Raw genomic sequence first — 63,151 nt, forward strand, 5'->3', positions numbered from 1 at the left:
TCCAAAAGAAGGGTATTTGATGAATTGAAGAAAGATAATAATAGGGGAAGTAATAATTAAAATGTGCGGAACAGAGAGAGGCAAAAAGTTTTGTGGAAAAGCAGATTGAACCAACCGACAGACAAGGAGAAAGCATAAATGGGCACGTGTTTTTTTTGGTTGGTTTGAAGCACTCTCACCTTTAAATCTCTTTCACTCATTATTCACTACTCTCTTTCCATCTCACACATTGTAGAGAGACGCAAAATTAACTTTTAACACTACACTCACTAGTTGTACGGAACTCCATTGGTTTTTTGTAATATTATAATTGGTTTGACTGGCGGCGCCACCAGCAGCGCACCACCACAAAGCCGTAGAAAAAGTCTCTAACCCTCTCCTTCTCCTACCACTTGTCATCACCTACACACTTCCACCACTACTCACCATTGCTCTCGTGTTTTTTACCCCCTAATCTATATATGTTATATATTTTTCATCCACAAATTAAACCAATCCATTACTCTTACTAAAAACTAGGACTATTGTCCCTTTGATAATTTTTCACCATAAAACTCCTCGACAAACCTTTTCACTGTGCAAGAACAAACAGCTCACCCTTCTTTTTCCTTCTTTTTTTTTCACTTCATTAAATTTAATTCCCAGATTTCTTTTCTTTTTCTTTTTTCTTTTTGTATGGCTTTTATAGTGGATCAACAATCAGAGTTCAAATACTTTTGTAAAATTTGCAACAAACGATTTGGGTGTGGGAGAGCACTTGGTGGGCATATGAGGGCGCATGGAATAGGCGACGAGAGCCGCTTCATCGATGACGATGATCTTGCTAGTGATTGGGAAGATAAATTATTAGAAGGGAACGTTGTGCCACCTAACAACGAGCGCATGTACAGATTAAGAACAAACCCTAATCGATTAAAGAGCTGTAGGGTTTGTGAGAATTGTGGCAAGGAGTTCTTTTCATGGAAATCTTTTCTGGAGCATGGAAAATGTAGCTCCAGGCCTGGGGATATTGCTGAATCTCTTGTTTCCTCACAAGGGTCAGAAGGTGACGATGATGGCATCACAAGGAGAGGCTCCTCTGGTTATTTCTCTAAAAGGAAAAGATCATTGAGAAGTGAAGTTGGTAATTTCAACGCCTTCAGTTCTCCATCAAGCGAAGAGGAAGATCTTGCTAATTGCTTGATGATGTTATCTAATGCAACCGTTGTCCCTTTAGTTACCGAGCCTGAAGAATCTTGTACTTCTGCCAGCAAAGAAGAGGAGAGAAGGAATACGATGAATTTCATCACTCATCCTGCCATTGCATGTAGACCTAGGGTACCTACGGACAAGGCCAAAGGGCTGTTTGAGTGCAAAGCATGCAAGAAAGTGTTCAATTCCCATCAAGCACTGGGCGGACATAGAGCTAGCCACAAGAAAGTTAAGGGATGTTTCGCAGCCCGAGTTGATGATAGTTTAGCTGATGAAGACCACCATGGGTTTTTCCTTAAGAAACCAACATCAACGTTTCGGTTTGATGATACATTGGCCTCCACATCCAAAAAGAAATCAAAAGTACATGAATGTTCAATATGTCACCGTGTTTTTTCATCGGGACAAGCATTGGGAGGGCATAAAAGATGTCATTGGATCACTTCAAATTCACCTGTTGAGACTTCCTCCTTGGGTAAGTTTCATCAGCTTCAACACCAGGTGGAGCAGATTCAGCAAACCCAAAGACCAAATTTTGTTGACGATTCTGAGCCGCTCGATCTCAATCTTCCTGCTCCAGTTGATGAGCTTGTACGGCGGAACCACATCCATCCATCGAGTTTTGATGTTTCTACAAAAATCTATTTGCAGCCTTGCAGTGGCATTGATGCCACAGAAAAGGAAGATAATCAAAACCATCTGCAAGTCGACAATACTAACAACAACTGTAGTAACTCTAAGCAAAATGAGGAAGACAAGGCAAAGAGTAAGGTGAAGTTGGCAAAACTAAGTGAACTAAAGGACATCAATATGAGCGGAGGTTCATCTCCATGGCTGCAAGTTGGGATTGGTTCTGACCCTTAAAATTTTGTGGTTCAATAGAGGCGGACGGTACTTAGAGGAGACCTAGTTCCCCCCCTAAGAACTTTCAAGAGTCCTTGATATATATGTTTATACGATCATGTTTAACTAAAATTGATTATTTTATCTGTAACTTTTATTCATTATAAAATTTAGAACTACATTACTAATTTAGAGATAAATTATAGAATTTTGATGTAATATTTAGTGTTTTGATTTGATATAATTGTAAGCATGATATACGCTTGAAAACTAAATATATAAAACATTAGTATTGATATTTTATTTTTGAAAGTATATGAAATAAATACACGTAAGAAATGAATTAAGCTAAAAATTTCACAAACTGCACCAAATATTCTTTTGCATGACTACAGTTATTTTCATTTTATTTTACATGTTGAATCTTGAATCTTATTTTCTAAATATTTTTTTTAAAATTGGTAATTATCAAAATATTAAAGTTGTCTAAGACTTTGAGATATGCATATTGAAAAATTGTACTTTTTTATTTAAGAAATCGTACTGAAATTGGATTTCTAAAGACAAACATGAAACTTGTTCCCAATGTTTGTTGGTAGATGCAATGTGTCAAGCCTCAAAACCAGATGCTTATAATTGGCGCAATTTAGCTGCTTAAGCAATTACATTATCATCTTTCTAAAATCTTTGTTTTATTGAATAATTCGTGTTTATCTGTGCATACTGTACTAACGATTACTTATTGTTTAAAAGGCTTGGTATTTTATAGCAAATTAAGAGAATTGTATGGTTAGAGGCTCCATTTCGCTGTTTATTAGAAATGTGTACACTTTTAACAATTAATCTTTTGTTAATATTCATTAAGAGCCTTACAAATTAGAAAACCTCCATCAAATTGTACTAACTTATTACTTAAATATTAAAAGGAGAAGATACTGAAAATTTTAACAATAGGTGGTCTTTTCCATGTAGAATGATGATAAATATATATATATATTTGAATCTCACAATCCTACTAACAAAATCGAAACTTCTATCTACCATTGGTTGGAAAATATGAAAATTAGTAGCTCATAATTTATGAACACTAAAAATAATATTATATATTCAAAAATGTCTCTCTTGATTCCATTATAAAGAAGAGTTGTATCCTACCCTAAAATCATAAAATTATCAATAATACGATTTTTTTAAATATAATTAGATACAAAAACAATTGTTATCTCAAAATAATCTCTATGATTATCGATTTGATCCACAAATTTTCACATGTTTCCCATCTTCAAGCTGCATGCCAGCCATATTGTCACCAACCATATGTTAATTGCACAAATTAGCCTATCAAAGTTTAGCATAATTCATTAAAATTAGTAACAAGAATTTCTCAAATTTACTATTTTGTCTACTTAAAATACGTCAAATATGACGTCCAAGCGACAAGTTTGCTTTGGGTTTCATATTATGGATGAATGATAACAGTTCTTCGCTGGTTGCTCCAAGAATGTAGGCAGGGAGAACCTTTGTTGTTGTGCTCTATTGAATTAAGTGATTTCTTTCTTGCACATTCTTTTTATTTATTTCATGCTAAAAAACCTTCAATGATTTACTAATTAGTTAGTGTATCATAATTCCAGTCGTTGCTTAACTGCTTGACAAATTTCAACCAAGTCCTTTGGTACCCACAAAGCTAAGAATGTAGCAGTTATCTTGTTTCCCTTCCATTGGCTACCACCTTATGTATATTATAAGACTTGCATGTTCTACTTGGGTGAGTGTTGGGTTTTATGGACAATATTTAAATTCCTAGTTGTCAAGGATTATTAGATCATATATCTGTCTTCAAACGATCAAGTGGAGCACTTTGACAATCTTTTGGTGTAGAATTCCCCTTTTATTGTTCCTTTCGTTCTCCTATACTCGAAGATTTCTTATCCATGTGATTTTATCTTGTCCCACCAGTTGTAAGTGATTACAGTATTTAATTTTTAATGTTATGCTTGGTTGGAGAGAAAGGACTGTATGAAATATCGATATTATTCTTTTTCAATAGTTTAATGTCACATCAATAAATTTATCTTGAATTTTAGAATTTTTATTTGAATTTAATTTCTTTTTCAGAATGAAATGCTGAATTTCATGATGAAAAAATTGACGTGGTATTAAACTATTGAAAAAGATATACAAATAATATGATATCACTGTTTCATATAATCATTTCTATTGGTTGGAATGCCCTTCAAGCCTTATTCAATGTGTTATAGTCATTCACTACTCTGATTGATTGTAAACCTATTCGGTTAAAGAGAAAGGATTGTACGAAACTGTAATTCTAGTCATTTTTATATTCCTTTCCAACCGGGGAATAAAAATCATATTTTTCCTCCTGATTTTTAGCATTTTTAGTTGGATTTGAATTTTTTCAGGAGAAAAAATACGATTTGTCATTCTCCTATTAGAAAGAAATAAGAATAACATGAAATCATAATTTCATATAATATGTTCTTTTGGTTTAATATGCATTACATGTCTATTTAATAAAAACGTTGAAGAGCTATTCAATTATACCCTCACTGAATAAGCCTATTCAATGGGTCTTGGAATACAATATGAAATATTTTTCCTCTTTTACCCGTCTTAACATTTTCTAATTTGTTAGAACCAAAATTTAAAAAAAAAATTAAAATCATATAAGAATATGTCAATCACGAAAATGAGAGTTTCTTCAAATGAGAGACAATAATTTTTTTTAAGGATAGATAAGTGAGAAAAAGTTTTGATTTTTCACATTTTCAATGGATTTCAACCACATGTAATAGCTTTGTAGACAACATAACCAGAAAAAAAAAGAAGAAGAGGAAAATTTTGATACAGCTTTGTAGATCTAGAGAAAAAGTTTTTGATTTTTTGACGTTTTCAGTGAGTTTCAATCACATCCAATGGCTTCTAGTAAATAAAATAATAATAAAAAAAGAGAGAAAATTTTGATATAGAAGGTTTGTACTTTGTAGTTAGGCTTTTGGAAGATTAAAAAAAAAAAACTAAAGAAAATATGAAAGAGGAGATAAAAAAAGTTTTTGGTAAAAATTGGATAAACTTCATGTTGGTGGCTGACAGTGGTTGATGAATAGCAATGGTGGTCGATGAACGGCAATGGCGAAAGGTCGCAATAGTAACTATGGTCTGCTCGATTTTGAAAAATATGAATTTAGAATATATATTTAAGAGAAATCAAATATTGACTCATTTTTTAATATTAAATTGATGTGAAAAACACGCTTATAATTTTATTTTGTTAATTATGTATTTAAAATATCATTTTCAGAATAATTATAGAATTACTTTTATCTATATTTTACTACATATAATTGATTTATTCTTGCAAACGTATACAAAAATAGAATATTATTAATTTCATTAAATCGTATTCTAATCAATTAAGCAACAATAATATTAATTGGTAATTTGAATTGTCTGTAACCTTTCATGCATCTTTTTTGGGGATCAACATTGCTCCAAGTATGATTTTGGTCCCAAATCAAAATTTTGTTCAATTTTTTTTTTTTTTGGCTTCTATTCTATTACTTAATGATTGCATTTTTTTCCTTGTTGTACTGATTATTATTTTTCTATATTGTACGAAACTCATGTCTCAATTTACCGTAACGTAGAACTTTGTTTAGCATTGCTGTCTGCACGGCTTTTGAGGCCCATAGTTGTTTTTTATAGGTAAAACATTTCGGCTTTTGTTGTTGAAACCATGGTTTGGCAAATAAAAGGCCTAAATGCTACGAAGATTGTGTTTTTGGGCTATTTTTCCAATTTAACTCAAAAAAATTTTATATTATAAAAATGACTAAGTTCAAATGGCCGGCACTACATAGTATTTTGGCCCAATAATTGACTGATGATTGGTCAGACTTTAAAATATTGATTTTTTTTTACTTTGAGAACCCAATGGCTAGCACTAGGATATTTTTTTTAAATCGTATCATACCGGTATACAAAAATATTATTTTTTAAAAAAATTTGGTTCTGGCCGTGTAATGGACGGCACTAGAGATATAAAAAAAATTGGTGCTGGCCAGTAGGTGGCCGGCACCAGGTACTTTTTTCGTGTTCCAATGTAATTTTTTTTTACTTTGTTACACTGATAACCAACACTAGTTAAAATAAATTTTTTTAAAAAAATTTTGGGTGCTGGCCATGTAATGGCCGGTACAAAGTATATTTTTTGTGTCCCAATGCAAAAAAAATTTTAGAACACTAATGGTCGACACCAAATACAATTTCGGCACCTAATGCAATTATTTTTTGAACACTAATGGGTGGCACCTGTTAAATTTAAAAAATAATAATTTTGGTTGGGCATGTGATGGTCGGCACCAAGTACCTTTTTTGCCTCTCAATGCAATTTTTTTTCTTTGGGACACTGATGGTCACCACCACCTTTTTTAGGTACCAAATTTTTTTTTTAAGTTTTGGGACAGCGATGGCTGGCACCAACTTTATCACATTAAAAATTTTATTTTTTCTTATTTTGGAATACAGATGGCATACACCAGACCCTATATATAGTGGGTGGTTGGGGTTCTGATAGTGTAAATGGATGAGAAAATATTTTTTTGAGAGAGCCATAAAAAATGAGAGTGTTTTGTAGTATATCATCAAAAGAGTTTTTTTGCAGTGGATTGTCTATGGGAGTTTTTCGTAGTGTACAACTGAGTTTCGGGGTTGAAATATATACTATAATGCTTTAATGGAGTTGAATTATATATTGTCATATCCACCCCAAAGGTTATGCCATTAAGGGTTGGATGATTTTCTGCGTCATAGATGGCTAACCGAGATGTCCAACGCAGATGGACATTATCTATGGTGCAATAACGTTTATTCCGCAACTTATAAGTGGGGTACTGATGCAACGTAGACCTGATTCAAGCAGAAGACGACTAATTGTGAATAAACTACTATTCAAAATAATTGTATTATTTCTTTAGAATGTTTGTATTTTTATATATTTATAAATTCAATGTAGTTGTTTAGGATTTAAGGTATCATTTTTATATTTTCGTGTATTAATTTCTTAGAATGTTTGTATTTTTTTATATCTGTAAATTTAATATAGTTGTTTGGGATTTAAGGTTTCATTTTTATATTTTCGTGTATTAATTTCTTAGAATGTTTGTATTTTTTTATATCTTTAAATTTAATATAGTTGTTTGGGATTTAAGGTTTCATTTTTATATTTTTGTGCATTAATTTCTTAGAATGTTTGTATTTTTTTGTATCTGTAAATTTAATTTAATTCGTATTATATGTAGTTTGAATTTAAAATTTTCGTGTATTAATTTTTCCCATTTGTTTGTAGTTTGTTGGGTTTAAATTTAATTTAGTGTGTATTATTTTTGTTTGAATTTTATTTTTTTGTATTAATATTGTAGAATGTTTGTATTTTATTGTGTCTGTAAATTTAATTTATCGTGTACTATTACTTGTTTGAATTATATATTTTTTTATTCAATATTTCGAAGTCATTTATTCAAATAAATAATTATTTTAGAGAAATTAAATTAATATTAAAAACAAAATAATTAAAAAATAAAGTAAATATTTACAGATAAAAATTAAAATTGACGTGATCTCTGCGACGTCCCCGACGTTGACATGTAACGGTCCGGATGCCTCCGTCGACGATGTCGTGCACCTTGCTAAGGCGTTTGATAATTGATCGGTTCGACCTCCAGTGTCCCGTCCGGTGTACTTAGAAATGTAGTATAATCATATACATCATAATCGGGAGTTAGTGGATATTGCGTCACCGGAGGTGCCGATGTGGATATTGCGTCACCGGAGGTGCCGATGGAAAAATATCCTCAGTGGTAGGTGTATGTGCTTCTTCATCGAGCTCCGGGTGATATGAGGACAATACGGACCGTGTCGAATGTTGAGGCTCGGGGTCGTCACCAAAAATATCCTTGAACGATGGAGGAAATTGAGGCTCGGGCTCGGGCTCCTGGTGGTGTGATGACGAGCCGAATGCCTCATATTGGGGCTAGAGGCAATATCAGTTTCGGTGTTCCTGAATAGCGAAACTCGGTTACAGCGCGGTCGTACATTCCTCTGTTGCCATCGGGAATATTCCGGTTGTGCGTCTTCTTAGATCAGCATGTAACGACCTTGGAATATAAAGGACTTCCCGTGTGCCATATACCATACTGCGTACTCGCGCGTAGAAGCGAACCCTTCCTCTAAGACATACAAGGGAGGACACCTCGAATGTCGATCATTCCACATAAAGATATATGGTTCATGTTTTCCTCCCAATTTAAACCGTCCCAACCCAAACCCTTTTTGTCCATTCGTGGATTTCTGTGATGTCGACCGGAGGGTTTGGGATAGGTTATGTGCAATCGAACTGGCTCAGTACTCGACCTCCATCGTGCCACTCCATCATATGAAAATGAATCAACGGTACATTTGACACGAACAACTGTTGCTACTCGATAACCCATGATGGTATGAGCGCCGCGATATCTTCCTCAACATATGGCATCCATAGAAACTGTATAATATAGATAACACGTTATTAGTTAAATTTTTTCTTGTGCAATTATTGCATTTAAAAAAGAAATATTTGGAATCGTATTTTATGCTATCCCGGAATGAGTCTCTATCATCATACGGTACATAGGTACGGTGAATGGTCGCCTGATTCCCGGTGCAGTTACCCATCTAAAAAATGAATAAATTATCAGATTATTTTTTCCATGCAAAAAACGAGTATACTATACTATACAATTAAAAAATAGATGGAAAAATTGAACTATATATTTACTTATTAACGAGTGGCCACACATACGGTTGGTGGCTCATTGATGCCAGAAATGGCATTCGGTATAACGCCCAATACTGCAGTAGAAGGTAGCAATCGCCAATTGTTTTCGTAGACGGCTTTGTCGCTCGACAAACCTCGCGGTATAAGCATGCCAACACTGTAAAGCCCCAACTGAATCTTCCGGCAAGCTCGAGATCCTCTAATAAAGGAAAATACATTATTGGGACTTTATTTTGGTTAACATCCGGCAATAGTATCCCACCTATAAGTTGCAGAATAAACGCAATTGCAGTGTAGATAATGTCCATCAGCGTCTGACTGCTCGGAAGATGTTGGAAGTTTTGTTTTTTAACCAAGTAAATTTAATATAGGTTAATCGTTCTTCCTCGTCGTTGGAGGGCACCATTGCAAGTACTCGCTTGCAAGTACTCCACGGATTGGGCACTTTTCTAAGCCCGATCATTGTTTCACCGTTTTTAGAAAGCCCTAGTTAAACTGCTACATCTTGCAGTGTAATAGTTACCTCCCCACATGGGAGGTGGAACGTATGTGTCTCCGGGCGCCATCTTTCAACTAATGCCGATATTAAATCGGCTCGTAGCTCAAATATTTGAATGTATGCGGTTACCCCAAAACTCGCGACATTTAAATACAGCAAAACTCTTTGATCGGGAAAATAATCGGGATCATGGAACCGAGGTCTCACAATTTGGTACTGATCTTGCGTTTATAGTAAATATAGAATGTTATATTTCTCATTTAAAAAACAATTTAAATGAATATTTAAAATTAAATGAGACATTTTTTTTCTCGTTTACCTTATGCACATAGGTTGTAATGTGGTTGTTGTCATTTAAAATAATATTAGGATTAGGATCCATGGAGTGATCGGCGGTGGTCGGCGATGGTTGACGGTGAACAACGGTTGTCGGAAGTGTTTGGAGGTGATTTGTGGTCGTTGGTCAGCAGAGGATGCTAATGGTCAAAGGTGAGCGGCAGTTATCGGCGGTGGTCGGCAATTATGGGTTGAAGTAGCCCATTTATAGTGGGGGATTATGTGGCTGAGCAAATGCAAAATTGAAAAAAAGAATTGTGTTAACTATTGTGGGCCATTGGAAGGCCAAATTGGCCTTGGTCAATGACACAGGTGACGCACGATTGGCCTAACAAGTCCTTTCACCTTTTTTTTTTTCCATTTTATTTATATTCATTTGCATTTCATTTCTTCCTGTTTATTTCATTTATATTTTTTTATATTTAAATTTAATTATTTCTCATTTTTATTTTCATTTCAGTATTTGTTTTCATTTAAATTTATAATTTATTTTCATTTAAACTTTCATTCCATTTCATAATCATCATTTTATTTTATATTCATTTAACATTTCATTTAATTTCATATTCATTACAAATTACATTTCATTTCATATTCATATTTCATTTAGCATTTCATTTCATTATTATTTTTTCATTTAAATTTATTTTTTTCCTAATATACAAATTTCTTTTTCATTTTAATCATAAACAGTGTCATTTCAATTTTTTTTTTTCAATTCAAAATTTTTTTTCAATTCGGTCATTTAAAATTTTTCATATTTTATTTAAATTTTCTGTCAATTTAAATATTATTCCATTACAAAATTTTAAATTTCTTTCAAAATAAAAAATTATCATTTCATTTTCTTTTTGGATTTTTTTTGAGTTTTTTAGGCCTGAAATAATGGGTCAAATCCTAAAAGTAGGCTTGCTTGTGCCGGCCAACCTCTCCCCATTTCTCAGGCCTATACAGGGCTGATACAGGCCTCTCTAACATGTCATTTCACCTCTTTTTTTTTCATTTCATTTCTATTTCTATTTCTATTTCTATTTCAATTACGTTTATTTTGAATTTCTATTTCATTTATTTGAATTTCCATTTCATTCCATTCCATTTCCATTTTTATTTCTATTTCATTTAAATTTATTTTTTTCTCATTTTATTTAATTTATCTATCTTCCCATTTTAATTTAATTTTTTTCTCATTTCATTTATATTTTTTCTCATTTCATTTAAATTATCTTTTTTTACATTTTAAAATTAAATTTTTTTCTCATTTCATTTAAATTATCTTTGTTTACATTTTAATTTAATATTTTTCTCATTTCATTTAAATTATCTATCTTCCCATTTTCATTTATTTATTTTTCTCATTTCATTTATATTATTTTTCCATGTAAATTTAATTTTTTCTTACTTCATTTAAATTATCTTTTTTTCCATTTAAATTTAATTTCTTCCCCATTTCATTTAAATTATATTTCTTTCCATTTTAATTTAATTTTTTTTTCTCATTTCATTTAAATTTAATTTTTTTCTCTTTTCATTTAAATTATCTTTCTTTCCATTTTAATTTACATTTTTCTTATATTAATTGTTCTCTCGTTGTTATTTATTTCATTTTAATGTGTTTTAAATTAAATATGTATGTATATTGTATTATATTTAATCAAGTGTATAATTTCAATAAAGTATATCATTTATTTAATTTTTCATATTTTTACAATTTTTTTACAAAAATATGCGTTCAATAATATATCATTCGTCATCTTCGAGTCCAGCATTACGAGATGATTGGCCGAAAACAACTCTTCATTGCCAAATTCATCATCAAGTAGGTGAGTCGGCACAATGTTTGTATATTCTGGGAACTCGTGTGCAAGAGCCGCATCAGGATCCACGTCGATCATGAAAGACTCTGTATTATTTTTTATAACTATACGAGGGCACGCGTTCCCGGTCAAATGGGGGTTTGCATTTTCACCCTCCACCCGCCTTTCCTCGTATGTGTCTTCAGGGATGTCATCCAAATCGAGGTCACTAAAATCATCATTGGGATCATGGTAAGACTGATCATTATTATCAGACCCTTCATCACCATATTCTATGGTGGCCAACACCTCTAGATGGATCTCTAGATGAGTACACAAGTTTGGGATGTTATACGAACATCCACTGGTGTTTGGATTTTCGGAAGTTGGCATTGACCGTCCAAAACCCGACTGATCTTCCCAGGAGACGTTAAAATCAAAATCAATTCCAGAGTACTGGCTTGCTGGAATTACAACTTGAATGAGATCTGGTTCAGCTATCTCAACGAAAAACTCAACCAGGCTGGGATTTTCTATCTCATGGGGGGCAATGAATTGTTATCATTGTCACTAGATTATCTTCTTCTTCAAGCTCCATTTCGGAGAACTTGAGCGGATCAGTTGAAACCGGAAATTTGTAAAATAGTCTAAACACTCACTTTCCGCAATGAGTTGTTATCTTTGTACTGATTTTTCGTTTTAAATCCACCAGCGAAACACTTTTGTTGAATCTCATTCCTATTGTTTTCTGACTTTGAAACACACAACCTTTTTCAGTTGTATTTATCATTTCTCCATCGAAATGAACATAAACAAACAAAATTTAGGAACTCCATGAACATAAACAAACAAAATTTAGGAACTCATTTTAAAAAAAAATTGCTTCACTTTCAACAAAGAAAAAACTAATATTTTTAATATTGATTTTCAACTAATAAAGCAAAGAAAAAACAAACAAAAACTCAAATGGAAGATAAAACACCTATACATATATGATAAATTTGGTGCCGGTCATCTATTGGCCAGCACCCAAATTTTTTTAAAAAAATTCACTGGTGCCAGCCATCAGTGTCCCAAAATAGAAAAAATTGCCTTGAGGCACGAAAAAAGTACCTGGTGTTGGCCAACACAAAATTTTTTTTAAAGGTACTTGGTGCCGGCCATCAATGCCCAGCAGCCAAATTTTCTAAAAAAAAATTAACTGGTGTCGGCATCAATGTTCCAAAAAATATTTTGCATTGGGAGCCGAAATTGTACTTGGTGGCCTGCACCCATTTTTTAAAAAATTTAAATTTTTTTAAAATTGCATTGGGACACGAAAAAAGTACCTGGTGCCGGTCATTTACTGGCCAGCACGAAATTTTTTTAAATACTGGTATTTTTGTATACCAGTATGATACGATTTAAAAAAAATACCCTGGTGTCGGCCATTGGGTTCCCAAAATCATAAAAATCAATATTTTAAAGCCTGACGCAATCATCAGGCAATCATAGGGCCAAAACAGTATGTAGTGCCGGCCATTGAGTTCCCAATACTCAAAAATACTGTTCATTTCAGGTAATTTTAGTGATTATTTTTAAGCTTGGGTCATTTTTTTAAATATTAAAATTTTTTAGGTTAGCTTGGTAAAATAGCCTGTTTTTAAGCGTTTAGAAGTTGGTTTTGTTTTTTTTGGATGAAATGACTATATTATCTTCACATATCTAAATAATGTATTTCCTTTTTTATCATCATAATTTTTCATATATTATTATAAATAATATTTTTTTAATCTCATGTGTTACGTAGTCCAAACTTGTTCTAGAAATTTAGTTTGTTTCATTAGAGAATGTATTTTACCTTATTCATTTCATGTTGCTTTACAAGTGTGGTGGTTTTAATTTATTTCTATGTAGAATGTATTTGTTTGATTTTAGTAACTAATCATTTCCAAATAGCTCTCCACCTCCTCGTAGGGGCAATAGTGGCACTTTGCTTCAATTGGTGTAGCATCAACGGTTCCAAATTGAAGAGTTAGTCCGAAGCTGGAAGCATAAGATGAGACATCGAATTTTTATTACAAGTTTAAATCGTTTTTCTTGAAATAATTACAGTTTATTGTTCAACCTGTTTAATTAAATCTTATTATTCCTACGGCATTGAATAAAATTAAAATTGTTCATTGGACTTGTCCATTAATAAGCAATCCTATCATCTTAGTAAGGTAATAATTATTGAATTGGTGTGATAAATTAATTAAATAAAAAATATTATTATGATGGTTCTTAAAAAATTAATATTATAGTGGACTAATTTACGTATAAAGGTCTATTTCTAAGTATATTTACGGAAATGGGTCAATTTATGCATTATTTAATTACCGAAAATAGCCGATTTTGGCAAAATGCGTCTACGTAGGAGCACTTTAGGGTGAAATTTTCAGCAAATCGCGCCCTTAGGGAACGTTTTTGCCATATCAGCACAAAACGCGCTGATGTGGACGCACTTTGCTGACGTGGCAAAAAGCTCCCCCAAGGGCGCATTTTGCTCCGTGTTTTTCTAGATTAGGGATTTTTTAATGTTTAGTCCCTAGGGTTTTTTTGGTTAAGGTTTTGTTAAAATAATTTAGGGTTAGGTTTGTAGTGTTTAGGGTTTTGTTAAAATAATTTAGGGTCCTAGGCTTTAAGAATTTTTAAAAATAAATTAGGATCTAGTGCTCTTTTTTTAAAAATTAATTAAATCAGGGTTTAGGGGTTCTAAATAAATTAATTAATTTTGGGTTCAGTGTTTTTAAGAAAATTAATTAAATTTGGGTTTAGCTTTTTCTTAAATAATATTGTGTTTAGGTTTAGGGAAAATTATATTGACAATAAGGATTTTGGTTTTTTTTTCTACAGTAGTTCTTGAAAAAATAATTTTAAGAAGACGGTTCTGAACAAATAATGTTAAAAATGCTTCAAGCAGGATGCACTATCACCAAATTACTGAAAAAAGCTCCCACACGGACACTCTTTTTCTATAGTAGTTCCTGAAAAAATAATTTTGAGAAGACGGTTTTGAACAAATAGTGTTAAAAACGCTTCAAGCAGGATGCACTGTCAACAAAATTGATGAAAAAAGCTCTTACGTGGATGCTCTTTTTCTACAGTAGTTCCTGAAAAAATAATTTTGAGAAGACATTTTTGAACAAATAGTGTAAAAAATACTTCAAATAGGATGCACTGTCAACAAAATCGATGAAAAAAGCTCCCACGTGGACGCTCTTTTTCTACAATAGTTCCTGAAAAATGATTTTGAGAATACATTTCTGAATAAATAGTGTCAAAAATGCTTCAAGCAGGATGCACTGTCAGTAAAATTACTGAAAAAAGCTCTCACGTGGATGCTATTTTTCTACAGTAGTTCATGTTTGGCATTAGGCTATAAATGAGCCAAATTTCATTCTGAGGTTGCATAAGTTACAGTAAGAAAAATTAGAGAGGTTAAGTAGAATAGAAATTGAAGATGAGTGAACGCATTAGTGCTGTTATTTATTATGACGGTGAGGTCTGTAACACCGAGAACGACTTTGTTTTTTTATCGGAGAACATAACGCGAATGGTTTTTAACCAAATTATAGATTTGACAGAATTTTGTAAAAGAATTAGGCGCAAAATCTTCGGAACGACGCCAATGAGAGTTTTTTTCTATAAAGTATCGATTTTGTGCTTCGATTGATCCCGTGACATATGACTCATTTGATATCAAAGGTGGTTGTAGCTTTGAGGCGATGGTGTAGACTCATCTCGCTAGTGAATCACCCTATCTTGAGTTATATGTACAATTTTTATCGCCAAATGAAACATTTGCGAATTCAACATCTACTGCTGTTCGAGAGGAAGACACGACCCCTACCCGACACTCCGTTAGTAGGAGGCAAAACACGGAAGTGCCCGTGTTTAGTGGCAGTATAGAATATACAACTCTTGCACGGCACTCGATTAGTGGATGAGACATGCACATCGGTGGGTCGATGTTCAATGCTGGAAATACGTATTAGGGAATGACATCTGTAACAACCCAATTTTCAATGGTGTCGGGAATAGTGGTTCGAGACCACTAAACCCGACAAGTGAGTTCAAAAATTTTATTATTTATTAATTATGAGTTAAATGTTATTTTAGAAAGATTTTTGAATTAGTGATTTGTGTTTTAAAAGAATTTATTAGGTTAAGTGGTTCTGAAAACGAGGTATTGAAACCTCGATTTCATAAACTGAGCTGTAAATATTTTTATAAATATTTACGAAGTATTATTAAGTTAGTATTAAAGTTTTTTTAGAAAATTTTTAATATGTTGATAGTTAATTAAATAAAAAGGACTAAATTGAAAAAGGTGAAAAACTTGCCAGAGTGATAAATTAGCCTAAATGTTAAATGAGGAAGGACTTGAAGGGTAAATAAGCCTAAAATAAGAGGCTGGACGGCATAAGTGTAGAAAAATCATGAAATTAGTGTGAACAATGGGTAAAATTGGAAATGAAATAAAACTTAATAGTTAAAAATAGGATTTAATTAAATATCTAGACATTTCTTCATAACTCTCAGCCAAAAACACCATTGAAGAACTCTTAAGAAGTTGGTTTTCATATTTTTCTACATGTGAGTTTAATTCTTGCTCTTTTCTTGAATTTTTTTGTGTTTTTTAAGAGTTTTGTAATTAGGTCCAACTATCTAATTCATTAGTTTTTGATTTTATGGTAATTTTGAAAGGTACCATTGATGAGTTCTAGATGTTTATGACGAATTAACATGGAATTGAAGCTTTAATTTTGTTATATAATGATTTTATCAAGTGATATAAATAGAAATTGATTTTAGGACTAAAGTGTGAAAAAGATTAAATCTTAGGGTTTGATATTAGATTCAGTTTTATCAAAGGCTGTGAGATAGCCTAGAATATTTAGATAATTTTTTAATTGATAAAAAATTACTCAATTGATAGGATAATTGATGAGGGACTAAATTGTAAAAAGTGTAAAAGTTAGGGTAACTGTGTAATTTCAAAAATTGAATGGTATTAATTGTGAAGTGAATTAGAATTGAAAAATATGTTAATGAATGAATAATTTTATATTTTAGATCAAGAGTAGATCAACGAGAAAAAAAGGAAATTAGTAGAATAGTCATTAACTACTACAAACTTACAATTTAACTCAGGTAAGTTCGTATGGTTAAATTTTAATGTTATAAATTAAATTGATATATAGTAGTGTGTATTTATTTATATCATTTGTGAAAATAAAATTATCCTTAAAGTTATGAAATTAAATTGAATGTTCGAAAAGAATGGAATGCGAGATTGAGTATAGTCGTTCAGAAAGAAAGAGGAAATGACAGCAAATTACCCAAGTAAATCGGGGCTCAGCATTTGTTGCGAACTTTCGTGTTTGCTTTCCGTTTAGCTCTCATGAGCTTCATTCAACTCATATGAGTTTCAGTTTAACCCTTTTGGGTTTCAGTTCAACTCTTTTAAGTTTCAGTTTAACCCTAATGAGTTTTAGTTTAGATCTTCTGAGCTTCAGTTTAACCCTAATGGGTTTCAGTTTAGCTCTTCTGAGCTTCAGATTATCTTTTATGGATTTCCGTTCAGCTCCTATGAGCTTCCATTTAACCCTTACGGGTTTCCATTTAGCACTTATATGCTTTAGTGCAGCCTTCAGGCTTCTGTTTATGATGTACTCAAATCCGGAAGACGTTTTCTGATTTGACAAGGATTGGTAAGTACCATATGGAATTAATGTGGAAGAATTTAAGTTATTATTGATATTGAGCTCAAATAAGTGAATTCATCAATCGAAGTTGTGATTGGCAGGAAATGTTTGTGAAATGATTTACCTAAATAAATTATTATAGTATGTTCTGTAAGATTTATGTTTAAAGCCAATGAACTTACTAAGCTTCATTAAGCTTACTGTGTCGTTTAATTTTTTTTTAGATTTTCAAAAAGTTCAGAGGATCGAATCAACACATCGAGTCACACTATCCAGTTTGCTACAGTAAATTTTGTTAAACATTTTATGGTTTATATGGCATTTATAGGGCTGGATTGGAAAAGAGCTAATTTTAAAGTATGGTTGTGAATGACTTATGTGTATATGTTTGTATGCATGTATTTAGTAGTAGATTTTGATAAATCAATGAATGGAGTTAATTTGGTAAGCTTAGGCAATTGAGTTTTGTGATGATATATTGTGTTTAAAACATGATTTTGGCTTGTGTCGATTGCTTGATTGGGGCTATTTGATGTATTGAAATGTTGTGTAGGTTGATATAAAAAAATGTGAGAAAAGTGGCCTTAAAATGACCTATTTTTGTCCGCACGGGTAGAGACACGGGTGTGTGTCTCAGCCGTGTGTGACACACAGCTTGACACATGGACGTGTGGTTTGGCAGTGTGTCCCTTGCACCTTAAAATTTCAAAACAGAATGCTCAGGTTTTTACATACGGCCTAGCACATAGGCATGTGGCTTGGCCGTGTGACCCAAGTCAAAGAGTTACACAGGTAATAACACGGGCTGAGACACGACCGTGTACCTCATATTGAATGCCCACATAGCCTAAGACATGGGCATGTCTCCTGACATTACCTGTTTGAAATCTCTCACGGCCGGTAGCACGGGAATGTGTCTCCTGCTTCTAAGAAAAATTTTTAGATTATGGGAAAAATTCCCTAAGTAGGTTTAGTCCCGATTCACTTCTAATGTGTATATTGGGCCTCGAGGGTCTATCTAGAGGAAAATATAAGTGTTTTATAACTGATTCTTGATATGTAAAATAAAAGTTATAAAATGTCCGTATTTAATTTGTAAGGTTCGGTAATACTCTGTAACCTTGTTCCAGCGACGGATAAGGGTTAGGGGTGTTAAAACATCAACTTCCAGTGGTTGGCAATCCAAATCTGATTGGGGATGTTACGGAAGGTCCACAAGAATGGATGATGTACTCCCTACGACGTCCACCAGTGATGGGACCTCGTACGTTGCAGATGATGGTGGGTTAGATGATGAGTCTAATGTGGATCCACTTCGAAAGCCTGGCCTCGATGGTGTAGAAGTTGCATTATTTTCTGAACTGGAGCCTGTTTCATCCGAACTTGAAGACGTTGAAGGGGGTTCAGATTAAGAAAAAGAATATCCGCGATTTAGGGCGTACTCGCCTTCAGCCCACATGCATAATATCTATATATCGGCTGATGATAAGTTAGAGTTTTCAGATCTACCACAGAAGGTGTAACCGTATAAGTTTGTCATTAGATTTGGGTGAATTGGAAGTTGGTAAGGAGTTTTCCAGTAAGAATAGTTTTCTTGGTGCATTGAAACAAAATAGCATCAATCACGGGGTTAACCACAATATGGTTAAATCCAAATCTAAGAAGTTCGAAGCCAAGTGTAGAGTGCAAGAGGGTACATGTTCATGAAAAATAATGACTTCTTTTAGGAAAAATACAGGCTTGTGGGAGATAAAAAAGTACAAAGGTCTACATACCTGTGTTGCCGGTACAGTATCATTGGGTGTTTAGGGTTTTTGAATAGTAATGTTATTACTTAATGTTGCATTATTTAACGTACTTCGTTGAAAGGTGTTTCACAATATCATCCCAATATGGATTCAGGTATGATAGCTAGCTTGATACCACCGATGTTAAAGGTGGATCCCAGGACTTTTGTGTTGGTCTTAATTGTCAATATTCGTAGCCAATTGAGGTACACGCCTTCTTACCGCAAGGCTTGGATAGCTAAGCAGAAGGCGTTGGAAAAAATACATAGTGGGTGAGACGCTTCATATAATGAGGTGTGGCAGTGGTGTTAGGTGCTGGAGAGGTACATCCCAGGTTGCATAACAGACCTTGAAACGGTCTCTGTATACTACAACGACCGATTGCTCTGTGGATGCCAAGTGTTCAAGCGTTTGTTCTAGAGCTTTAAGCAATGTCGGGACGCATTTGTGTACTGCAAGCCATTGGTACAAATTGACGTACCTTTTTGTATGGTAGATATACCTATCGGCTATTGCTAGCTGTGGCATAGGATGGCGGTGGGAGAATCCTTCCAATTGCGTTTGTAATAATACCAGGGGAGTTAGGTGATGACTGTGATTTATTTCTTTTTAGGTTAAGGAGACATGTATGCCCCCAACCTAATATATATGTTATATCGGATTGGGACACTAGAATACAAGCCGAAACTAAGCGACCGAGAAGCCTATGAGATTGCACACACCATCGGTATTGTATAAAGCATGTTGCGTCCAACTACTACGGGCAATATCGGTCTACCACTGAACGACGGCAAGTGACTAACATGGATATTTAATCTCTATTAATATAATTTTGTTTGTAATATTCAATTTATTCTGAATGGAATAGTGGTATGTAATTTTCGCTATCAACTTATATTGGCAGGGTACAAGATCACTAAGAACCGTTTTTATGAGATGTTGGGGATTTTGCGTTTAGTTAACGATCAATGCGCATACTACCTTTGTAACATACCTTTCAAATAGTGGACACAAGCATACGACGACAACCTACGATATGGTCATATGACCACAAACCTGACTGAATGCATACATTTTGTTCTAAAAGGAACGCGTCATTTGCCAATAACCTCGATTGTGTGAGAGACATATTGTCGTTTGGCGGCATTATTTCCAAAGCAAGCAACGAGTTATAAAAGCCAAATGCAGGGAGACCATGTATGGTTCTGGAAGGTATTGCAAGAAATTAATAAGGCGAATGCGCGAGCCAACACCATGGATACAGTGTGTCATGATCGCGACAACTTGTGGTTTAGTGTGGCGGAGTTTGATAGACCGAGCTAATGTATTACTGACGGGCAATATCATGTACACCTAATAAATAGGACTTGCGACTGTAGGACGTTTGACGCACTTTGTTATCCATGCGCTTATGCAATTGCAGCTTGTCAGAATCTCCGTTTGGATCCCATGAGATATGTCAGCGAAATGTACAAAATAGAATACATGTACAATGTATGGAGACACGTATTTCCACTGGTCCTAGATGAACGTAAGTGGCCGTCTGTATCGCTTGCTCCGTTTAAGTTGTTACCAGATAGAGAATTGCGTCGCAAACTAAAATATCGACCTTGCTCGAGTAGAATACATAATAATATGGATATCCAGGAAAGAACGAACCAACAGAAGTTGTGCGGATGGTGTAGGAACCCAGTTCATACAATTTGATCATGTCCAAACTAAAATAGTTGATAATTGCTGTAATGAAACTATGTTGCATTATTTTTATTGCGCCTTATTCAAAAGGACTTCTATTTTATTAAAAATATAAAAATAATTTACTATTAAAATATTAAAAAATTTTATTTTATTAAATGAAACAATATAAAAACAATTTTTACAAATATATTAAAAAAATCAATGGATGTGCTGGTCGGAATCAGTGCCACATGAGGGTGGTCGATGATTATGTGTTGGATTTCTCATTGGTTTTGCTTCTGGTGGAGGTTGTGGTTGCTCCAGCGGGGGTTGTGGTTGCTCCAATTGTGGGTGTTGAGAAGATACCCACCTTAATAGAATAAAGAATGTGGAGGTGTTTGCATCACCCACGGCGGAGGTGTTTGAATCCCATAAGGCGATGGGGATTGGTAATGAGACGAGCTCCTCGACGGTGCCTCATGCGATCCCTCCAGCGACGATGGCCTATATATTGTCGGTTGAGTCGGAGTCATCGGGAAAGAAGATGTACCGGGGCATACATTCCAACCTAGCATAGGATTGGGAAAATGAAACATATAAGTACTAGGATACGCACCTGACATAACCTGAAGGGGTTGTGCTCTGGGTGTCATCAGTTGAGGTGTTAGGCTCGGTAATTGTGTGGGTGTTGTTGATGGTCTTGTGCCGTTATCCCTTCTCATTGGATTTAAAGGGCCCCGTCGTTCTCTTCCGACATGGATTTGCCAACCCTCTGTTATTTCGACAGCAAATATGGCTTGCCATGGATCCTAAACCATGACATGTAATTCGGTGCGTGCATTAACTCGAGGACGATGATCGATTCCCGAGCAGGTATATGATCATACCGATTTTTTCAAATTTTGATATATTTCGAGAAAAATACCAGCCAATTCGTATTCGTTTACCGTCAATCAATTTTGTGCTCTTTATCAAGCACCTTAAGTGCCTCGAGAATCGGTTGCCGGAATCTAAATTGTTGCAACACTCTACCTGTCTGGTGCATCTCGACAGTAGCATAGTTGACCAATGAGACCTTAACATGCCAAATGTTCGGATTTTGAAAGAATTCATCTGGAATTACTGCCCAAATTACCGGATCCTCGTATGGTGTCCATTGAAACTATATGAACGTGATAAGAATATTAGGGTCCTTTTGTTTGGTGGAAAATATTTTTTGAAAAACATTTTTTAGATTTTTTGGCGTTTGTTTGGTGGAAAATAATTTTCTAAAGGAAAACATTCTCCAAAACACGGGTAAATCAATTCCCAATTTTTAAAAAACATCTTACCAATTTCTAAGCTGTAAGACATTTTCCATTCCCTTCTCTTCACTCTCATCGCAGTGGTTCTCCCTTCCTCTCTGTCCATCAGCCTCCGCTGCCCCTTCTCATCTCTGTTCGTTGGCCTCGTCATCTCTGTCGGTCGACCGCCGTCAAGTTTGTATTTTGAAGAAACCCTAAAAAATTAGCAGCCACATGTATATCAGTATCTTCTTTCTTATTTATGCTCATGTTGGTTCTCTTCTAATGACAGATTTGTAATACATGCTGGTTCTCACTCAAATCTTCTTCTTCCTTTTTTTTGATGAAGAATCTGTTTGGATTTTGCATCTGTTTGTTTAATCTGTTTGGATTTTGCATCTATCTGTTGAAGAATCTTCTTATTCTTCCTTTTTTATACATGTTTCAAGGTCAGTATACTTTTATTTTATCCTCTTTTTCGCTATTAATTCGTATTACTGCATGGAAGATCTATCTGCTTTAAATTTCAATTTCAGATGGTTCAAAGAACTACATATTTTTCTTTTATTTTTTAATTTGTCTAGAACTTATTGAAATGCATAAGTTATTTTTTATTTTTTACTTTGGAAATTGCCTTTCACTAATGTCATCAAAAGCATTTTTGGGGGGGTTAATTTAAAGAATAACTCTTTCTCTCTCTTTTCATATGGATATGGTTGCTTATGTAATTAGGGCTTTTAATGAAGATCAGTTTGGTTAAAACCACAAATCATAGCAAAATATTTGAGGGTTTTTTCTTTGCAAACTTTGACATTGCTTCTCTTAAAGAACCACTCCAAGGTCTTGTGTGTCTCTGCTGGGGCTGGCCATGAGGTTATGACTCTATCCAAAATGGGTCTTAAGAATGTTATAGGTGTTGAACTAATAGAATCCTTGCCTTTGGTTAGCAGGGCCAATCCCCATAATCTTCCCTTCTTTGATAGGGCTTTTGATGTTGCCTTCACTGGTCATTTGATGGCGGCCTTGTATCCCTTGCGAAATGCAAAGGAGATGGAGAGGACTGTCAGAAAAGGTGGAGTGTGTGTGGTGGTTGTGGATGAATGTGGTGAGGAAGAAGTCAACGAGATTTTTAGGTTGTTTAGGAGGTCTCGGCTGCTCAGCTCTTGTGATTTTACCTTGAATGGAAGGAGAGTAGCAAGAATTATAATGAGAAAAAAAACTTCTGATTAATCTTTTTTATACTGCAGTGATCTATATGTGTTCATTTGTGTATATTTGTTGGTTACAGTATCGTAGTATTGTTGTTATGAATGGAAAAAACTTGAATTTTGAATGCTTGTGATACAAACAGGTAGAAGCAGAACTGAAAAAAGCCTTGAAATTTGTTGAGAATCTTGAGATACCTCAGATACTTACATAGTGAGGTGAAAACTGAAGGTAGGCCTGGCAGGCTGATTTGTTTTTGGCAGTTTCTTGTACAATTAAATTTGTTATTCCCAAGGCTTTAAGTGTTCCAGCTGGTTTTGCCTGTGGTCTTTGATTCGTGTTTTATATATTGAAATGATATGAAACTAGTTTCTGAAAACAATTGCTCCTATACAAATGTGCTTGTATTTCCTTTAAAAATGTCAAGCATGGATGTCTTGAGGAAAGATTGCAAAGGTCTGCATTGATTTAAACTGTTTCTAGCTGGTGTTTTCCTTTGAATGAAAGTCATTGAACTGGTGTTTATGTTAATTAATGCAGTAATATTCCATCCACTAGGGATTGTGTGATTTGGGTAGCATATTGTAGCTAAAGGAGAGTGAAAGAAAGACTTGGAAAGGTGCTGTAATTCATTGATTTTTTGAGTGGTAGTCCCTTAATCCATGAAGATGCGTGTTAAGTTCAATGCTTTTGTTATCACAAATTGTCATTTTCAAGTAGCCAATTGTTCTCAATTCAGGCTATCCAATTAAAGTTCAATGCGTGTTAAGTTCAATATATGTAAAAACAATTTAAAATATAAATATATTAATATGTATATAAATTTATTAATATATGTAAAAATATTTTTTTTGAAAAATATTTTTAGGAAATTTGCCAAACAACAAAAATTATTTTACACAGATTCATCCAAACATCAGAAAGTAAATCATTTTTCAGAAAAATAAATTATTTTCTAGAAATCATTTTCTAGAAATTATTTTCCAGAAAACATTTTACTGGCAAACAAACGAAGCCTTAGTTATATACATAATACTAAATACTAAATACTAAATACTAAATATTTTATGTATATATATTATTTAATACTTACTTGCGCTTCCGACTGTTGGTCTAATAAAAGCCGTATATCTTCAGGAGCGGTAGGTATTCCAACATAACTCGCCAGATGGTTCCACCTAATTAAATAAATTTTGAGCATACAATTTTATTTTAAATTTATGTAATACTTATAAAATCAAATAAAAATTTTACCTTGCTATGAGTGGGAATGTACATGGATGGTTCACTCGAGGATGTAAAAATGAAAAACGAAATCGAGCCCATGGTTGTAATAGTGATAGGCAACCTCCGATTTTAGCTTTATTTGGTGGCGTCGCCCCGCACATCTCCCGGTACTATGTTGCCAACACGGCAGACCCTCAACTAAATTCACCAGTTTCTCTAAAATCAACGAGTTTCAACAGCTACCTCAGATGTATGAGGTTTCGTGACAAGTTTGACACCAAATAACCTCCAATCATCTCAAATATGTATGCCCGAGCATATTGTATTCTTTCTACTTTAGTCGAATCATTCCCCGGCTTAGGGAATGTGTATCGTAACCAATCCATCTCGATCCGACCTCCGTAAATATTATCTAGAATCGTACCTAAAAAATCATAGTATATGACTCCCCAATCAGCAGATTGAACAGACCCGGTGAGTGCGGACCCATCCATGAGCAATCTCAATTGTAACTGCATGTCCTTCAAAGTGATGGTACACTCTCCGTATAGAAGATGAAATGTGTGCGTCTCGGGTCTCCACCTCTCTATTAACGCGCTGATGAGTTTCAGGTCCAACTTGCACCCCCGGCCTATAGTGGCCACATGCCAAAAACCCGTTTCCCTTAAGTAATTTTCTATCAACGGTGATGGAGGACCAGACATATTACGAATATAACATTATAACACCCGATCTACAGACTGTTATAAAAAATTATAAAATACAAATTAATTAAAATTACATAAATGAAAAAAATATTAAATAATATTCAAAAATAAAAATAACCCTTACCATTTTCATTTGTTTGACGGAGATATGTTTATGATCGAAACGATTTAATTCCCCGGCCATTGCTAACACGATCAAATATTTTTGAAATTATAAAAAATAATACTAATTTAGAAAGAAAATTCAAGGAAATAATTAATTAAATAGAGCTTTGAGAAATTTAAGGAGAAATTTGAGAGCTTTGAGAAATTTAGGGAGAAATTTGAGAGTTTTTTGTTAAATTTTGAAAAAAATTTGTGTGAAATAATAAGAGGGGGTTTTTATATTTTTTTTTACAGTTGGACCCCCCAACGGTGAAAAAAATAGCCGTTGGGGAAAAAAATACGGAGCAAAACGTGCCCCTGGAGGAGAGTTTTTGCCACGTTAGCAAAGAGCTTCCATGTCAGCACATTTTGTGCTGAGATGGCAAAAACGCTCCTCAAGAGCGCGATTTGCTGGAAATTTCACCCTAAAACGCTCTTACGTGAACGCATTTTGCCAAAATCGACCATTTCCGACAAATAATGCAGAAATTGGCCTATTTCCGTAAATATACTTGAAAATGAGCCTTTATAGGTAAATTAGTTATTATAGTGAGTTATATTTTGAATTTTAAAATATTTTCTTATTTGTTAAATTTTACTTATTTTCTCTCATGCATGTTTAATTTAATAAATCAAACTTTTTGGCAATAAAATAGTTTTATTTTCAAAACATATATTTCAAGTAGCTATGAAATAATAAATTTTAAAAGAAATAACAAAATTTATAGTAGCTTAATCATTCATTTTTCAGTAATGAGATAAAAATGAAGTAGTGTATTTGCGGTGCTTCTAACCTTCCTACCCGCAAATCTCTCTCAAAACATCTCATGTTTGTCTTGGCCATCGTTTTTCTCTTTGCCTTCTTCTTGTCAAAGCTCCTTTTGTCTTTCTGCTACAAAAGAAGGTAAAACCGAAACATCAACAATTAAAAGAAGAAGAAGAAAGGAATAAGCTGCAAATAATGTCCAAATCAAACCCTAATTTCCCTCCCCAGCAATTATCCAAATCTCTGACCAAATCGTTCATGGCTCAGAACCAAGTCATGGACTCGCTTACTTCCCACATCTCTCTCTACCATTGCAATTCTCTCTCCCAAAATCCAAACCCTAACCCTAACAGCAATTCAAGGTCTTCGATCCTCAGGTGGTTCTCATCTCTCACCGTCCATCAACGTCAAGCTCACCTCACAACCGTCGATTCCAAGTTCACCCAGCTCCTCATCCAGATGCTCGGCAAGCTTCGTACACGTGGCCATGGCTTCTTCATTATTCTTCCCGACCTTCCCTCTCGTGATCCTCCCTTCCTCCCGGGCCTCTGTTACAAACAATCACGTGGTCTCCTCTCTAGGGTTGCCCAGTCCAATGAGTCGGAACGGCGAGTTTTTGAGTCGGTTCGGTTGTTCGGATCCAGAGAAGGCGAAAAAATCGACGACTGTACGTGCTCGGTGAGTAGTCTCGATTCGATGACGGTGACTGAAGAGCTGGTTGAAAATGTGGACCGGTTTGTTGAAATAATGGATGAAGTTTCAAACGGTGCGTTTTTGAGAGGGGATGAGAGCGAATTGGTATCGGATTGGATTGAACTAGAGTGGTTAAAATCAAAAGGGTATTATAGTGTTGAGGCTTTTGTTGTAAATAGATTAGAGGTGGCGTTGAGGTTAGCGTGGTTGAATTGTAATAATGGGAAGAGAAGAGGGATGAAGTTGAAAGAGAAGATGAAGGCTGCTGGGGTAGCTGCAAATGTGTATTGGAGGAAGAAAGGATGTTTGGATTGGTGGGTAAATTTGGGTGATGCAACAAGGAAGAAAGTATTTAATACAATTTTCGGGAAAGCTGCTAAATCCCTGGTATAACTTAAAACTTTGATATCTCCATGTTAATCTAATGATGGAGTTTATCCTATGATATAATAATTATAGTTAATTTAAAAAAAAATGCCTGCTTTAATTGAGTTGTAAGCATCGAGAGAAGGTTTAAACACGGAGGGCTCGTTCAAACTAATTATATGAACTCGTTGTGTGAGCCTAAAATAACCTTCAGTTGTAGTAACATCTTTGGTTCATAATTCCTTCTTTCTATTGCTCCTATATTTTATGCTCGGATCTTTCTTAAATTTGATATGTTATAATACAATGCGTATACAATATTTTTAAAGAGTTTCCATGTATGGATGAATTGTATTTTTGGGAAATTATTCTGTTAAAAGTTTTTGAACATTATTTCTTAACATTTTTTAACTTTTTCGGCTTTCAGACTTTCGAGGTTCTGAAGGCAGCAGGTAGTGCCTCAGAGAATGAAATGTGGCTTTTTAGTGCAGGAGCAGTGGAACGACCAATGAGATATACCAATTATGGTGACAAAAAGCTGGGGACCACCCGAAAACCCCTTGAGGATGCAGAATTTGGCATGACTGTTTCAGCAAATTCTCATTCTGGAAAACCTACTTCCTTAACCAATGCCTTTAGTAGTTTGTTTGTGCTTCGGGATATTGTTACTGTGGTCCTATCATGTCATCACCACTGTGATGTAGGAAAGGTGTTTTTTAGCTCATTAAGCTCTGTAAGTTCCATCATTGATAGCATATTAAGAAAACTACGAGGATATCTCATGTTTATTTCACTTGATTGCACAAAGCTTGAACTTCTTGGCGAAGGAAATTTTAACTCTTCGTCTGATAAATCCAAGGATAAGTTCAGTGCATCTAGCCGTAAGAAAAAGGTAAAGTCCCGAAACATTAAAAACCAAAATCCTGTTCTGAAGATGGAGATGGATGACCATCCACCGCAAAAACCTCTTAAGGTACCTTTTTTCTTTATTGAAAGTCCTTTAGATGTGTTTTTGGTTTCATTCATATGTGTTGAGAAATTTTGTTAACTGTTTATAGTAATATGCCAGGATCTTGAATATAAATCGACTCATAATAAGAAAGCAGATTTGATGGAGTCCACCAAGACGCATGTTATACCTCATGATAAAGATGTAAACAGAAAGACTCTGTTACCAGTGGAAATGCCCACACTGTTTTTCATTTGGATGGTATTGTTAATTATTTAAAATTAAATACTGTCATAACTGGTACTCTTCTCTTCAGGTACAAACCCAATCAGTGGTTGGTGGAAAAGGACAAGCTGCTGCAAGGAAGAGCCGAAAGGAAAAGAATAAAAAAAAACGCTCTTACATCAATGATACAACTGAAGTAAAATCTTCTAAGAAGGCAGTCACTGGGTCGTCTTCTTTGTCTTTTGTTTCTCAAGATGAGGCAACAAAGTCCAATGGGGTCTTGGACAATTTAAGTGTAGAACACAGTGTTCCAACTGATACAATAAGTCATACAAATATTCTTGAACCAATTTCAAGTCCTACTGAACCAGATAATCAGTTTTTCAAGGAAGATATTGCCCTGCATGTGCAAGATCATGAGGTTGGTTCCACTAATGGTTTCTGTCATAAGGGTACAGGGCATCAACAGGACTCAAAAGATATTAGTGCGAATGAAATCATTCCTACCAGACAAGAGAGTTCAAATTATAAGCGAGAATGTAATGTTTTGCCTCCTATTGCCCCAAAACCTGGTAGTGTTTTCATTGGAGAAGGCATCAATGAACACAGTGCAAGTAAAATTCAGGAAAATTCACCTTCTGGTGTATCTGTGAATGCACTTGACATTAAAGAGGGAGTTTCTGTGATTCAGGTGCAAGATAAAAAGTTTTATAATACTGCACCTACTCCACAATGCCTTTCATACGAGTGGCCTAGTGTAGCTCCCTTTTATTTTCCTTCTATAAATTCACATGTTCCAGCAGCCACTGATCGGTTGCACCTTGATGTGGGTCACAATTGGCACAATCACATCCGCCAGCCTTTTGTGCCCACCATGCATCAGGCAAGAAATCCTTCGATTGAAAGTGGTTGCAATCGAATCTTATCTCGTCCAATGCCAATGAGTTTAGATTGGCCCCCTATGGTTCGAAGTGCTTCTGGATTGGCTCCATCAGTTACATACAATTATGACTCTGGATTTATCTCTAGGCGACAGACAGGTTTTCAGCAGAGTTTTGCTTCACAAAATTTTCAGTTCAATATGAAGAGCTTTGAGGATGATAGAAAGTATTCTGGGGATTTCTTTGACTTGCCAGATCCTGCAAATACATCTGAACTGGCTGATGAATATGACAGCCACTATATATCAGAGGAAGAATTTGAGGTGCATGCTGTTTCTGGTATAGATTATAATCAATATTTTGGTGGGGGTGTGATGTACTGGAATCCTTCTGATCTTCCAGGTACTGGTTTCTCTAGACCTCCTTCCCTTAGCTCCGATGATAGCTCATGGGCCTGGCGTGAAGCAGACATGAATAGGGCTGTTGATGACATGGTTGCTTTCTCTTCATCTTATAGTACTAATGGTTTGACTTCGCCAACAGCTACTCCATTTTGTTCGCCTTTTGATCCTTTGGGTCCTGGACACCAAGCAGTTAGTTATGTTGTGCCAGGAAATGAAGTGTCTGGCAAAGTGTTGCATTCTGCATCAGCAACACCGGATGCAGCAACTGAGGAGGAAGCTTCTGAATCTTTCACCAATTTATCTAGTGATGTTGATGCGAAAACAGGGGATTCACTTCCTTACCCTATTTTGCGTCCTATAATCATTCCAAACATATCAAGGGAGAGATCAAAATCTGACTTCAAGCGTGGTCATGATCATAAAAGCCCACGTGTTGCTCCAACTAGGCGTGAACAACCTCGGATAAGACGGCCTCCATCACCAGTGGTGCTCTGCGTTCCACGAGCTCCCCGTCCACCACCACCATCTCCTGTGAGTGACTCAAGGAAACAGCGTGGTTTTCCAACTGTTAGATCTGGTAGCTCTAGCCCAAGACATTGGGGTATGAGAGGTCTGTACTATGATGGAACCAACTCGGAGGATGCTTGTGTATGCATGGATGGTACTGAAGTTGTTTGGCCATCTTGGAGAAGTAAGAATCTTTCAGCCCATCCAATGATCCATCCTCTCCCAGGTGCTTTGTTGCAAGATCATCTGATTGCAATGTCTCAGCTTGCTCGTGATCAAGAACATGTAAGTATAGCATCAGCATTATGTTATTCTGAAAGTAATGGTTTCTGTTTAATTTGTGGATTTTTGTGATTATTCTGCAGCCAGATGTATCATTTCCTCTACAGCCTCCAGAGTTACAGAGCTGCCCAGCTCGAAAGGCATCTCTGTCTTCAATGCACAACTTCCTTAATGATGAAATTGACTCCTTTTGGAAGCAGGTAAGCAGTTTAATGATCCCTAGAGAATGAAGAAGAGGAAAAAGCTAATGACTGATCCTATTTTCTTCCTGTTTTATTGTTTCCATGATCTTGAACATTATTTTGTGCAAGAAATTTCTAGTTCTCTGTTTCTTATACATTCATTTACCAGCCTTTGCAATGTTACTGACTGTTTGTATGGTGTTCGTGTACAAGGTTGCAGCAGAGAATATGGCCTGTAAGCCATACATTAATTGGGCTGTTAAGCGGGTTACAAGGTCTCTTCAGGTCCTATGGCCTAGATCAAGGACGAATGTCTTTGGTTCAAATGCAACTGGATTAGCTCTTCCATCGAGTGATGTGGACCTTGTGGTTTGTCTTCCTCCAGTGAGGAATCTGGTGAGTGCTTCAGCCTTGTATTTTTCTTTGATTATGTGCTTATACTTTATGGTAAGAAACTCATCTGCAGACATTTTTAGGAACCTATCAAAGAAGCTGGGATTTTGGAAGGACGCAATGGTATTAAAGAAACTTGTCTTCAGGTATGAGTAACTTTGTAATTGGTTGTGCTGTAGGATGAACATTTTGCTTCATTTTCTTGATATCTCGACTTTGACTGGACTGCTTTTAAGTTACATAGAAATCTAAATATCTGGTAAATGTGTTGTGTTATAAAAATGTTAAATATTGTTATTCTCTTTCTCCATTTTCTAAGTAAAGGCTTTGGATTTTGGAAATCTTGATTTGTTATATAGTATTATCTCCCTGCTACTTATTATGGCTTTCTTCCCGATTAATGTACTGGCATCATTTCTATTTCCCCTTCTTCCTCTCTATATGCTGTATAACTTACAATAACCCTGTGGTAGTTATATTTAGCTGTTGGTGTACTGCTGTATGACTGTTTTGAATCTTGCATCTGTATCTTTGTTTCTATGCAATACTTCTGTGAAAATTGTTGTCCTTATCCGATATATTGCTGTAACATTTTGGAAGATTGACATAGTTATTATTTTCCAGCATGCTGCCAGGTATCTTGCCAATCAGGAGTGGGTAAAAAATGATTCTCTGAAGACCGTGGAAAATACAGCTGTAATATGCCTTGCCTTGTTGGATTATTTTTCTTTTTGTTTATATATTTACTTTTTCTTTCCATCTCTTTTCTCACAATGTTATCTTTGTGGCATTCAGATTCCTATTATTATGCTTGTGGTAGAAGTTCCTGATGACCTAATAACTTCTGCGTCCTCTAATGTGCAATCACCCACAGACGAGCAAATAGATAGAACTGCTGAACATGGTGACCATGCTCATTCTGATACTGTTGCCTTAGACGACTCTGCTTCACCTAAGTGCTCGCAAATAAATTATGGTAATACGAAGGGTGTCAAATCAGTTCGTCTAGACATCAGTTTCAAGTCGCCCTCACATACAGGACTCCAAACTACTGAGCTGGTAACATAGATACAACCTAACCGATAAATATTGGTCTTTTGGATTGTGTCTGAAATTGGAATCCATGACTTATGCTTCTTCTGCTAATTGTAGCCTGTTCCTAGAGATTTAAGGAGAATATTTCTTTTACTGTTGTCTAATGAAGGATATTATTAGCAAGGAGGATTATAGTTGTCCGTGTTGGATTTAGGAATTAAATTATCAAGTAACTGTCAGTGAATTGCAAGCTTTTGCAGTGTTCTTTTACTGATGTTTTCGAACTTTTAAGGTCCTAAAAGTTTTAGGGTCTGGTTTATGTAGGAATGAGACAAATGTGTCTAGGCATTTAGGGTTTTCATTCTTCTCCTCCTTTCTACATTTGTTTTTTTGGGTATTTTCTGTGTTTCAGAGTCTCATCATACAATTCCATAATGTATAATTGATTTGGGTGTTCTGCATTGTTATGTTTTACTATTTTTGATAAATTCGAAGTTGTTCTTTGCAGGTGAAAGAGCTGACTGAGCAATTTCCAGCTGCTACGCCTCTTGCTTTGGTACTAAAACAGTTCCTAGCAGATCGTAGCCTGGATCAGTCTTACTCTGGTGGGTTAAGTTCATATTGTCTGGTGAGTAACTGTTGGTTGTAGAAGTAAACTGAGACATCTGTCTAACTAATTTATAGTAGAAATTATAATCCAACCCTCCTTCCTATGTCTCTGCAAGTATATTTGCATACTACACTTGAATATGAAAGTTTTCCTATAGGCTAGCTTAATTCTAGCTGTATTTGTTGGTTTTGTGGATCTGTATAACAGAATTTTTAGTCTTTTAAGCTTTTGAAGATGATACATGACAAAACAGGAATCGAATATACGAAATTGCTACTAACCTGCATAGTAAAAGATTTCATATTCCTAAACGTGCAGTTAGTTAGCTTGAACTTCTTGGTCAGTTATATCCTATAAAGTAACATTTGGCTGATTCCTAATACAATCTGAAGCAAATTTCTTTTCTTTAGAATGAATTTGGACTTTTGGACAATATCAACTTTGAATGTTTGAGCAGCATATTTCATTGGAAAATAAATAATGAAGAAAAGATGGATTTTTTCATAGCTTCCAGTTATTTATTGCATAGATGATAGGTATTAATGTGTACTGAAGTTCCACCTTTGATCTGCCATTGGTCAGGGCTGTTTATTTATCTGATAATAACTTCATTGAGTTCTTGTTTACTCTCTTGCTATGTCCCACATCTTGTAGGTGTTACTTATTATACGTTTCCTACAGCATGAGCATCACCTTGGACGGCCTATCAATCAAGTAACTTAGTACTTTGAATTTTTTATATGTTTGTTCTTTTTTCTTTTCCAGTGGTTTTTTTTATTTTAGTACATATTCTGTTTTCTGGAGGGAACTGTTGCTGTCTCCAATCATGCTATTATTAGGATTTAAATGTCACCATTGAAAGGTTCTTTTGTTCGTTGGTTCAACAATGATATATATTAAATGCTAATCTTCTGTTGCAACCTGTAGAGCCGTTATAAAGTGGTTTAAGCTGGAGGTGCTTCAACAATGCTAGTATTAGGATTGAAGTATGGTTTTTGATGTTATGAGGAAAATATTGATCTTTGATATGGTTCAATGACTTGAAAATTTTTATTCATGAGGTCCTTGTACTATAGGGTTCGGAGCAGTTTAGTCATTCTTAAAATAAATAGAGCAATGTAATCATTATACTATTAGAAAGTAAGCAAAAAAAGATCCATTGATAACGACATTAATAAACTATTGGGTTTGGAGCAATTTAGTCCCACTGTTTAGAAGCAAAAAAGGACAATCGAAAATGTTGTTACTATATTTACGTTTGTAAAAGCCGAAATAGTGGAGAGAGCAAAAGATAAATACACTTGTGAAAAACAGATATATATGTTTTAATCTTTTATTGGTTGAGTTTTAAAAATTAAAAAGAAAAAAAAATTCAAAACGTTATACAATAATATGAAGATTATAAAAAATATACAAAAATTTAATAAATATTGTCAAATTTTTGAAAAACTGACAATTTGAAAATTTCTTTGAAGAGCTTTAGTGAATTTAAAAGGTTAAGTTTTTTTTTTTGAAAATTTGAAACTTTTATAATGTTTTAAAACACATTTTTAGATTTTTTTTTTCAAAATTTGGAACTTTTTTTTTAACTTTTTAATAAATTATATTAATATTATATATATTTTCAAAATTTTTAGTTTTGTTAATTTTTTAAAATTCAACCAATTGTGCCATGATTTTCATAGTTGCATCTATCTTTTCTTTTTCTGTCTTTTGGCCACTTTAGCCTTTTTTAACAAAAATGGTTAATGATGCTTCAATTGTCCTTATTTGCTTAACTTGGGACTAAATTGCCTTCTTTATGACGTTATTGTTTACTAAGGGAAATAATTAATGCTGGTATCAGTTGTCCTTGTTTGCTCACTTTCTAATAATGCAGAGACTAAATTGCTCTGGTTATTTTGAGAGGGGGTAAATTGCTTCTGACCTTATAGTACAAGGACCTCCTAGGTATTCATCCCCATTTTTTAATGTTCTCTTTTAACTTTCCTTCACTATGTTCTATCTGCTTCTCTTTCGTGCTGATGGCAATAACAATTACTTCTGGTAACTTGAACTCAATATTTCTTGCAGAACTTTGGAAGCCTTCTGATGGATTTTCTATACTTTTTTGGGTGAGCCAAAAGCTTTAAATGATTTATTTCTTTGGTAGTCGAAAATGGATAGCTGACTGGTGTTTACTGGAAAATGTTTATGAAAATTAAAGATTTATTGTTTCAATGTCTGATGGCACAGGAATGTGTTTGATCCCCGGCAAATGCGTGTTTCTGTACAGGGAAGTGGAGTATATATAAACAGAGAAAGGGGTTATAGGTACTAGCAATGTTTTCTTTTGCTGGCAGCTGTGTGTAACATGGCTGTTTCTCGATATCCTTAACTTTCTACTGACTGCTGATAATTTGGTTTCTCTATTATAGCATCGATCCTATACACATAGATGATCCTCTTTTTCCAACAAATAATGTGGGGAGAAATTGCTTCCGGATACATCAGTGTATCAAGGTTGGTGAGATTTTTTTTTTTTTTTGATTTATTAGCTGTTGACAGGAAACTTGTCTGGCATGATAGGGTGTCTTTACATTAACTATTGACACACTATACAAACTTGCCTTAGCTTCTAAATGTTGACCACTGTTCATACTGTTGAGATGTTTCTTTCAAGGGTTTTTTTAGAATTATTAGTTAAATGTTTCTTTTGAGGAGAAAGGCAAATAATACTTATGTTACGAATCAGTGGATTGTAGTGTGGTTCTCTCTACAATTAAGGCGCATAATTGCCTTTTAGAAACTAGTAAGGCTGCACGAGAAAATTTTTGGGAAGCCATTTGACACATTTAGCAAGTAAAGGCTTAGCTTCCTACTCTATGAAATGTGTAAGATACCAATATTTAATATAAACTGTGCATTGTTAAGCCATCTCTGTGAGCATAATCTTTATGGGAGCATTAATTTGTCACTGTTTTTGAGTAACTATAAAATGAAGAAGCTTTTCAGAAATGCATTTACATGATCGCTAATATTTTTCTGTATGTCATGTGTGAACAATATTTTTTAATGCAGGCATTTTCAGAAGCCTATTCTATTCTGGAGGATGAGCTTAGCTGCCTATCAAATAACACCACTTCATCTTCTAACCCACCATGCAGATTGCTTCAAAAAATCATCCCAAGTATCACTTTATCATAGTGGCTTATTTTGAGCATCTTCATCATCCAGAAGGTATTCATTTGCCCATGATATTGTTGCTTAGTTGGAAAGATGTAATTTAGGATTGTCAGAAATATTCTTATTCTAATGTTACTGATGTAAAGCTGAAGTCTTAACCCTAATGGGAGAATTGGGTCTTGATTATTTGTTGGAACTCCCTTGGGAATGTGCTCTAAGGTGATCTTTTTTCACTATGGCAACCCAGGGTTTGGCTCTGAGGTAGGGAAATGCTTCATGGACATATTTAATTTCTGATTTTTCCTTTGCATTAATTATTGGCAACTTATTAAAAAAAATTGAGATTCTTCAAGGAATTTATGGTGTTTGTGGCAGACAGCCTCACTCATCTTTTGAAGTGATGCTAGGCAGTGAGCTTAATCTTGCCATTGATCTTTGCAAGTGAAGGATGCGCCGGTTTCATGTTCAAAAATGGTTGTGCTGTATGGTTTAACCTTGATCGAAGTAAAACTGAAAGGGTTAATATGTAAGTAGGCACTATTCTGTTGGAAATCTTTTACAATCAAAATGGTAAAAATCTGAGGCTATATCATTCAATCATTTTTGAAATTTATATGTTCAAATTAAGGAATGTAGTAAATCCCTCTCTACCTTCTAGTATTAATCTTAGTGATAAATCTGTCTACATCGTACTCTTTTGAACTTTTGATGCATTTCTTTGAGTGGAGCTAGGGAGATTGCCTCTGGAGTGTATTCACTATTTGGACTTGGGCAATTGGGCTGCCTTTTTCTGTTGCATTGTCATGGTTGAATGTGTTTCCCTCTGGAACCTTAAATATTACATTGCAAAAGGCTATTTTATTTTTGTCTTTGTGCATGATTTCTATTTTTCTCATTGGTGATTTGAATCTATCACAACAATTCCCTCTCATTATATGTTTATGAGAACTCACTTATGCTTTTTTATTATCACCGTTGTATATTTTGTGCTCAGTTTTTTGAGCAAATAATTGGAAATATGAGTTATTTTTCTTTTGTATTTCAGGATGCCAAACTGAATATTCTGTGAAGTTAGTTTTGAGCTCAGCTGATTGTGGTGGTGCCATTGGCCACGGTTAGCATCTGCACTATGTTCATTGTATCAAATGGCATTGTTGGTGGTACAAAGGTACGCAGTCTGGCTGCCTATTTTCTTCCTCCACGAAACTACGGCTTGGTAACAGATTCAAATTGTGGAAGATACGGGGTAAAGCCACCTATGCAACTATGAACAACCTTCACAAAACAAAATACCCAGTGGGCAAAAGTAATCAATCAACCCCAAAAGGTTGAACGACGAGATTCAGAAAATCGACTAATGGCATTCACTGTGAGATGGCCTGAATGTAGAGATTAAGGAAGAAGGGCAGGGCAGGCCAGCGTAAGGCAAAAGCAGGTGTCAAAACGGAGTCTCGTTACTAGCTTGGTATTTCATCTGGAGAAGGCAGCTGTGAGGTCTGGCAGAGTGCCTGTGTAGGATAGCTATTGTATGACCGGGGGCCTCTATGCACTTCTCTTCTGCCTGTGGCACCCGGTGTGCGATTCTGTGGACCCGTGATTGCAACTTTAAATTTGTTGGGTACAGACATTGGCCGCATATTGGTTTTGAAGCCAACCTAGACTGGCTCTTTTTTTTTTCCTAAAAAAAAGTCAAAACTACTTTGATTTGTATTATTATTTTCTGCTTAAGTCGGCTCTTAAAATACCTTGTATCTAATTAAATTCCTATTTTCTATAATTTTTAGTATTTTTTATACAAAATAAGAGTTTAATTAAACAGAAATATACTTATTTTTGGGGATGAAAAAGGAGTGCCAAATCTATTTAGCCAAATAATTGATTTTGGAGAAGCGAAGAGGCTGTAAGCTGATGTCTGTTTCTTTTTTTAACTTCCTAGTTAAATACTGTTTCTTTTCATTGTGCTAAAACAGATTCTCAGTTGATGTCTAGGGAAACTAGCCGAGGCCTTGCCCAACTCAAACCCACTTTTGGGATTTGGTTAAAAAAAGAAGATATTTTCAAGAAGATTAGGAGGGAAAAAAGAAAAGAAAAAGGAAGCTCGCACATTCTTATTCGTTTAGAGAGATGTTACGTTTTGAACATATTTTTAATGCATATTTATGGTAAAACCAAACACTGGGTTACGTGTAGTAGGTTTGGTAAAAAATTCCTTTTCCATAGGAGATTCTAAGGAATCATTCCCAGAATCATCCCCCTATTTCTATTTCCTTGACAACCCATTCATTATCTGTGACAGCCCCGATGAAGACAAAGTGGGAACCTAGGACCCATCTCATGTATTCCACTCTGATTGGTGCAAAACCTCACCAGCTTGTATCTTTAGTTTTTCCTTTACCCATCTTCCCCATATGTATTTACCTGTATTAATACTATAATGTAAAAGTCGAATCGACCATAAAGCATCGCCATTGGCCCTTGGACTAAGGGTGTTTGGCATGAATGACTACAATACAGTGACCGAATATGCTTGGGATTTCTCTTACATCAAACGACTCTTTTATACCTTTTCTAATCTTCACTTCATCACGCCAAGCATATGCTCTTTCATATTCTATGCTCTTTTGCTATTAAACCCAATTCATCTACCGTTCCTTCTCCTTCATTACCCTTCTCTTGTATTCTTTCTTTTTTTTAAAAAAAAATTGTTCTTTTTACAATTCCAGTTTTCACTTCCATTAAATTTTTGGGTGGGTGTCAAGTATGAAGTTTGGGAAGAGATTAAAGCAGCAAATTGAGGAAAGTTTGCCAGCGTGGCGGGACAAGTTCCTGTCTTACAAAGAGTTGAAAAAGCTTGTTCGACAGATTTCTTCGGCGGAGTCATGTGTGGAGTATGGAAAGGCAGATGCAGAAGCTGAATTTGTGCATTTGTTGAACAATGAGATCGACAAGTTTAATGTTTTTTTCATGGAAGAAGAGGAAGACTTTATCATCCGCCATAAGGTAAGTTTATTTACTGGAAAGCTTAATACGACTGTTTTATATCATAGACCAACACAAACAAAGATGATCATTTAATACCAAGTGCTTTGGTTTAGATATAGTATAGCATTGTTTGTTGGCTGAGTCAACTCAAATGACTCATCAAACCATCCAGGGCCAACTCAGAATAAAGTTAGGAAATTAATATAAAGATTGTTCATACTCTTGGGGTGTTTCTTTACATTTACTAGATAGCTTCATGTAAGTGTGCACCCCAATAGAAAAATCAATTTCTATATACCGTTATTCTTTTTAGAAATATTAGCAATTGAATCTCAATATCTGCAATCTGTTGTAGAAAATCCCACAATTGCTTCCTTTGTAAAAGAAAAGATTAGTTAAATGATATAGAAGTTTGAAGAAGGAATGTATAAATTCAGGAATTGCAACAGAGGATTAAGAGAGTTATAGAAACATGGGGTCCCAATGGAACTAAGCCTTCAGAAGCAGAATATAAAGACGAAATGGCGAAAATTAGAAAAGATATTGTCAATTTCCACGGTGAAATGGTCCTCTTAGTGAATTACAGCAATATCAATTACACAGGTAGTCAGTGTACTGTGTCAATCTTTCATTCAATATATATGTTTCTTTAATATGTTATGATTAATATACCAGACAATGATTTGAGTTGTGTAGGTTTGGCTAAGATACTGAAGAAATATGACAAGCGTACTGGTGGGTTATTGCGTTTGCCCTTTATACAGAAAGTGCTGCAGCAACCATTTTTCATAACCGATCTTGTATCGAAGCTCGTCAAGGAATGTGAAAACATCATTGATGAAGTGTTCCCTGTAGAACAAGAAGACGAAGAAGAAATCGTAAAGGAACAGAGAGAAGCTATAACAGTAGCAGGGAAAGGGATTTTCAGGAACACAGTGGCAGCTCTATTGAGCATGCAAGAAATTAGAAGAGGCAGTTCTACTTACGGCCATTTTTCTCTGCCTCCTATGGATTTGCCAGACTCTGATCTCATACACTCCTTCCAACTCAACTCCCCGATCCCCATTGTCTGATCACACAACTTAAATGAAATTTACGTGTAGTTTCAGTATCGTTGTGTTTATTACGGTTGTGAACGCCCCAAAAAATCGTAACATCCTGTTATGATTGCTATTGAAATCCTAAAGTTAGCATGGGTTTTTAGAACATAGTAAACCTCATACTATTATTGCTCTAAACTTTTTTTTTTAGGATACAATTCTGCATCTTTCATGCAGTCGATTACTAAGTACATTTTTCTTTGGGTTGTATAAACAGATTGATATCCTTATTTTATTTTATTTTATTAGAATTGCTGATTTATATTTATATTTTAAAAACTGTTCAGCATTAATATAAAATAAGTGTTAGTGCAATCGTAAAATACATTGTATTCTGAAAAAAAATATATGTAAGTTTTGAATCTTGATAGAATTTTCCTGAATGTTACCTTGGTTCGAACAAAGCTGCTCTCGAATGGTAAAAAGAAAGAAAATACTTGTGACTATGCCAACAAAAATTAAGAGTCAAACTATAGTAAAAACAAATAAAATCTATAAATTATGAGACAAAGGACTGTTTTCTTTAAAACTCTGTTTATGAAATTAAAACATCATCCCAAACACCTTTTACTCGCTTTTCTTATTTAAAAAAAAATACTAAGAAGTAAATAAGAGATCATCCCAAACACCTTTTACTCGCTTTTCTTATTTAAAAAAAAATACTAAGAAGTAAATAAGAGGCCAATGAGGCCTTAATTTTATTGGTTAAGGTAGAGATATTAAATCTTTGAGTAATTGAATTCGAGTCTCGCTTTTAATAATTACGATGTGTGGGTTTTTAGTCCAACATGTGTATGCCAACTTTTCAGTTTCGATTTTCATTCTTCATTTGTTGTGTTTTGTACTGTTATATTTGTTCTAAAATATTTATAATATACCAAAAATATCTAAGAATTCTATGATTAAAGACTTAAAAAGAGTCCAAGAGCAAATGGCAGGCTGGTGAATCAAATAAGGAGCCGAATAGGAAACAGAAACAAAGTGTAACTACAAACCAAGGCCCCGCCTCAGTGGTTCTGATTCTGACACCTTTACATATCAACGAAACTAGTCAGACAAACCGAAGAAGTGTTTTATTAGAGGCGAGTTTACTAGACTTCTCATTGTCGGATTTTTATCTCCCATTTCAGCATACCAACATCCTCCCCTGGAAATGAGGTAATTTCCTGATTAAATTATACTAGAGAATGAGCTTTACTACTTGCTAGTTATCAACCCTAATTTTCAAATTTCTGGGTCTGTTTTTCCTCAACTCATTATCTATGATACTAATTTTCATCTTCAACTTTCAATTTAACTTTGTGATGTAATTCTGGGTTTTCTTTTTTTCATTATGGAGACTTTGAAAGAGCTTTAGATTGATATTCATAAAATTTATAGAGGACCCGATGCAAAATTGTTCATTAAAAAGAATAAATGAAGTGTTTTGTTTCTGCTGGGATTCGGATGTTATAGGCTTTTTCTTTGTTGTAAGGAAAAATTATGTAACATATTCAAATGATCGATTTTGGCTCGAAAAATCTACTACTCTTGGTCTCCGGTAAGTAAAGATTGAATTTCGTTATTGGAAGAGTTGCTTCCGGGTTTAGGCTTTGAATTTGTACTTTGTTATTCTTGTAATCAGTGTTTAGAAGCAAAAAAACAAGAGCTTCTTCATTGTAGATGCCCACTCTTTGACTGAGCTTCCTGTCTAATTAGTGTGATTTGTATTATTAATTAGACTTTTTAATTTGGTTGCTTCTATTTTATAGAGGTAAAGATAGACAATTACATTTAAAATGGAAATGAGATTAATCAATGATTCGAAACTAGGATAAAAGATAATAACAACTTCATTTGAATTTGTCAAATACCAAGCTTACGTTATTAGCTTCTTCCCCCTCTATTCAACCATTTCATGCATAAATTTGCTGGAAATATCTGATTTTGAATATAGACCTTTAGTTGTTGGAGCTCAACTTTTCCTGCTAACAATCATATGTATGTTTCAGTGAAATGAAAACCATGTCATCTTATCAAAGCTGCTGAAGGTTTCAGTTATGAACCAAGGAATGGCTTCTCTGGCTCGATCTCCTTCTGCCATGTCCATTACTAGAATTCCTCAGGGTCATTCCAAAAGCCTACAATTGTTAAAAGCTTCAAAGGTGCCTTATGTGCTCCCTTTCCATCGCATCCACATCAGAAGGTCCCCTGTTTGCTGCACGAAGTTTCCTCAGTGGGAACCTTCACCGGTCACATATGCTCTAACTGAGAAAGCTGGTGATAAGTTCTTGGATAAATCATCTGAATTATTTGAAACTCTGCGTTCTGAGTCTTCTGACAGCAGAGATGAGGCTTCAATTACTAAAGCTGAAGATCGTACAGATACAACCAATCAACCAGTTGCACAGCTTCAGTTTCTTAAATGGCCATTGTGGCTGCTTGGCCCTTCTGTTCTCCTCGGCACGGGCATGGTACCCACTCTATGGTTGCCAATATCCACCATATTCATTGGCCCAAATGTGGTGAGCCTTCTTTCCTTGATTGGACTTGATTGCATCTTCAATCTGGGTTGCACCCTTTTTCTCCTCATGGCAGATTACTGTGCCAAGTCAAAAAACCTGGGACAAGCTTCCAAGAGCAAACCTCCTGTGAGTTACCAGTTCTGGAATTTGGTTGCAACTTTGACCGGACTTGCAATCCCCTTGATGATGCTGTTTGGATCCCAAAAGGGCTACCTCCAACCTCAGCTGCCTTTCATCCCATATGCAGTTCTATTGGGTCCCTACATCCTGCTTCTGTTGGTACAAATGCTGACTGAGATGTTGACATGGCATTGGGAGTCACCAATCTGGTTGGTGACCCCAGTTGTGTACGAGGCTTACCGCGTGCTACAGCTAATGAGGGGATTGAAACTCGGGGTTGAACTCAGTGCACCAGCATGGATGATGCACACTATCAGGGGCCTGGTCTGTTGGTGGGTACTGATCCTTGGTGTGCAACTCATGAGGGTTGCTTGGTTTGCTGGTTTTACAGCTCGAGCTCAACGACAGCTATCTTCTGCTTCTGCCGATGCTTAATACTAATAGCATCTTAAGTATAAAAATCAAATAAAATGTCTATATGTGGTTTATAGTACATTTATTGAGGAGTTGGTTAACATACGTGTAAGAAATGTTGTTTATAGTTTCACGAGGTTAATGGAATGTTACTTATTTGAATGATAGGAGAAGGCATGTTTGAATGTTTGAAATGATAAAAATCCAAACGATAGAAAAGCCCTTTTTATTCCCACTGCAGAATCGTTAAGAAATTCTGTCTTCATTTTAGTACTTTGTTCAATTTGTTTATTAGTAAAAAACGAATTTGAATCTCAGTTTGTAAACTAATATTGGTTGGATTAATTGTTTCAGTACAAGAAAGAATTGTATCAAACTGTGATTCCACGTCATTTCTATCCTTTCTTTTTCAATAAGAGAATGACAAATCAAATTATTGGAAAGGAATAGAGATAACGTGGAATCACAGTTTCATACAATTAAATTTTATTAGTATTCTAATTTAACCTATAAGAGTAAAGTGTGTTTACTTATTAAAAAATATTTTTACTATTTAAAAATAAAAAATTTAAATGAAATCATGACTTATGATCGTGCGTCGAGGCAGAAAATTAACACAAAACTATCATAAATAAAATGATTTATTTACAGGTGTGATAGGTTTTTTGTAATATTTTTGTGTTACAACGGAACAACGGAGTATTTTGAAGATCAGACTCGAGAGAGTTCAGGTGATAAAGGGATTAACAATGAAAATGCATGCAAATATGCTAGTTAGCTACACAAAAGTGGTCGACTGACTTCCATGTTGGTTAGTTCTTAGATTAGGGATCTAAAGGGTTTAAACTCCTAATTAGTTTAATTTTACCTCTTGGTCATTATTTTACCCAATTAGACGATTTAGTCCGGTTTAGCTTTCGATTTCATCAAACTAAAGCGAACAATCAAAATGATTCTCAATAGGCTCTACTCTTGGTCTCACCTATCTAAATGTTCACTTAGATGCGTCAATGCTAGTTTTTGAAGTTTATTTTATTTAGTCTAGTTTTTACAATTTAGCCTCTCACCCAAAAATTAACCATGCAACATTTCCATCAACCAACCACCATGAGATTTAGTTACTACCCATAATCAACACACAAACATTAGTCAAATACATGCTCAAATTATTCATTAAAGAAAGCATAAAAAACAAGGTTAGAAAACTCTTAGGGACTCTTGATGAGTTCTTTGGAGAAGATGACAACGGCAACAATGAAGAAGAAAACATAACTAAAGTTGAGATTTTTACACTTTAAAAGTTAACAAAGCTGGAATATATTAAAGGCTTTAAAGAGAAATCAAAATATAAAATAAAGTTTGTGTATCTAAGTGCAAAGAAATCAAAAGCTGTGGTAAAAACTAATAAAACTATCAGCTACAACCACTAAGCTGAGAAAAGTAAAGAACTAAAACATAAAAATAGAGAAGAGAATAAATACTAAGCTAAAAATTGATAAATATGTATCTCCCTTAAGTTTGACAATAAAAACATCTTTTGTACTACCAAAATTCAATCATAAAACTTGACAAAAATGCCTTTAGAGTGTAAGAGTTGACTTGTGTTTGTGTAGAATATAAAACTACCCTATAGTATTCTTCACCCCATCAGACACCCATGTCATGACACTTTCAACTGTGGCACCATCTTGGCTCTGAGGGATCTTAATGTCGCAACACTCTCAACAATGATACCATCTTGACATGTCATGACACTCTCAACAGTGATACCATCTTGGCTTTGGGGGTATTAATGTCGCAACATTGACTAGTTTGGGGGTATTAACATCCTCAGCAATAGTCATAATAACTTCTTCACTTCAACAATCAGTAGTGGTATCGCGACCTTGGAAGCTTGGTGCCGTGACTTTCAGCTCAGTGTCACGACACCCTTAGTAGTTTGTTCTAGGTTGATTTCTTGTTGAAGTTTTACACATATGAGGTGATGGAAACTCAATGTCGCGACATCCTAATATCAATGTTGCGACACTCATGTTAGATATTGTTCTCCTCAAGGTTTGGTCGTTGTCGTCTTCTTACACAAACTCAATTGCATTATTAGGCTCCCAATGACACCATTTTCCCAAATTGGGCCTAAGAAGACTAAAATTAAATAAACATGATCATTAATACTAAAAACTAAAAATCAACAAGAATATATAGAAAAGATTTATAAATTGCTTGAGAACAAACTCATTAAGTGTTCTAGAGAGCCTAATTTGACATATCAAATTACAATGGATCAAGTTATCCACATAGTAATCTTTCAAACGCTGATAAAAAATTAAAATAAATTCAATTAAGCCGATTGAGTCTTAACTCAATTGGTATGAGCATTGTTGCTAATGCAGGAGGACATAAGATCGAGTGCGCTGAAGTGCATTGTTCTTCTGTTTTTGGGTTGGGTGGGGGTTATGGGTAGATCTAAGTATTGTGTCAAAAAAAAATAAATATAATCAAAATTTATAAATTCAATGTTACAATTGTATTCTAAAAACACTTTTTACTTTTAGATATTAGCTATATTCATTATAAAAAATTTTAGTTTTCTTTATCCCATAATTGAATGAGTACTTTTTTATAGAGATTTAAGTAAATGTAAATACTTTTATATTAAATTTATTGATTGATTTTTTTTTTATTTCTAAAAGCTTACATTCAATAATTCTAGAATTCTTTAAACATTTTTATTTTTATTTTGAAATTTGTGGAAATTTTCATAAGTTTTTAATAATTAAAAAAAAATCTTATCGTGCTTGATTTTTTTATAAACCTTTATAATTTTTAGAATCTTTCAAAAGTTTTTGAATTTTTATTTGAGTTTTTAAAGATTCTTTTAGTTTTTCTTGAAAGTTCTTTTTATAGATTTTAACAAAAAATCTTACATCTTTTTTCATATTCTTTTAGAAAATTCTTAGCTTTACGTTTCATAAAGGGTGAATATCTGGGAAAGTAATAATGTATTTTTTTTATTTCATAAGTATCATGTATTTTTTAATATTTTACTATATTTATAATACACTTGTCAACCTTCTGATTTTTCTTGTAGAGTCTAAAAATTCTATTGACAGTGTCCCAAAAAATTTCCCTTACATAAAACTTTATTTTTTTAAGAATCTTTCAAAAAATTAATTTTTTTTATCTTCTACAGTCATTTATAATTTTTGGTTTAATGTTGATAATTTATTTTTGTAAAATAACTTAAAAATCTAATTTAAAAAACTTAGTTAATGTTTGGAAAATCATCTAGTAATTGGATTAGGGTGTAATTGCTTATAATTATATAAGGGTGGCATGTTTGGGTAACTATTGAAATTGATAGTCCCACCGAATTAGCTGTAAGTGAAGTACCCCAATTACACTTTCCAATTTCTCTTGTTTACCTCACTCATCATCAATAATATATTTATTTATAAAAATTCATGGCTAAAAAGTATGGACATAACTTATTTATGTGTCAATGTCATATGTTATAAAAATAATATATTTATTTATAAAAAATGTTATAGTTTTTTATTGTAAATTATTTATAAAAAAACTTTATAAAGTTATGAAAAATTATATTATTTATAAAAGTTATATATTATAACTTTTATATTACTTGTTACTTTAACTTATGATTATATAAAGGATATGGTTTAATATAAGTTTTTCTCCAAATTAAGTTTATATAAATTTTTACCTACATATTATATGGATTGTGAACCCAAATATTATCAGATCCATGCTAATTATGCAAATACAAAATATTTTTTGCATCATAGATGCCATTTGGGAGAATGCCAAACACAAGCATCATAACTTGCGAATTCTTTAATTTGTGACATTCAAAGCTTCTAAATATTATTAAGAAGACATTTGTTGTTCTAAATTTTTTTCATATTAATAACTTCATCTTAGTATAGCATAAAAAATAATGTTGGATCTGTCGAAACCATCTTTGAAAACAAAAATTTAGTTGTCGACTTTAAAAATAAAACTGGAGTCGCCACCGATCCTTTATTAAGGTGTGATCGGCCCACCTTAAAAATTATTTTGGTCTACGAGTTTTAAGAAAACGAGTTCGGGAGTCAGTTACGCAAGAGGAAGGGTTAGCACCCTCGCAACGCCCAAAATCGGTACCAAGTCGATTATTTAATGTCTTAGTGTCGTGGGCTAAAAAAGAAATTTTTTTAAAAAAGAAAAAAACCCAAATGAGGAAATCAGAAAAGGATAATCAATTGTCCAAGACATGTAAAGAAATCGAGTCCCAATACGTTAGGGTACAATTTCTCAAAATTCCCGAACTTTGAATATCGCTTTATTTTATGCGAAAATATTCGTTTTTAATGCATATGATGCGATGCATGAGATGAATGCAAGAAAGGCGTTAATTATGATTCAATTCCACTTAGAAAACTTTGCTAGAGAAAAAATTTCTTTACATAAACTGGCTATAAATAAGGCATTGCCCTAACACTTAGAACTTTAATCTCCCTAAGTAACGATGCCAACTTCTGCCCCTGATCTGATTTCGATTCGTACTTCACACTTAGTATATCAGCTTGTATTGCCAAATTCTGCAGGTGCTCAGCTACCCCTTAAATCTGAACCACAGCTTCTCCCATAATGTGATCCCTTCTTGCAACCTGATCTTGGAGATAGTGAAGTTGTTCACCTTGATGATCTTCATTTGCTTCCAGATGTTCAATCCCGGCTTTACAGTTCTGTAATGCCATCTCTAATCCTTCTACTGTTCTCTTCATTTGCTCGATCTTACTCAAGCTTGCTTGCAACTCCATCACAACATTGCGATTTCGATATTGATGAATAGTTTCCTCCAGTTCGGCCACCCTAGCTTTTAATTTATCCTTTTCATTCTGGCTTTCTGACAAACTCCTTTCAAGGAACTTATTTTGCGTCTGAGCCTCCTGAAATTTCTTTTCCCACCTACCAGCCTTGGCCTTTTCTTCTTCAACCTCTTGACGCCACTGCTCTGAGGTTTTTCCCAACCCAGCAGTTCTAACTGACATACGTAGTCTCTTATAATCCGTCTTCAAGCTATTCAAATCTTCCTCGGCTTTGCGTTTTTCTTTTCTCAGGCCTTCAGTTTCTAGCTTCTGAACATCTATGTCCAACTTTAAATTCATCTTCTCCTCTTCCATTTGCTCTATCTTCCTTTCGAGCTCTGAGTTTCTTCTTTCAAAATCCTACTTTATAATTTCTAGCTCAGAATGGACCACATGTACATGCTTTTCTACTAATTGATTGTCTCATTGACCTGGAACATATATATTATCATTGACCCTCCTACCTAACCACTTGATATATTCAGGAGTCGTCGATGGACCTACTGCCAATCTCTTCATTCGTCGAGTCTGCTTCCAAGCATTTGTCATTTCTTGAATCTTCTTCTTGTAACCATCACACTTATACGAGAATTCACTTTGAGCTAATCCTTGGGTTGTAGGTACAAACTGCCTCGATCTATACTGTCTCAATACCAGTAACGGTGCATAGCCAATAGCTCCCCAAATCCCAAGTAGAGGAACCCAATCGAAATCTCCACACCTATATAAGATCTCATCTGGCAGCATCCAAGGAGCTCTCCACTCGATGTCCTCCTCTTGAAGATTCTGAAGAATTGCAATCCATCTTTCTTCTAAAACACCATCTTGCCTCGGTATCGCCACTATTTCTTTCAAAGGTGAATAAGTTTCAGAAAAAACTTAATAAGAAAATTTATCAACCTTCTAGAAGTGACTGTGAAACCATGCCAAGAGAAGTTGCGCACATCCAATGAATCTTCCTTCACCTACTCTTCGGCATTCATTCAGTGACCTGAAAGTTTCTGCTAAAATTGCTGGAACCGATGTGATTTCTTTATCAAGTCGATCGAAAAGATCAGTGACTACTTCATCAACATGTCCCAAGGCTTTGGGAAAGATAACTAAACCGTAAATACCCAAGGCAAAGACATCAACCCTCTTCCTCGTATCCAGGTGTGCTAGAATTAAATCCTTCAGGTTCTTCCAATGAATGAATTTACTATCTCCCTTTTTGTTTGATTCGTGTAGTGACCCATTGCTCACTCATCCACGTAATATTCATCAACTTCTTCAAAAAGGTTGGAACATTAGCAGCTCTCGAGTAGGCTTTGTCTACTTGGATCTTCGAACAACGAAGTAAGGCAGTATATTCTTCCACTGTAGGCATTAAATCAACACTTCCAAAGGTGAAAAAACTATAAGTAGGGTTCCAAAATTGGGCTAAGGCACGAAATAGATGCTTATCCACCTTTACGTCGAGCAAAAAAGGTAGATATCCATAGCTAGAATAAAAGAGCTGTTTGATCTCATCATCCCACTGATCCCACATTTCTTTCAAATACTGTAGGCTATTCTGAGTCACACTGATGTGAGTGAAGTCCCACAACTCTGACACGTATCCTTTGGCCAAACTATCACCTTTCTCTTGCTGTGTTGTCTCTGACCAAGTTTGGACAGCCGCATTATCTTCCACTTTATCAAGAAACCCTTTTTCCATGATAAGATTTCTATCTAGTAACCGAATATGAACTAACGCCCTTTTAGGATGAAATGCTATGCAATCATGATGTCATGCAATCAAAACAAAACAAACCCAAGTCAGTACCACAAAAAAAAGATATAATCCAATATAAACATGAAATAGCAAAAACACTTATCAGGAATCCACTAGGGTTTTGGAATAGTTCTACCTAGGGCAAGTTCCTAAAGCTCACTATATGAGGTTTAGTTTCTAGAGTAAGGGTACCCAAACCAGCAGATTCTTCAATCCTCACCTATTATAGGCTCATATGGATCGAGATCAGTTCAGGGGGATACATTTCCCTATGGCTGCACGGAGATGAAAATCTTACGAAGACATAGGTACGGATGTATCCCGGAAGCGGTCCACTACCCTGCACGGAGGTGAAAACCTCACGAAGGACTAGTTTCTCGCTCCCACTTAAAAGGTAAAATGCAAAATGCAAATGCAAAGTTACCAACATACCAAGATGAAAAATCAATGAATGCGAAGGGAACTCATGAAATTTTTTTAAAACTTTTGATTTTCGACACAAAGACAAATATAATTAGTTTATGGCTCGACTCTCAAAGTCCCCAGTGGAGTCGCCAAGCTGTCGAAACCATATTTGAAAACAAAAATTTAGTTGTCGACTTTAAAAATAAAACTGGAGTCGCCACCGATCCTTTATTAAGGTGTGATCGGCCCACCTTAAAAATTATTTTGGTCTACGAGTTTTAAGAAAACGAGTTCGGGAGTCAGTTACGCACGAGGAAGGGTTAGCACCCTCGCAACGCCCAAAATTGGTACCAAGTCGATTATTTAATGTCTCAGTGTCGTGGGCTAAAAAAGAAGTTTTTTAAAAAGAAAAAAAACCCAAATGAGGAAATCGGAAAAGGATAATCAATTGCTCAAGACATGTAAAGAAATCGAGTCCCAATACGTTAGGGTACAATTTTTCAAAATTCCCGAACTTTGAATATCGCTTTTATTTTATGCGAAAATATTCGTTTTGAGAAGGTAACACGCCACACCCAATACGTTAGGGCACGACAAGTTAAATTCCCAAAATGATTTTTATACTCATGCATTTTGAACAAAGAACATTCTCGGTTATTTAAGATGGATAAAGAAAATCAGAACCCAATACGTTAGGGCTCAATTTCCTTTGAAAATCCCAAACTTCGAATAATGTCTTTATTCAATAAAACTTTGAATCAAGAAAATACTTTGATGTATGGTTAAAACCAAAAAAGGTGTGTTAAAAATTAATGTATAATATGAAGCAAACTTTAATTTAAAACATATACGAATGTGTATTTTGGATTGTAAAGTATGAGAAACATGTGGATTTTAACATGTGTGTGCATATATATATATATAAAGATACACATTTGTAAAATAAAGTAAAAAATATGCATAAAATAAGATAGAAATATACAAATATACATATTTACAGAAGTAGGGAAAAAATTTGAGAAAAGAAAAAAAATATAAAAGTATATATACAGAGAACGTGTATGTACAAAAATATGTATGTATAAGAATTAAAATATGTATGAATGTATATATATAAATGTAAAAATATTATCGGTAAAAAACAATAAGAACAGATATAAAAGTATACGGATAGGTATATATTTACAAAATAAAAATGTATGAGTATATATAATTATAGGTACATAAAAGTATAAATATGCATGCATTTATGAAGGCTTAGATATGTATACACATATTAAAAATACGCGCACACATATTATATAATAAAAAAACAATGCGTATGCAATTATAAAAAGTATATATGTAAAAGATGCGTGTAAATGTATGAAAATAATGAACATAATAGTGATGACAAAAATAGTAAATAATATAATAGTAAGAGTGCAATAATGATATTAACATAAAAAAAACTAAAATGTCAAATGTAGGATCAAATCGAAAATAAAAGAATTTTAAGGGCTGAATTTAGATTTAGAAAACATGCGAATGGACCTAATTAAAGTGCGCACAACAACAGGAGGACCCAAATGGAAATTAATCCATTCCCCCAAAACGTTGCGTAGCAATATGGGCTGAAATGAATAAAAGCAGAAACCTTTGGGACAAATTAAAAGAAATTCAATTGGCTTAATAAAACATGGCGCGAATGAGGGAGGACCGAACGCGCAAATTTCCCATCTGACTTCAGAACACGCGGATCCTCCCCTCCAGGTCGGGTCACCGCGCGGGTCTGGCCATCAAAATGGCGCCGTTTTATTGCGTTATTTAAAACAAAATTCTTTCTTTCAAAATCATTTTCAACCGAATGAGGAAAAAAAAACAAAAAAAACAAAGCTCTCAAGTGCTCTGCTAGGGTTTAGTCCCTGGCATCCCTGCACCATTCTTCGCCTCGCGTCACAACCCGATCGCCGAAAAAAAAAACCCGATTTCACCTTGAACAAAAATCTGTATTCTCAATGCTCTTTTCCTATTTTCTTGTGTATTCTCCGTATCCTCCCTTACTTTACAGATTTCCAAAGGCTTTTATAGCCCGAAAAATCGAAAAGAAAAAAAACAAATAAAATATCTGCTAATTATTTTTTGCTGTTTTATCTCAATCGGACTCCTTGAGTCTGTTTTTGCAGGTGTCGTGGAGTATGGCGTGCGTGGAGAGGGGGTTGGCCCCGAGACGTGCGGCGCCTGGAATCCTGCTGGAAGCATGGAGGCTGAGGCGGCTTGGGCGCATGGTGCTAGGGTTGCTGCTAGATTTTAGTTAATGGGCTATTGGGGTTTGGGCTAATTGTTTTTTAGGTTTAATATTATTGGGCCTGTAAAAAAAACTAGACTGTTTATTTGGTTTTTTTGGTTTGGGTTCTGCATGTGGGCCCGGGCTAATTGGGTCTGATCGTATTAGTATGTTACATATTTTTTAACTTTAATTATAGGTGAAATTAAGATATCCATACTTCGAAAAGCAAACGAAAGAAGGAGATATTAATTATCTTACTGATAAATATTCAAATTTAGAATAACTCGGTCAAAGATCAATAGATAATGATAACGAGCAAATGTTAAATATCAAGGAGGGAATAACTCAACAAATATGTACTAAAATAATTAAGTACAAATCTTTATAATTATAAGATAATGTAATTACTATCCTAATAATTACATTTTCAATCGATTACTCTTTACTGTCCAAACTAACCTTCGATGGATTACTAATTTAAAAAAAAAACTTAATTGGTTTCTTATTATTTTTCAAATGAATTTTTTAGCATTTAAGGGGAAAAATAATTTGGTTTCTCTTGTTGTGAATTAGATGTGTCCATGGGCCGGGCCAGGCCGAGTTCGGGTCGGGTTCAGAAAAAAATTTCAGCCTGTATCCTAGGCCCGAGACCGGCCTGGCCTGAAATATAGGCCTGAATTTTTGTCCAGGCCCGGCCCGAAAAAAATTCTTAAGCCCGAGCCCGGCCCGGCCAGGCCTATTTTTTTAATAAACACCAAAAATTTATTTAAAAAATAAAAAATATTTTAAAATTATTTTAAAATTAAAAAATATTTATTTATTATATTCAGGCCGGGTCGTACTGGGCTCGGGCCAAAAAAGTAGTGCCCGAAACGCGCCTCATTTTTTTGTCCAAACCCATATTTCGAGCCTATATTTTTACCCGAACTCTTCCATATTTCGAACAGGCAGTCGGGTCGAGCCGGACCGCCCGGCCCATGGACACCTCACATGGACACCTCTATTGTGAATGCTTTTTATTGGAAAGTCCAAATCATTATGGGGAGACGAATAGACAATTATAGCCCTAAAAGGAACCGCATGATACTGTAAAATAGGGAACGGGAAACAACCGCAGTCAAAAGAGTAAGACGAACATCATTATCGCACGCGCTTGCTTTTCAGCTCTCTCTCTCTCTCTCTCTCGCTCGAAGACCGGTCATCATTGTCATAATTCTGCTTTCGCCGGAAACCAGAATCTTGGGCCCTTTTAAAAACTTCATAGAAGCCTCCCTCAATTATATCTCTGGTGGTCTCCTGTCACTGATCCAATCACGATGAGTACCGGTGAACTTCTCAGCATCGAGCCTCAAGAGCTCCAATTTCCCTGTAAGCATCTCCCAAACTCTTTCCTGTTTAAAGAATTTACAGTTTAGCGTAGCTTTCCAGATCCATTTCTTCATGGATATAAGTTTCATTTTCAACTGTTTTCTAATCATTAACATTTCTTGTTACTGAATTAGTTGAATTGCGAAAGCAGATCTCATGTTCTCTAAACTTATCCAACAAGACCGACAATTATGTGGCTTTTAAGGTACTTCTGAAATCTCGTGTTTCAGTTACTACTTTTTCCTCAAACATTTCTGGAAAAGAAAAGAAAGAATTTTTTTTACTTAGGATGTGCGTGTGTGTGTTTTGCAGGTGAAAACGACAAATCCGAAGAAGTACTGTGTAAGGCCTAACACTGGAGTTGTATTACCTAGGTCAACGTGCAACGTTATTGGTCTCTCTCCTTGTCCCTCTCTGGCACAAAATTTGGACTTAGCTATCCTTATTTTAGTTAATCATGTTTCTTTTTTAATGTTTAGTTGAATTTCATGGCAACCATAGCTTTATTTGCGACTTTATAATTACTTTTTTCAGTAGTTACTTATTGTTTTTATTTATGGAGTCAGTTATAATGCAAGCTCAAAAGGAAGCACCTCCTGATATGCAATGCAAGGATAAATTTTTACTTCAGAGTGTGGTTGCTAGTCCTGGAGCTACAGCAAAGGATATAACTTCAGAGATGGTAAGTATTGTAGTCTGTTAGATCTGATTTGAAAAAAGGTGGGTTTTTGTTTCCTAACTGTTTGCTTTTGAATATGTTAGTTTAACAAAGAATCCGAACATCATGTTGAGGAGTGCAAGTTGAGGGTTATTTATGTTGCCGCTCCTAGGCCGCCTTCCCCTGTTCGGGAAGGATCTGAGGAAGGCTTGTCACCTAGGGCTTCTGTCTCGGACAATGGTAGCTTGAATGCTGCAGAATCTGTGAGTTTTCCGTGTCTCTTGTGTTTGACATTGAATAGGGTTTTAGTTTTGATCAGTGTGTTGCACTGATATACTAATGAGTTGTGTATTGGCTATACAATTATGCCTGCAGGTGTCAAGAACTCGTCTTGAGCAGCATAAACATCAAGACAACTCAGATGATGTAACTTCTCTCTCTCGTTCTGTTATTCGTACTTTTAGCTCTGGCATTGAAATTTTATGGGCTTCTGTAAGCCATGTTTTTAGGTTATATCTAAACCAATGGAGTTAATCCATACATTATAGTAGTTCTTTATATTTGCATATGGTTGACTTCAGTTCCATAATTGGTTAATTTAGGAAAATTCTTGATTAATTTGTCACATATTACAAGTTGAAGAATACATTGATGATATCGATATGATGCATCTTTTGGTGGAAATTTCAATCCATCATCAACCAAAACTTAAAAAATTCTCAGAGTACCATGGCATCGTTTACTTGATTCCAATGCTGGGATACACTAGTACACGCCTAGGGATGCTGACAACCTCCTTTAAAATCTTGGTTTGGTCGTTTAAGCTGAACACTAGTGCTGGGGTCACATTTTGAAATTCAACTTCTGCTGTTGGTTTTTCAGATCATCTTGATGTCAGAAATAAAGAAGGATCTAACATGGATCTGCTTTAAATGTGGCATTATACCTTGTCAGATAATAAATGCTATATTTTTCTTCAGGTTAATGAATAAATAACTCTTTTACATATATGATTTAATGTGATAGTAGTCTAACTGAGATATGTTAAAAGAACTATCCTCTTGAAGAATGAAAAGTCTTGAAAGGTTGAATGCCAGAGGGAAAGCTCCTTCTAGCGAAACTTGCAATTACCAAAAAAGGGAAAAGGAAAGCCTTAAAAGATTGTGGCAATACTTCTAATTGCAGGCAAAGTCTCTCATGTTCAAGCTGACTGAGGAGAAAAACTCTGCCATTCAGCAAAATAAGAGGCTGCAGCAAGAACTGGTAAAGTTACTCCATATTTTCTACGAGTTTATTGAGTGTATTTTGGAATTAAATATTCAGGGTTCCAACTCATAACAAAAGTTCCAAGTTGCTAATATGCTATCTATATACCGGTGCATTATCAATCATCTGCAATCACTTTCCAGTTGTCAATAACTTATCTTTCTCTTTAGGTTGAAACGTAGAATGAAAATGAGCTTCTATAGAGGTTCATGGATAGTTTAGAAGGAAATGAGATTTTAAAGAATAATAATAGAGAGAGGATGCTGATAGTAGTTTGTTATCCCTGTATAATTCTAGCATCAATATGGTCCCCACTGGTTGACATTTGTAGTTTTATGCAGCCTTACATTGAAATTTAATTTGCAGGACTTCTTGAGACGTGAAGCCAAAAGAGGTAATGGTGGTATTCCATTCATGTATGTAATTCTTGTTGCCTTGGTTGGCTTGGTTGGCATCATTTTGGGGTACATCTTGAAAACAACATGACCGCCAAGTTTATCCTTTCCTCCTTTGACACATCTCGCGACTGCTAGAAAAATGAAATGAAGAAAAGTGGATAAACAAATGTATATTGATGGGTTGTATGTAGCTCTTGTTAAATATATTACTTACTGGTCTTCATGAATGCACAAAAAACAAAGCCAATGTGTGACGGGTAAGAAGCAACTATGGTTCATTGTATTACCGTGCATTGACAGTACAACTTTCAAGTGACAACCATTGGAATGGATTTCATTATTGCTGTGAACAATCTCGGAACGGCATTTAATCCATGAATTTTGGGAATAATCAAATGCATGTGCTTGACATTCATTTCTTTGCGAAATCTATTAATGATAGTTCTTTTGCATTGACGGGCTCATAAAAAAGTGTATCCAACTTTTCATCAAATTATATATAGCTGAAATTTGTACATTTGTAGTTGGAAGCATTTAACTTGTAGAATTAAAGGAAGGAGCACCGAGTCTTGATTACAAGATTCTAATCCGTTCACAAAAGGTACATCTTATAACAGACTAAGCTTGAATCCTATTTAAGAATTGTCAGATGTTCGTAACATGTTACACCTGCTGACAATTTTCCGGAAATCATCAAGATTTAGCTGCAATGCCACCAGTGAGAAAGGTAAGTAAATTCTTAAACTCGTATACATTTTGAAGTCATGCATTATCCATCACATGCTTATGAATCCCATTTAATCTATCCATAATTCTAAATATTTCGTAAATCCATGTTTTTATACTTTTTAAATATATATATCATATTGAATCTACTCATAATATATGGATTTCATTCTTCCCATTTACCTTATAAATCAAATCCAAATTAAAAATTTCAAATCAAATCGATCTTTCCAAACCAAACACTAGGTTTGGTTTCTAATTTTATTCACATAATACCTATAATTCACTGCTTACAGGACTCATTGAATATTTACTCATATCCATCGTGTAAATACTTTCATACAATGGGAAAAAGAAGATTACTAACTAAAAGAATGTACTGACCTTCCCATCGCCATCGGTATCAAAGCATTGGATCATCTCAGCCAACTCCTTATCTGTCCAGATAAAATCATGTGCAATAGCTACTCTTCGTAAATCTCTCATAGAAATGCTTCCTTTTCCAGCTTCTGATAGCCAACAATGCTTTTGATCAGTGACCAAAAAAACATATTCAAGAATGGTGAGATAATACCAATAACGGGCATAGCATTATATAGATCGGATGTGTTCAACATTGGGTTTCTGGTTCTAATTTGACCGAACCAAAACATGCAATGTAAGCAATGGACCAAAAGTCCTACTATTACTTAGCTAACTGCTGTTACCATAGCATTCGGCATTAATTTCTTCTCAGGTGCCATTATATGTTAAATAATAGCTGTTCTTGTGATAGAACAGATCCTTGTGATGCAACAACAACGCACGCAACATCTTATAGCATCTCAAATGAGAGGCAACCCTCCGCTAGGAGATTCTTTCGCAACAGCAATGCTAATGCAAAACCCGCATAGTTCCTAGTTTCAAAGCTTTCTATAGTAATAAGCTTACTTTGTTGATGCACATCCATGACAAGGAGATAGAGAGCAAAATGAAAGTAGCGTAAAAAATTACCATCAAAGTGAAAGAAGTGCACGACCATTTCATCCTCAGTCATCTGCATGCGGCTGGTGAACTGTGATCCACATATGAAAAGAAACCGAGTGAACGCAAACTGAGTTAGGGGAAGCAAATAGTGTCAATCCTTTAAATCCAGACATTAATTATGAAACAGAACAAACCGATTTTTTCCTCTTCGATCGAGCATTCCCCTTGCTTTCAGTGAAAGTAGCATCTTGCACAAATGTAGGTACAGCACCTAAAACTTCTCCAGAATCTTTAAGGGACAGAGCAATTGCCTGAAAATGTATCACAAAAGTTTAGTCTCGCAGTAAAACCAGATACTTATACTAGACGAAGTTCCGCGTTGCCAAACTCAAACAAGTCAAAAACCTAGAAATGGAAACAGCATTTGCTCCGTACTGTCACCGAAACTGACCTTCATTAATTCATCATCACCATCGTCAATGAAATCTGAACTACTCAAATGTTTTTGAACAGAAGCTTTCTTCTTAGATCTTGAGCCTTTATTTTTCATCTGGAAAAGAGAGAATCAATTCAAGTATAAGCTAAACTATAACTAGATGGCTCGAGGGAAGAGCTACACTATAAAGTAATCAAATTTATCATCTTATTTAGGGCTCCTTAAACGATTCGTTTCTGTGAGCTATTTTACCAAAAAAAGGGCTAAATTGTAGCCGAGTACCCACCTTCTTTTTACGAGACTGAGTTTGAGGCGTTTTACTACCCGGAAACTCCTCCTCATCATCACCATCAAGTTTATCATCATCGTCTTCGTCGTGGTCGTCCTCGTTATCATTGGGCCTGTAATCTTCATCGTCATCAATGACCTTGCGTTTCCCTTTAATCTTGCTCGAAGTCCGACTTGTATTTGGCGACAAACCCATCAAAGAAGAGGCAATTTTGGGCAGACCCAAAGCCTCCATTCTGGCTCTGTTCTCTGCAATTCTCGCTAGTCTCTGCTTCTCGTATTCGGATATACCTTGTTGTTCTTGCTTGAGGATTACTTCATTATCATCATCTTCTTCTTCTTCGCTTACACTTCCACTTTCTTCTGATTCAGAATTAGAGATTCGGCGTTTTGTCATTGTGGCTTCTAATTCTCCTGTAGATTTTTGGCGCGACTTTGTTGAAGAATTGGAACAGACCTTTTACAGTTAATTTTAGGACGATCTTGCCACTATAATACTCTAATGAATTTATAGTGATCTAAAACTTTGCTCAATTTCGGTAAGAAACATTAACCTTTTTTTTGCTTTCTATGTGATATTAGGTCATGGAGATAATTTTTATTTAGTCAGACTTAAGGTATGAAAGAAATGGATATGGGTTGGGGCTTGTCTTTGAGGCCGTCAACAAGAAGAGCTACAACAGTGAATAATGTTTGGTTCTGTAAGGAAGAAATGCAAATTGGGGAAAGTGTGATATGGGGTGGAATTCAAGTGATGTGATGAGTAGAGAGTTGGGGAAATCAATATTGGGATTTAATTTGGAAAGATTCAAAAATCAAGCTAATAATGTTAAGGCGGGACCCTTTAATGGGATGGATCTGGCCGATATGGAGAAGGATATGGAAGATAGTTTGATAGAAAGTGGGGATGGGAAGAAAAAGCCCAGGTTTGAAAATATGGATTTTAGCGTTTCTGTTTTTGTAGATTCGCTAGTGTTTCTGTTTCTGCAGATTCGTTAAGGTCTATTAATGAGCGAATCACTCAAGTACAAAAAAAGACCGGCGACTGCCAATAGGCAAGCCGACCGAAAGCAATGAAACTCTTAAGCTAGAATGTCCGCAGACTGGAGAACCCGCGGGATATTAGAAAGCTTAAACATATGTTGAAGAAATATTGTTCCTAAATTGTCTTATTAATGGAGATGAAGTTAAATAGATCTCGAATGGAAAAGTTGCATAAAAGATGTGGGTTTCAAAATGGTATTGTGTTTTCAGCTGAAGGAACGTAAGGGGGTCTATGTTTAGCTTGGAAAGAAGGCACCATGGTTCAACTTTGAAATTATTCAAAGAATCATATTGATGTAATCATTAAAGAAGATGGGGAAAGTCCTGAATGGAGGATGGCAGGTTTTCATGGGACAGTCAATATTTGTAATAAAGAGGAAACGTGGAATCTCTTGAGGCAATTAGGAAGGGATCAAAATTATCCCTAGATGGTTTGGGGGGCTTTAATGAAATATTGTATGCTTATGAAAAAAAAGAGGAGTACCAAGGGAAGAGAAACGTATGGATGAGTTTCACATGGTGCTTATGGAATATTCTTTAGTGGATGTTGGATATCTAAGGTCTTGTTTATGTTGGAATATTGTATGCTTGACAGAGGTGTTGCTAACGCTGAATGGATGGCTTTGTTCCCTGATTTATAGTTAGTCATTTACCTCACTCTTTCTCGAATCATTGTTCCTTATATATTCAAACAATTTAGGAAGATGTAAGGCGAATAAAGAAAATTTTTCATTTTGAGGCTTGGTGGATTTTAGAGGAAACTTGTGAAAAGGAAGTCTGAAGATTATAAGAGGCAAGTTCGGGTAATGCAATGGAGAAACTAATTATATTGCAAAGGGGTTTGAAAGATTGGGAGAGGAAAGTCTGAACGAAATGAGGGGGCTTATACAAGACCTCATGAGGTAGATGGATATTTAAACAATTAGGAGAGGGACGAGGAAACGCTTGCGGAATTATTGGAAGTCAAGCTGCATCTTAATTCGGAAATTGAGAAAGAAAAGTTTTATTGGGAACAAAGGGTAGGTGCAAATTAATTACAAAATGGGGATAGAAATACGACGTTTTTTCATAACTTTGCTTCTTAATGTCGACAAATGAATAAAGTTCGTAGTTTGCAAGATAAGGATGGTAAGGCGGCTTCGGAGGGTGGAGCGATGAAGGTACTGAAAACCCGGATCATATTCTTTTGGGAGTGAAGAGGTGTATTACTGAAAGCATGAATAGGATGTTGACTGCAAAATATAAGGAGGAATTATATATGACACTAAAAGGAATAGGCCCAACAAAGGCATCGGGACCAGATGGATACTCGACACTGTTTTTCCAAAAGTTTTGGCATATTTTAGGACAGGACGTCGTTTCTTACTGTTTGGAAATTCTAAATTGAGGTATGTCTTTGGAACCCATTAGTATTACAAATATTGTATTGATCCCGAAGATTTCCCACTCAACAAATTTAACAAACTTCCATCCTATAAGCCTATGTACAATTATTTATAAAATGATATTTAAGACTATTGCTAATAAGCTTCAAAAAGTTTTGGATCTTTGTATTGATGAAGCGCAAAGTGCGTTTGTTCCTGGGCATTTGATAACTGATAATGTACTGCGTGCCAATGAGATTTTACACACTTTTAAAAAAAAAGGATAGGTCGAAAGGGTTTTTTGGCTCTAAAGTTGGATATGAGTAAAGCCTATGACCATGTTGAATGGAGTTTTCCTAGAAGGATCATGTCGAAAATTGGTTTTAATGATAAGTGGATCGACTTCATTATGCAATGCATTTCTACAATATCCTATACAATAATTACTAATAGGAAAGCGGGAGAGGTGTTTCATCCAACTAAGGGGCTATGTCAAGGAGACCAATAGAGCTCTTATTTATTTCTGTTATGCAACGAAGGCTTGTCTTCTTTAATACGATTATCCTAGGAGGAAGGCTTATTGAAATGGGCAAAGGTTTGTCGTAGAAGTCCTCAAATAACGCACCTTATGTTTGCAAACGATTGTATTTTATTTGGGGAGACAAATGAGAATGGGCCCAATGTTCTCAAAATATTCTGAAGGAGTTTGAAGGGTGCACTGGACAATATGTCAATTTTGAGAAGTCTACAGGGTTTTATAGTTCAAATGTCAGTGATCGAGAAAGAAATTTGGTGGCAAGTATTCTTGGGATTAGGAGTTCTGAAAATCCAGAAAATATTTGGAGCTTCCTAACATGGTGGAAAGGGCAAAACGTGGGGCATTCTAAGCTTTAAAGGACCGCATTAAAAGTAAAATTGATAGTTGGAGCACCAAGTTTTATCACAAGGGGAAAAGAGGTTTTTATAATATCCATATTGCAAGCAATTTTGACGTAATTTATGTCTTGTTTTCTTCTCCCAAAATCTATTTGCGTGGGAATGAAAAATCTTATGGAAAAGTTTTGGTGGCAGAAAAGTCATGGGAAACGTGGGATCCATTGGTGTGAATGGAGATGATCGTGCGAATTAAAAGAAAATGGAGGTTTTGGCTTTAGGATCTTAACCAAGTTTAATTTAGCGCTATTAGCTAAAAAAGGGTGGCGATTAATTTATTATCCTAATTCATTGCTTGCTTGTACGCTAAAAGCAAAGTATTATCCGTTGACAGATTTTATTAATGCATGTTTAGGTAATTTACCTTCTTATTCCTAGAAAAGTGTGTAGGCTGCTAATGGTCTCCTATAGGCGGGCTTGTGCTGGCGGGTGGGTACAGGGACTTCTATTTCGATAATGGATGATGCTTGGGTACCGGGAAGTATGGCCTATAGAATACAATATCTGGTTAGTCTACATGATATAAGGTTCGTAGCTGATTTGATAGAGCCTACTATTAGAAGATAGATAGTTGATCTTAACAACACCTTTAGTAAAAAGGATGCATAAAGAATGCTTTGTATTCTATTAGCATGATGTCCATACGATGACCATAGGGCATGGAGAGGTGAAGCATCGGGCGAGTACTCTGTTCGCAGTGGTTACAAGCGTCTAGTATAAGGATTCATAAATCCTAATGCTAGTTACAACACAAAAGGGAACCTTTACAAGAAAATATGACTACTAAATTTACCACCAAAAATAAAAATTACAACATGGAGAATAACATGTAATTTTCTTCTTACTTTTAATAATCTACATTACAAAAGGGTGATTGGAACGACAGTTTTTCCTAGATGCAAAGAGGAATAAGAAACAACAGAACATGTGATGCGTGATTGTCGAATTACATAGGAGGTCTAGAATTACTTGAGTTTTGTGTGGCCCCAAACTATGGCTGTAACAGCCTAATTTTCAGTGGTGTCGGAAACAATGATTCGAGATCACTAAATCCGACCAGTGAGTTTTAAAATTTAATAAATTAATAACTATGGGTCAAGTGTGAATTTAGAAAAATTTTTGAATTAGTGAATTTTTTATTTAAAAAGAATTTAATAGGTAAATTGGGTCTAAAATGAGGTATCGAGACCTCGAATTCATAAGTTGAGCCATAAATATTTTTATAAATATTTATGGAGTGTTATTGAGTTAGTATAAAAGTTTCATTAGAAAATTTTAACGTTTGGATGATCAATTAACTAAAAAGAACTAAATTGAAAACAGTGTAAAATTTGTTAAATTGTGATTAAATAGCTTAAGTGACTAATAAGGAAGGATTTAAAAGGCAATTAGACCCAAATTATATGGGCTAAACGGTTTGGGCAAGAAAAATCCAGCAAGAAAGTAAGGAAAAACAAGGGCAAAATTGGAAATTTTACAAATTAAATATATAAAACAAAGACAAAAGTGAAAAATCTAGAGATTTCTTCATAATTCATCAGCAAAAACGCCATAGGAGGTCTGAAACAAAC

At 34.9% G+C, this 63,151-nt stretch overlaps 7 protein-coding genes across 25 annotated transcripts; 6 read left to right on the top strand and 1 right to left on the bottom strand.

The window, feature by feature from the left end:
- Positions 1 to 544: 544 nt before the first annotated feature.
- On the top strand, positions 545 to 2,275 carry LOC107911399 (zinc finger protein ZAT9). The gene has a single exon (XM_016839232.2). It carries the CDS (start codon positions 676 to 678, stop codon positions 2,053 to 2,055), a length of 1,380 nt encoding a protein of 459 aa, XP_016694721.2. The 5' UTR covers positions 545 to 675; the 3' UTR covers positions 2,056 to 2,275.
- An 18,669-nt stretch (positions 2,276 to 20,944) lies between these two features.
- On the top strand, positions 20,945 to 23,736 carry LOC107910834 (uncharacterized). The gene is made up of 4 exons (XM_041103918.1): positions 20,945 to 21,040; positions 22,079 to 22,171; positions 22,269 to 22,330; positions 22,723 to 23,736. The coding sequence occupies exons 1-4, from the start codon at positions 20,945 to 20,947 to the stop codon at positions 23,204 to 23,206; spliced, it is 735 nt and encodes a 244-aa protein (XP_040959852.1). The 3' UTR covers positions 23,207 to 23,736.
- Positions 23,737 to 26,003: 2,267 nt separating this feature from the next.
- Positions 26,004 to 37,565, top strand: LOC107911602 (uncharacterized). Of its 16 annotated transcripts, none has more exons than XR_005921008.1 (18): positions 26,004 to 27,106; positions 27,513 to 28,058; positions 28,155 to 28,238; positions 28,351 to 30,336; positions 30,417 to 30,533; positions 30,729 to 30,911; positions 30,992 to 31,054; positions 31,533 to 31,604; positions 31,704 to 31,967; positions 32,452 to 32,571; positions 33,208 to 33,267; positions 34,627 to 34,667; positions 34,789 to 34,866; positions 34,971 to 35,055; positions 35,614 to 35,772; positions 35,865 to 35,979; positions 36,094 to 36,244; positions 36,764 to 37,565. XR_005921008.1 is itself a non-coding variant. In XM_016839461.2 (16 exons), the coding sequence occupies exons 1-15, from the start codon at positions 26,222 to 26,224 to the stop codon at positions 35,737 to 35,739; spliced, it is 4,710 nt and encodes a 1,569-aa protein (XP_016694950.1). In that variant the 5' UTR covers positions 26,004 to 26,221; the 3' UTR covers positions 35,740 to 35,772; positions 36,764 to 37,565. The 16 variants fall into 16 exon arrangements, 2 of the variants coding, with proteins under 2 accessions (XP_016694950.1, XP_040961723.1); XR_005921009.1 differs by having other exon boundaries at positions 36,098 to 36,244; XR_005921011.1 differs by having other exon boundaries at positions 36,166 to 36,244.
- Positions 37,566 to 38,177: 612 nt separating this feature from the next.
- LOC107911603 (SPX domain-containing protein 3) lies at positions 38,178 to 40,035 on the top strand. 2 transcript variants are annotated; one of them, XM_016839465.2, is made up of 3 exons: positions 38,178 to 38,718; positions 39,138 to 39,303; positions 39,397 to 40,035. In XM_016839465.2, the coding sequence occupies exons 1-3, from the start codon at positions 38,479 to 38,481 to the stop codon at positions 39,771 to 39,773; spliced, it is 783 nt and encodes a 260-aa protein (XP_016694954.1). In that variant the 5' UTR covers positions 38,178 to 38,478; the 3' UTR covers positions 39,774 to 40,035. The 2 variants fall into 2 exon arrangements, with proteins under 2 accessions (XP_016694954.1, XP_016694953.1); XM_016839464.2 differs by having other exon boundaries at positions 38,194 to 38,718; positions 39,138 to 39,306.
- Positions 40,036 to 40,613: 578 nt separating this feature from the next.
- LOC107911600 (uncharacterized) lies at positions 40,614 to 43,003 on the top strand. The gene is made up of 2 exons (XM_016839460.2): positions 40,614 to 40,958; positions 41,792 to 43,003. Exon 2 carries the CDS (start codon positions 41,840 to 41,842, stop codon positions 42,857 to 42,859), a length of 1,020 nt encoding a protein of 339 aa, XP_016694949.1. The 5' UTR covers positions 40,614 to 40,958; positions 41,792 to 41,839; the 3' UTR covers positions 42,860 to 43,003.
- Positions 43,004 to 53,172: 10,169 nt separating this feature from the next.
- Positions 53,173 to 56,238, top strand: LOC107911599 (vesicle-associated protein 1-2). Of its 2 annotated transcripts, none has more exons than XM_016839459.2 (8): positions 53,173 to 53,501; positions 53,636 to 53,706; positions 53,814 to 53,895; positions 54,068 to 54,183; positions 54,264 to 54,422; positions 54,535 to 54,585; positions 55,345 to 55,422; positions 55,792 to 56,238. In XM_016839459.2, exons 1-8 carry the CDS (start codon positions 53,450 to 53,452, stop codon positions 55,909 to 55,911), a joined length of 729 nt encoding a protein of 242 aa, XP_016694948.1. In that variant the 5' UTR covers positions 53,173 to 53,449; the 3' UTR covers positions 55,912 to 56,238. The 2 variants fall into 2 exon arrangements, 1 of the variants encoding a protein (XP_016694948.1); XR_001687936.2 differs by having other exon boundaries at positions 53,237 to 53,501; positions 55,042 to 55,422.
- A 61-nt stretch (positions 56,239 to 56,299) lies between these two features.
- Positions 56,300 to 59,113, bottom strand: LOC107911598 (uncharacterized protein DDB_G0283697). 2 transcript variants are annotated; one of them, XR_001687935.2, is made up of 6 exons: positions 58,238 to 59,113; positions 57,967 to 58,065; positions 57,710 to 57,826; positions 57,543 to 57,603; positions 56,934 to 57,074; positions 56,300 to 56,527 (listed from the first exon to the last, which is right to left on the bottom strand). XR_001687935.2 is itself a non-coding variant. In XM_016839458.2 (6 exons), exons 1-6 carry the CDS (start codon positions 58,634 to 58,636, stop codon positions 56,459 to 56,461), a joined length of 870 nt encoding a protein of 289 aa, XP_016694947.1. In that variant the 5' UTR covers positions 58,637 to 59,094; the 3' UTR covers positions 56,300 to 56,458. The 2 variants fall into 2 exon arrangements, 1 of the variants encoding a protein (XP_016694947.1); XM_016839458.2 differs by having other exon boundaries at positions 56,934 to 57,058; positions 58,238 to 59,094.
- Between the last annotated feature and the right edge of the window lie 4,038 nt (positions 59,114 to 63,151).

The sequence above is a fragment of the Gossypium hirsutum genome, chromosome D11, assembly GCF_007990345.1.
Source record: "Gossypium hirsutum isolate 1008001.06 chromosome D11, Gossypium_hirsutum_v2.1, whole genome shotgun sequence".
Classification (NCBI taxonomy): Eukaryota; Viridiplantae; Streptophyta; class Magnoliopsida; order Malvales; family Malvaceae; genus Gossypium; species Gossypium hirsutum.

Excerpts from the sequence above, each read along its gene's own strand:
- LOC107911599 (XM_016839459.2), top strand. The coding sequence starts at position 53,450 with ATGAGTACCGGTGAACTTCTCAGCATCGAGCCTCAAGAGCTCCAATTT. Across the intron at positions 53,707-53,813 it reads ACAATTATGTGGCTTTTAAG|GTGAAAACGACAAATCCGAA; the intron begins GTACTTCTGAAA and ends TGTGTTTTGCAG. Across the intron at positions 55,423-55,791 it reads AGAGGCTGCAGCAAGAACTG|GACTTCTTGAGACGTGAAGC; the intron begins GTAAAGTTACTC and ends TTTAATTTGCAG.
- LOC107911603 (XM_016839464.2), top strand. The coding sequence starts at position 38,479 with ATGAAGTTTGGGAAGAGATTAAAGCAGCAAATTGAGGAAAGTTTGCCA. Across the intron at positions 38,719-39,137 it reads ACTTTATCATCCGCCATAAG|GAATTGCAACAGAGGATTAA; the intron begins GTAAGTTTATTT and ends GTATAAATTCAG. Across the intron at positions 39,307-39,396 it reads CAATATCAATTACACAGGTA|GTTTGGCTAAGATACTGAAG; the intron begins GTCAGTGTACTG and ends TGAGTTGTGTAG.
- LOC107910834 (XM_041103918.1), top strand. The coding sequence starts at position 20,945 with ATGAGGGTGGTCGATGATTATGTGTTGGATTTCTCATTGGTTTTGCTT. Across the intron at positions 21,041-22,078 it reads GGGTTGTGGTTGCTCCAATT|TGGTTCTCCCTTCCTCTCTG; the intron begins GTGGGTGTTGAG and ends CTCTCATCGCAG. Across the intron at positions 22,172-22,268 it reads TGTCGGTCGACCGCCGTCAA|ATTTGTAATACATGCTGGTT; the intron begins GTTTGTATTTTG and ends TTCTAATGACAG.
- LOC107911602 (XM_016839461.2), top strand. The coding sequence starts at position 26,222 with ATGTCCAAATCAAACCCTAATTTCCCTCCCCAGCAATTATCCAAATCT. Across the intron at positions 30,534-30,728 it reads TTGACTCCTTTTGGAAGCAG|GTTGCAGCAGAGAATATGGC; the intron begins GTAAGCAGTTTA and ends TTCGTGTACAAG. Across the intron at positions 30,912-30,991 it reads TTCCTCCAGTGAGGAATCTG|GAACCTATCAAAGAAGCTGG; the intron begins GTGAGTGCTTCA and ends AGACATTTTTAG.
- LOC107911399 (XM_016839232.2), top strand. The coding sequence starts at position 676 with ATGGCTTTTATAGTGGATCAACAATCAGAGTTCAAATACTTTTGTAAA.
- LOC107911598 (XM_016839458.2), bottom strand. The coding sequence starts at position 58,636 with ATGACAAAACGCCGAATCTCTAATTCTGAATCAGAAGAAAGTGGAAGT. Across the intron at positions 58,066-58,237 it reads CTCAGTCTCGTAAAAAGAAG|ATGAAAAATAAAGGCTCAAG; the intron begins GTGGGTACTCGG and ends TCTCTTTTCCAG. Across the intron at positions 57,827-57,966 it reads GTGATGATGAATTAATGAAG|GCAATTGCTCTGTCCCTTAA; the intron begins GTCAGTTTCGGT and ends ATACATTTTCAG.
- LOC107911600 (XM_016839460.2), top strand. The coding sequence starts at position 41,840 with ATGAACCAAGGAATGGCTTCTCTGGCTCGATCTCCTTCTGCCATGTCC.